The following is a 72,089-nucleotide window of genomic DNA, read 5'->3' as shown; positions in this document are numbered from 1 at the left end:
GCTCCTATTATTGCACTCAAAAATGCGAAAACCTTTGGGTAAAAATGACACCATCTCCCACTAAAGGGAAGCTTGTGGGGATGCGAAGCAGCCAAGCGTCTCTTCCTGGTGGTGGAAATTTCCGTGTGGTCGAAATTTCCAAAGTCACCCACAACGTCGTGCCTCATAATCATATCGTGGTTTTGCATACCCGCAGTTAACCTACATAGCATAAATTGAATATGTGGTGGTGATAAAAGCTTAATATATATTTTTTCGTTGTGGTGTGCTTTGACATTTCGAAGCGCAGTGGAAAATCTTCGTACTTCTATCATTATAAATACTAATGCATATTGCCATTTGAGATCTGACGCACGCGTGATGCTAAAGAAACCTAATGAAACCTTAGGTGTGCATTTAGTCCACATTAGAGACTCAACAATTATTTTCATATGGAAGGGCCCTGCGTAAAAGTAGCCACTGAAGTGGCGAAGTTCTCCATCGAGAAGGGCTCCCCAGAAGTCGGTATCACCGATAGCGGTACTTCCTTTACAGAAGCTCTAGCGCAAGCGATTTTCCAATAGTAAAACAGCTCACCGAGGAACAACTGCCTATCACCCACATACGAGTGGCCTCACGGAGTGTCTGAGTGAAACGCTCGTCGACATGCTGCCAATGTGTGTCGATGTCGAGCATAAGGCTGGGAACGCAATGCTTCTATAGGTAGCCTTCGCTTAGAACACGGCAGTGCAAGAAACAATGCGCATGACGCAGTTAAGACTAGTTAACCCAAGCAGCCCGGCAACGACGCTCGATGCCATGCCGCCAACTGCCACTGACGAAAACAATCTCGACGTCGCCAGTTATTTGCAACGTGCCGAAGAAGCTCGACAGCTCGCTCGCCTGCTTACCAGTAACTAGCAGAGGATCCACAGCCGTCACTAGAATTTTCGACAAAGCCAAATGGAATACCAGCCCGGTGACCGTGTGCGTCTTGACGCCGACACACCAACGCAGACTGAGCGACCAGCTTCTTCGACGATACTTCGGGTCATACAGAGTATTTGGACCTCTCCGCGCACGGGACTACGAGGTTGTCTTCGACGTCATCACGTATTCAGTGACGCTGGTCACGCCTCTTCGTTGTGCATATGGTGCGCCTTAACGTGATCTATGAGCGCTAGTGAAATATCATAGCTTTATATTCCACTTGTTCTTCATACAAAAGTGTCTTATGCCGGGGTGCCGAAGATATAGTGACGTCATATCCGTGATGGAATTCACGTCGGTAAAATGTACACAACCATGACACAAATAACTAGAAGAAAAGCTTTTTTTTATTATGAATGACCTGGGATTCCAACTCACGACATTTCGGTCAATGACGACAGGTACCAAGCGCTGTACCCACTGCGCCTCCGACGCATATACACGAGGCTTTACAAGCGCTCCTTGTATCTCTCACACCTAGCTTCCTCTCACAGTGATGTAGGCAGAGCATTGTTGCCCTCTAGAATCGGCGAAGTGAAGTACTGCAACATGACACTAAGGAGTTACAGCAGGGAGCGCTTCGGTAGTTTCAGAGCAACGGAGACTTTCGATGCATTATTGTAGGAAGCTCAACGGTCGGTGCAATGCGCCGCGATCCGGTTTCGTGATGGCGCAATACGTGATTTACATTTCGCGTCGTGTTAGCGTGACGACACGTCGACCGAGCTTTCATATGCACCAACGGCGTTTCTCGGCTTCCTAGAGCTTCGCATGAGATAGCACCACCTGATTAAACTGTTGCAATAAGCGGTAGAGAACGGCAATTATGTCGACGGGCGAGTGTCGCGCAGTGAAGGATTCGCTGCAGTGAGCGAGGCGCGAGCAGTTACCGGAACGCGTTCCCGCGTTCGCGGGTCAAGCTACGAGCTGTACATCTCTCGTTCCTGAAGTGCTGTGTGGTAAAGTCATGAGAACAGGAGTACGTTACCCTATTTCTAGCAAGCGCAAGCCTTGGCGTTTGTCTCGTGAGATGACGACGCTTTGAATCAGGGTATATCGAGTACCAGTGTTCATTACGCGCTTGTTGATGCCCCTATGCTGTGTCTGGGTGACGGTGCTCTGAGTGTATGTTAACGGCTGCAGCTAGGACAATGGTTAAGTAAAGATAATATACGTTAGTCGTCAGTATGAAGTTGTGTCACTAGGCGTCAACGTGGGTACAACATCCACGTCCAACGGTGCATTGTTGCCGAACACCAATGCAAATTGTGCAAGTTCTCATTTAAAGTCGATTGGTGTTCGTAGATGTATGCATTTAGGGAAAATTCGGCGAACATACATAATCAGATGCATCAGCAATAGCAATGATATACGCCCACCATGATAGAGAAGAATTATGGAATCTTTCCCCTCAAGACCTCTGTCTCCGCTCCATAGACTCTGACTTAAAAAAAGCCGCACCTCCCCGAAGGGGATCGTGAGGAAATGCGAATGCATTTGGGCGCACCCCATGAGTGTGCGATTAATTAATGAAGATTGACGAGAGTGTGCGCGTAGAGGCGTAATGCTCGAGTTGCATTGTGTTAGACTTCGTCCTAGTGGTATCGTTGCCGTGAGAGATTCTTCACCGACTTCCATCGCTATCAAGACACCAAAGCGCGCGCTCCCCGCATGATATATATATAGGTTCGAGCGCGGACAGGAGGAGCAAGCGCCCGAGCTCTTCCGTTGTCAGGAAGGAAGGGGAGCTTGGCCCTCGAAAGCACCATGTCCCAGAGTTTAACACTCATGAACCCCTCATCATCCAAATACGTCCGCCCTGGCAGGGTTCCCGCACCGGGTTACAGAGCGGGACCTTTTTGTTTTGAGCGAACGGTCCTCCCCGGACAAGGGTGCCGCGCCCACTTGGCGCGAAGCGCCGAAGAGACGCGACAACTCTCGCGGCCCCACGCCGACGAGAGGATCGGTACCTTACCCAGGCAAGGGGGTCACTCTTTTGCAGAGCAGACGAAGTCAGTGCGCATGGAGATGTGGCCATTCCATACCAACGGGCGGTTGAAAGCCGCCTCGGTTCCCGCTCTACGCGAACGGGTAGGCTACGGTCCGTCGCGCACGAGACAAACGTAGCACATTTGTGCCTGCTGGTTTCCGGCCAGCGAGCGGCTTGAATTGCTCGCGCAAGAAAGTTGCGCGCGCAGACGACGAATGCACCCACGCCGAAAGCGCGGCGAGCGAAGGAAACGAGTTCGGGGTGGAGGGGGAAAGAATGCGAGCGCCTCCTCTATCCGCCGAGCGAGCATCGCGATGCGAGCGCCCTCACCGGGTACACTCCTCCTCTCCCTTACCCTCCGCTGCTCCACGATGCGAGCGCCATCACATACCCGCGCGCTCCTCCTCTTCCTTACCCTCCGCCGCTCACCACCTGCTCCGGTTGCGAGGCGCGGCGCAGCTGTTGCTAGGGGCGAGAAGGAGCGCGCGCGGAGAGATCTGTGCGCACGCCGACCAAGGACGCACGACCACCCCCGGCTAAGAAATGCATTCGCATTTAAAACAAGAATTTCGCATCACCTCTATCATCGACTTCGCCTCAACGCAGCATTAACCAATAGCTACACGTACCGCCTTGGCTTGACCACTGACCGATACTGTGATAACTGTTGTGCTTTATAATCAGTGTAACATATTTTCTTAGATTACCAGGCCTACAGAGAAGAAAGAACTTGTCTGCAATGTAGAATATGCTCAACTTCGCAAGTGCCGCTTGATCTCGGGAAAGTACTAGGACCTACGTCTTCTCATCAGCAACGTCAGCTTTTAAAATTTCTGTTCAGATTCCTCGAGGACATTAGCCGAATTAATAAACTGTAACGTAACTCACATCAGCACGATTACGTTGTAGCATGGACATACCACGATCATCATGTCTTTTTTTTGCCTTCTCGTTTGCTGCCCTCCTTCTCCTAGGACCTTCCAGTCCACAATCCCCTCCCCTTTACAGAATAGCATGTAGGCGCCTTTACATACACCGGAACAATTCTCTGTTTTCATTGAAGAGGTCTCTGTCTTTCTCATACATCAATATGCAATACACAGTCAATTACCCCCGTCAAGACATTGTTCACTTTCGTATCTTCACTTGTTTCTTCCTCCTCTTCGTATCATACCAATTCCCATGACGGAGCGATCAGTCATGTTTGTGCGTGTGTACATTCACTGTATGCATTCATACGTTTGTTTCTTCGTTTTCGTTTTCTTTGCAGCATCGCGCCGATGTTTTTTTCAGAGGGAAGCCCTGCCGCGCGCTCTTCTTTACGATTTTGATGTCATGGTGTTTCACCCACGAAAACTGTCAGCACCGCTCAGCGCTTGGAAAGCTTCGCGAGTGTTTGAGTGTGTTCAGTGAAGATAACGCCCACGATATGAATATTCGAGTTTGTCATGGAGCTTACGCGCGCACCAGAATAACGGTACAACTTTTTGATCACTCATCGATAAAAGACGACGCAATCTGACTCCTGTCAGAGTACCGCCGGCTGATGGTTGTGACCGCCGCTATCACTGTACACCGTGTCTTGCTTGAAGATTGAGACTTAATTTCTTCATTTTCTGAGCACTAATTCGCTAAATGAAGCGTTTCATTTTTCCCGGCTGTGTTTTGTTTCTTCACTGACACACTCACGTGAGAGTATCATCTCGCTCTAACAGGTTCGCAGCCTGTCGCGGGAGTGCTATGTTTCCTATTTGCCACATCATTGTATGCAACTCTAGACTACAAGTGATTCGTCGTTTCCCATCCAATGAAACCGATATAAAATAACAGCAATTATGTATCATGTCTATATTGCTGAAAGCACTATAAGGCCGCGTTCTCGGTAGTTCTTTCTAGTATTAAAAGGTAGTGCGCACAATTTTGCATATGTGCAGCTGCACTGCACCGTGCTTATGATTATATTACCTCTACTGAGGTTTGATGACGTCCCATTAGGCACATAATTTTGTAAACAATAAATGTAACAAAGATTCATCGATTGTCCCATTGTGCATCATCACTGTAAAAAAGCTTCACTAACCTGCTTTTTTCTTATTTTTTCTTTCAATTATTGCTGTTTTTTTTAACGAAAAGGGCACCGTTGGAATCGTTGCACATTATAAGTTCAGTGCCGCTCTCACTAAAGCAGTGGATTTATTTTCAGCTTTTCGGAGCGAAAACACGTAAGCATGCTTTATGTGCACCGGAGATTGTCGGACTCGTTTTCTATTTTAGCAAGGCGCGTAGTTCGAACGCAATATCAGGTTACACGTAGTTGTCTAGAGAAGGAACGCGCAAACAAGTCGTTCAACTTCGTTTTATTGTGTCTGTAGGATTTTCTCGATAACATTTTTTTATCCTACATGTGGTACCCCCAAGATCGCATATGGATTTTTTCAGTAGGGTCAGGCTAATTACCTCGTGTTGCTTTGCCATATTTTGATGCCGCGGAGAGCTGGTAATAAAAAAGGCCGTTCACGTTGGTAGTGTTCGTAGTGCTTTTCAAGGAATGCGTTGATGCTCTTGTCTATTTTTGCACCGATCGACGCTTCCCTATTAGAAGTTTTATGTGTCGGGCTCTTACGCCACATTACGGAGGCCAAGAAACCGGACGTATAACATTGCCTTGAGGCGAATGACACCATAGCGGTGAATAAAAGGAGTCGTATCGACGATACGTTCTCGTAGTCCATCAGGGAGAGACGCTTGGTAAGCCCCTATCACATTGTTTCATTCGAGCATAGTGTTTTCCGTCTTTTTCGACGTACGTCTCATCTTTACACATTTTATAGTGTATATTATTTACCACGTTGCACTGTTCCGAGAACTATACACCATTTATCCATTCCCAGTTTCCCAAAACATACCCACTCGGTATACGACGCATCATCTTCTATATTAAAGCGTGTACCCTGGCACTAACTTCACCTGTATTCCACTACAATGTCATTAAATGTAATATCTTTTGCGACATTCCGCTAGGTTACAAGATCCACATTTGGTGCATGCGCCGCACGAGCGGCGTTGCAGTAAGAGCCGTAATAAATGGCGCACAGATCGAGCCTTTGGCGTGAAAATATCACAGAGGTAGTATTGCATTTATGACTGAATAAATTACAGAATAACTTCAAAAATTACAGAAAACTTAAGACTACAGCAGAAGCATCGAGGACTGAGGAAGAATTATTTAGACTTAAAATTTCGTTATGTCCTCTAGCCATGCAAATTATGTTCAGAAAGGCTGTTCTGAAACCTGACTTAGCTTAATACCACAAGGCTAGCAGCGTCAAAAATATGGCAGAATGCCCGCTTGATTGCTCGTTCGAAGTCCAACCACATCCTTTGATTCATCTGACGTTCGTTTATGCGAGTGCATTGCTTCAGTTGCTCAGAAAAAAGAATTAATTTTTCAAATAACTCGTCTCTTTCAGCACAATCAGCTTTATTTGTATTGGGACAAGGCTTGCGGCAGTGGACTCAAGGTGCCATGGCAGGACGTATCGCTACATTCCTAGTGATTTTTGCCTAGTTTTATTACGATGAGTTTAAACTGATATTGATCGACCGTCACTGAGAGTATAGCTAGCCATCAAATTACACGGACTTGTAAACTCACTTTTACACCAAGCCTTTCGGTACGCTCCCTACTTTTGTTGCAAATATCTTGCGCGTATGACGAGAAAGGGAGTGCCAGTTACGCAAAATATCTATTACATAGGTGGCAATTAGATATTTGATAGCATGCTCAATAAGAGAAAACGCTACAGCAGAAAAAACCAGTGGTTGCTACCATAAGAACAGAGTAAAATGAAGCACGCAGTCGATTTTATTCATTCCTTCAAACATCTCATTTGTGAAACTGCAGTAGAACAGACAATATTTGTGATTTAAGCTTGTTCAAGTCCTCTTTAGTGCATAGCATAGTTCAACAAAAAGGAGCCCCACATGTCTTTCAAGGATATTTTTGTTATTCCCAAATCTGGCTCTTAAATGTTCCTATTTCTGTAGTTACAATGTGAAGGCGAAATTTCTGTTTTATGACCTTGCGTGTGGCGTGTCAAATTCCACAGATGTAAAATATACCTGCCATGTTTGGCCGAGTGGACTGTTGTGGCGCCTTCACGGCCTGCCTTTCCGCAGGGCATGTCTCGCTAAGCAGCATGAATTGACACTTTAATTGCATGATATAGACATGTAATATTCATAAAACAAGTCCGTTACATCAATGTTTCGTTTAACAGACTTTTTGTTCGAAAAAAAGCCAAAATTTACAAGCCTCACTTGTCGCGCTCTAGAACACAAATTTCTGAACTTCTATATAATACTCCAAAATGTAGCCTAATAGGCTCTGGAAGACAATGTCATCGTGCCCATAAGGGATCGATAAAAATAATGCTCCTCTTTTTGCAGGAACAACATGACCACATATAATTTACTTGAAATTCTGGCTGTTTCTGTACTCGCAAATACATTCCTTAGCCAAAATCAGGTATTTCACGATCAATCGACACGCTATCTGAAGCGAATCTAGTTTACTAGAGATACTCGAGTTTTAGCAGGTCTTAACTGAACTATCATAGGCCTTAGTAAGGTTAAGAGAAAGCTAAAAGCAAGTGCAGTACTGCATATTCCAGTACTGTCCTTGCCTTCGAATTTCTCTGAACCTCACTAAGGCCTGCGATAGCGCAGCTACCACCTGTTAAGTCATCGAATATCTCTAGTAAACTAGATTCGCTTAAGGGTATCCCATCGATTACCTAAATGACAGACATCCCAGGCACCACTAACAAGTGCAGCAGCATCAATGAAAGCGTCGTGAGAAAAGTAAATCCGAGGTTAAACATGAATTGTGGTATTGCACTAACGAGGACGAGTAACGAGGACGAGGCAGAACACTTCTACGACAATGTGAAATTTGCAATGCATAACGTGCGCACCCATCGAGTGATAACTACGAAAACACCAATGTGAAAGTGGACCGATTACCGGAACTACATGAAGCGATGGTAGATAATAATATCGATTCTAGGTATAGTAGTGAACAGTTGTTACCGAAACTCGCAGAAAGATATTGACTGCGCATAATGAAGACCTTTTTTTAAAGTATAAAAATAGGAAGTGGACATCGAAAAGCCCTAAGTGGAAGCAACCAAACAAAATACATGTGATAATGTGCGAACACCCAGCGGACAGCAGGCCGTAGCAGTTGTGGGTATGACAAAACGTGGTTATCACACACTATACAAGGTCATGATCGCCCGTAGCATAAACAAAACGATGGTAAAAGTAACCACTTGAGAAACCGTGAACCTGCGTATCGTCTGGATAAAAAGGGATGAATTGACATTTGTCACGAGAACATCAGATTGTTGTAGAACAATTATAGAATTACTACTTAGATGGTAGGAACGAAACCGTAACTCCACAGATTCCTGAAGCAGCAACTGAAGTTGGAGGCAAAGGCACCAAGGCAAGTAAGCAGACCCTCCCACGTCACAAAACGCTTAATGAAAGCGACAACACATGAGAGTGACTAACTGAAGCAGAATTTGCTGAGTTAACAAAGCAACGAGAGGAAAGTGGATGACGTAAAGTGTACTAGCGTCCAAGTGATAAATGCAGCTGTAAAACAAGCACAGACGACAGCGTCAAGTCAAATAAAAGGCAACTTTTTATACGGAGCGCAGAAATTCAACTCTAAAAGATTAGCACGGCGATGCTATCAGGAATTGCTATAACAAAGTAAAGACGGCAAAAATCTGTATTTCTGACCTACATATTTTATCAGATATTTCCATCTCTTAACTTTGTATTCATCCATTCTCTAGCGAAAGCAAACACTTCGTTACACTTAAGTGCCGTGTGTAACTATGCATGATGTTATCACTGCCATTGAAATACATACTCGCGGTTAAGCTGCTGGAGAAGACTGCATGACTGTTGATTTGGCCAAAGATAGAGGGGATTTTACATTTAAGAATCTTACGGCTCGCTATACTGAGCTTATGTATTCAAGTGCATGAGTAAAATAAGACAAAAATATTAATACACAAGGGAGGCGTAAAAGACATGAACAAATGTTGGCTCATGAGCTTAATTTCAAGAATTTATGAAATATTCCCATACCTCATTTGAATTATGAGATGGGAGGCATTCGACGTTTGCCCATAAGAGGTCAAGCCGGCTTCAGGATGGATATTTTACAATAAATAACAGCCAGTGAGCACTGAGATAACTCACACATCTTCTGATTACCGCGAACCGCTTATATGGGTTCCATTGACCTCGAAGAAGCATTGAACTCTGAAGCGAGAGGAACTGACATCGAAACATTGCGTGACGTAGTAGTGTTTTACATTGGCCGACGCGTAAAAGAGCCGCACAGCCACCCTGTTTCTCCACAAAGAGATGAAACAAGCGATAAAATCTGTCGCATTATATTTACTGCTTGCTTTGAAAAATAATCAAACCACTATATCGGGAATAGGAATAATGAACTAGCCTGCATATCTCGGTGACCAAAGGTCTACAGGCAACATAGTGTTCGTCAGCATTGATACTGATGAACAGTGAAAATTTACTGAAGAGATACGGGAATATTCTCGAAGTAAGGCTAAAAGATGAATATGCTGGAGACGATGTTAATACTGCACTGCGTGGCGAAGCAACAAGAATTCATCAAGCTTACATGAACCAGTTCATGGATTTAGCAACCAGCCTACAAAATACCTGGAAGATTATGTGCACTTAATTAGTAGCTAATAGAGGAACCAAGTCATGAATAGGAATTTCAACAATGATTAAGCATGGACTGCAGTGTATTCATCAGGTGTTCCAATATCATGAGCAGGAGTTTACAGGCGGCGTTGCACGAAAATACAATACCATAGCGCATTTTTTACTACTAATAAAGATCTCTGACAATACACGGTAACAGGAAAGTACGAAATGGTGTTGAACGACCACGCGGCGTGCACTCGAACACAGTATATTCGGCAGATCCCACGCGTTGCCTGAATCGGACATGCGAAGCATTGAGCTAGCCGCTTGATTGGAATGATTCCTTTGTGCAATTTCAATAGGTCTGCATGAGCTTGCCTCATGGGTAGCTTAAAGGTCCCCTTAACGGCGCCCGCCACGTTACAGCACAGACGACACCTTTATCGAAATGATGCGCACGCTACGGTCCGATGATGTGCATATTACAAGTTCAACTGGTCGGCATATTCCTGCGAGTTTGAGAAACTTTTGCCATTAACTTTCTGAGTCACGGGAATACATATGTAATATTCATTTCAATGTTATAAAAGAGGGTAGAAACATTGCAACCACAAATGGCGTTGCCGTGATATGATACCCGTGCAGGGTGCTTTTAGAAGCAGGTTCAAGCACTCGCGTGGCTGTGTGTTAGAATATATTTGACTGCCACGCAGAATGCCTGGGCTAGATTCCAGCAGAAACCGTAATATTGTTAGGCGAAACGCTTAGACACTCAACAAACGCGAAAATGGACCGTTGGTGTCGGCGAGAACATCAGTGATGCGAAAAGGTATCACGGCACCACATCATCACATGACGTCATCATGACGTTCCAGACCACCAAAATTTTTGACGTCACCATGGCTTCACTATGGCGTCACATGATGACGTCATATCTTGACATAGTCGCTTCGCAAAAGTTGGACCTATCAAAAAGGCCGAGCCAAACCAGGTCATGTGCAGAAAGCTTGCACTCCCCCCCATCCTGGAGGCAGTGCAGATCAACGCTTTGTACACAGAGCTTGCGGTGGGGGCGGGGGAGGATCAATACATCGGTTGAGAAGAAACCGAAGACGACTTGCGTCTTCGAGCCGCCATGGGCGAATGCATTTTAAATGCGAAGCATTAGGTAACCTGTGGCACTTTGAGCGTTTCTATCTATCTATCTATCTATCTATCTATCTATCTATCTATCTATCTATCTATCTATCTATCTATCTATCTATCTATCTATCTAGCCGCCTACGTGTGGGTGCTCTCATGCTCTCCTCCTTAACTTGGTGTAGGCCAAAATTGGCATGGGAGGATGAGATGATTTGACGAATGTGACCGTCGGGTTAGAACATTAATAACGTGATACTCCTGTCACATACATCGTCAAACCCTTTCCTCCAGACACGTGTGGCACATACCCGTTTATCAGGGGCCACGGTGCGCCTTAGGTGATTGACAGCTTATATCTACGCAGGAACGGCGAGAACAGACATTGGTAATTTAAATGCGACAACCTTAGAAACCGGCATCGGCATTGTAGACCCGACGAATAGAAATAACAAAATTAAGATCACAGCAGGAAGCGAACCCAAGTATTCTGCGGGGCAGTCAGGTATTCTACCTCAGAGCCACGCCAGGTCTATAATGTGGTTTGGAAAAGCAGCCTATGCCGGCGTAACGGCGGTGCAACGTCAATTGCGGTTGTGGTGCTGGCTATCTAAATATACAAAAAAGCAAAAACACAACATATGTACTCCTACCGTGCAGGCATCATATCAGATTAACGTCTGTGGTTCCAGTGTGGGCTCCGCCTCCGGTTTATTAACAGTCTAATACACAATTAATTTCTATTCCGATTATTCAGCAAGCTATATTGGAGCATTGCTCGGCCCCGGAGGAGTACATTAAGGAAAGTTAAATATGACATACACATGACAGCACCATAAAGTGGAGTTAGTTTCGATAATACCGACGTATGCACTCTAACGTGAGGGCTGACGTTAGGTCGCACCATAAGTACTACCTTAAACGCCAGTGTTGTCTATGTGCCTAGTAATCCCATGATGTGCACTACACTCACAAAAACACGTCGATCCACTTCGTCGCGCTTGGCTCAAAGCTATAAAGTATAGCACAAAAGTATTCGCTGACTGCTTCGCGTGAAACCGATTCCCACAACCCGTGAGATCTGCCGAATCTGCCGATCCCATAACGCCGCCTACACCGGTGCCTCATGTTCTGCCATACGGGCTACTTAACATGATAGACCATTCCAAAGTCTATTTTCGTCGTGCCTGAGTTTATATATAACACTGTAAATCGGTTGTAGCGCATACCCGCATTCCACGGGACGTAGTATTGCGGTATGCACTGCAGATATGACTGAATGGTGCAAGAAAACCAACAGACAAGGTACAGACGACAGACAGGACGGAGCGCAATCTTCAACTAGCGTTTATTCATAGAAAAACACGAAAACACAAGCAGGGCAGGTGGTTGTGCAACACGCGAAATATTACTCAAACACGCCCCCAAAACGTCACTAGCTTTAACACTCCCCATGATTACGCAACCTACACGTGCCGTTAGTGACTTTATGGGGGGCGTGCTTGAGTGATATTTTACGTGTTGCGCAACCACCTGCGCTGCTTGTGTTTTCGTGTTTTTCTCTGAATAAATGCTCAGTTGAAGTTTGCGCTCCGTCCTGTTTGTCGTCTCTACCTTGTCTGTTGTTTTTTTGCGCTATTCAGTCATATCTGCCGTTATTACGCACAAACTAGCCCAACTCACGTCTCTAATTGTGCGGTATGCACCACGCGTGACTAGGGAAAAAGGTTTCATGATGTACGCGGCAGTGATGTCACGTTATTCACGTCATAACCAACTAATCGTGTTTTTCATGCACTCACATCCTTCTGTGCCAACTGTGTCATATACCAAGTCAAGGAGATGACCACACTAAAGCGCATAGATAGATAGATAGATAGATAGATAGATAGATAGATAGATAGATAGATAGATAGATAGATAGATAGATAGATAGATAGATAGATAGATAGAAATGATCGAAGTGCCTTTGATTCACTGAGAAGTACTTCTTTAAAGTAATGGGCTTATCGTTAGAAGATGGAAGACAGCAGAGTGGGCCAGAGGGCCGACAGAGAGACCCGGTATTCTAGTTGGCCCTAAATGAAATAAATGGACCCTGATCGGTTACAAAGCGCGCTGGATAGACAACTGGTGATCTGTTAGACAATGGAATAAATACAACGATACAGGGAAAGCATCCGAGGTCGGAAGCAACATATGGGCTGTGAATAAACGAAGCAGTGTCCAGAAATAAAACAGCATTAGGCAACAAAAGAGCAGTTCTCTCTTTAGTGGTCATAAAATGGGCCGGTAATCATCACGATGGAGTATTAACGAAGTTTGTTGACGAGTTCATTGTCTTTGCAGGTATCATGGTTGTTTCAGCTGATGAACAGGCTACGGCACGAGCAAGTTTTGTGCCTGAAAATGCTGCTAATGAAGAAGCTAGAATCGATTCGCAGACGATCAAAGGCATACTTGGTCGACGCCTACAATGAACGTCAAGCTATTGCCTACACAAAAAGAGACACGAAAAAATGCCATTTTTACACCATTACAGTTACCTTGATCGGGTGAATGTGTTTACAAGAGCAATGAAAAATAAAATGCGCTGGTGGTGCTATAGATGACCGTATATATATATATATATATATATATATATATATATATATATATATATATATATATATATATATATAGTTTTATTGTGCCTCTTGCGGATAGCTTCAAATTTTGAAGTTCGTTCTTCGCAAGCTATATTTATTATATCTTTAGTGCTATAACGCACGACACTCAATCAGTAGAACATCCGTGGAACGTAATCAGCACGGAATCGGGCAAGCTCTAGTTCACTCGTAGCGCGAGTGTCACGAGCCGGGCTAGCCGCACTCCTAGCGGGTGATGCTGATCGGAATCTCAGAGGCCACAGCTTCTTCCTCTCTTGAAAGCTCAAACGCTCTGCAGGACGGCGTTGTCAGGTGCTGCGCTGTCGTGTTCAGCGCGGCAAAAGTTGAGTCGTCGGAGTCGGAGAGTACCGCATTTACTCGATTGTAACGCGAGGGGTCACTTTTCATTGCGTCCAGGAAGAAAAAAATAAAACCACGGAAACAACGCGAGGAGGAAGTTTTTGTTGCGTCTAATAGAAAAAAGAACACTGCCAATGTAACGTGAGGTTAGCGGAGGCATAGAAAAGCACACCTATTTTTCAAGACTCTATGAAAACATAGTATTTCGCACCACCCCAGGTGACGCGTTCAACTTCCTTCACGTAATGCCCATCTGCCGAACGACATCGCTTGCTTTCAACAATATCAGTTCAGCACTGGCCGCCGTAAGGTGATTCCAGTGTTGTGCGACGAAATAAGCAACACGCTGTTCTAGTTCAAAGTGGCGACCATGTTCGCGCCCGAAAAGAAGCTCCTGCTGCAGCCACCACTCGCACATGGGCGCTTCAGTCCAGTCGAGGCTTAGGGCAGCAGCTGGTTTTTTTCAGCCGCCAAAATAGCACACCTCTTGAAACAGGCGTCGTGCTGAGCACGACACGTTCTCATCGCAAGGGCAGCCGAAGGGGAGTCGAAACATCCGAGGGCAAAGAATGCCACCGAAACCGCCACACATTACGACACAAGAACAAACGCGAAGCTTGCTCCGTTACAGGACCAAAAAAAAATTACCGTCATTGGCTTGTTGTGGATCAAAGTGGCGTTTGGGTGGCACATATTGCCAACATGAATCGCGAAATGCCAAAAGCCGTAGTTGTCCAGAATTGGGTGCACCATTGCGCTTTTTATACAACCTGAATTTCAGCTTTCAATTGTGACGCGATGATCGACTTCAGGTAGTAAAAATATGAAAAAAACTCGCGTCATATTCGAGTAATTACGAAATCTTGCCCTTCCGCTCGCAAACTCTCCACGGGGAAATATCGCGTAGGTATCGCACTATTCCACAGCCGATGCCTCCCGACGGTGCACTTGGTCAAAATGACGCCGCTGTGTTCTTGAGCCGCGTCCACTGTGACCATCTGCGTTCCCTTCTTATCATGCGTGATGCCTCCTAACAATATTTTCTGTGGCCTGGACGTTCGAATCCACAAACGCTGTTCACGTTCACTGCACGGCTCTGCTTTTGACAACTCCGCGGTCGGCATCCTGCAGTCGAGTTTTGTTCTTAATCGGTGTCCCAGCAAAAGCACTGCTGGTGACATGCCCTCCATAACTGGCGTGCGGAGGTAACGGAACAAAAGTCTTATTATTCGAGTTTGTAGACGGCTTCTTTCGTTTTATTTTTTTTTCAAGCCTTCTTTCAACGTTTTTCTGCCCCCTCTCATAACGATTTTATTGTGCATGACAGGGTGCTGTAGTCAAGTGGTGTACTTGGTTCTCGTCAAGGAAATTAGGCAAGTGGGAACCCGTGAACTGACGTCCATCATCCGTTACAAGAGTACGAGTTAGACCGAACGTCACAAGCATAGCCCTGACAGCCTACACTGCCAATTCTGCTGTTGCCAATTTCATTGGTGCTGCTTCTATCCACTTTGTTTCGGAATCCACGACCACCAATATAATGTGTCCTTCAATAGGACCTGCATAGTCGGCGTGCAACCGGCTTAATTTCGCTCCCGCTGGAACGGTTGTTGTGTATGCAGGTCCTATTGAAGGACACGCTATTGTGTCCGTGGTTTCCGAAGCAAAATTGATAAAAGCAGTTTCAATGAAATTGGCAAGAGCAGGTTGGCAAGAGCAGCGGCAACTTATATTACTAGTAGTTTATTCGAAAAAAAATAGTTGAGCATCTTTTTTATAACCAAGACTCTTTTACACGACCAAAACTGTTTTATACGCAGAACGCCGTCGACTGCTGCAAAACGCCGCACTCATGTAATTTAGTTATTAGTTTCCACTGACATGTAGATATTTGCCGCGTGGCTGAATCGGGTGACAGAGAGCAAAACAGAAATACAGAGAGAGAGACCAACATTTCTGCGTTCAAGTTCCCCAAGAAAGACTATCGTCTTAAATAGACATATATGGAAAGCCGTCTCCGTTGTGGCATTCGACTCATTCCGGGACGCCTATTTTTGAAAGATCCCGAGGAAACACCACGAGAATTCATAAACTGGTCTTGAACTGCTCCAGAAGCGTTCATTTTGTCACGTAGTGTCGTCTACCGCTAACTGCCGAATTTCTGAAGTAGCAGGAAGAGTTTGAATCTTCCAGTCCAAAACAGCGGGAAAATGAACAGCTCGTGAAGCCAATGCCCGCGAGCAGTCACCAGTAATTGAGGAGGTGTCGTGCGCTAAAGAAGCGGGTACTTTTTGCGTTGCTGTCACCATCAACGCACAAACTATTAAATGCATTTTGGACTCTGGAGCTGTGAAAAGTATGATTACGGCACCACTAGTTGAAAAGGTCAAACTAAGCATTGGGCCTTCGTCCCTACGTTTGGTAGGAGAAGCGGCGATCACCTGCAAAACGTGGGTCAATCAGCGCTGCGGTACCAGTAAATGACCAAACACTGGGTAATGACTTTGTCGTTGTTCCCCAGTTACCTCACGAAGGAATCCTTCTAGGCGACAACTTCTTGCGGGCCTCAAGAGCCGTCATCGACTGGTGCTCGGAGAGCTTTGCTGTATCTGTTCTTCAAAGGCTACGCAAGGTCTACCTAGTTAGGGAGCAAGCACTTCCAGCTTTATCACATACATTAGTTCCCGTGGCCTGGCATCGCATATCTCAAGACGGAAATTGTGTAATGGTCATCACAGGGACGAAGATATTGCGTGACCGCATACCACCCGGCCGCAGACGGCTTCTGCGAAAGGGCCGATACGACATACAAGCAGATGACTGCCATGACACTATTGCTTGGTAACTAATATATACATTTTTTTCAAGACAACTCAGAGAAAAAAGGTGTCAAGCACGCTAAGTTGGCGCATTGGTAATTCTATTTTAGAAATGTACATTGGAACCTGTATTATATATTGTGCGCATATGCTATGACCTGTCATTTCCTAGAAATTGTGCTTGTACTCATTTGTGCTTTCATTATTGCAGGTCGTGGTTGTGAGTGGACAGACGGGGAAACCAGATTACTATTAGACTACTATGAGCAGTACTTCGCTCGCTTAGGCCCGATGAAAAAATTTCGGAACAAGACGGAAATGTTTTCGCACATAGCACGGAAACTGAGGGAAACCCTTAGTGTTGAGAGAACAGCCGAGCAGAGCAGCCCCCGCTACAAGACAATAATGAAGCGGAAGAAAGCAGCTGTGGAACACAACGAAAAACCGGGCAATGCTCCAACACCAGTTCCTTTCGAAGATGAGGTGGAAAATTTACGCCAGCCTGACGACAGCTTAAAGCCAGCTGAGCTACGGGACAGCGATGGTGTGATTTCAAAAATGTCGCCCGCATCTTCCACGGGGGCAACTCGAGTAAATGCGTCGCAGAGTGATGGGGGTATCGCGTGAATGCTTCGTAACTGGGTTTCGCAGAAGCGTCGCGCTGCCCGAGTGATGGATCCGCTGCTGGACGTTCACGAACGGTTGCTGCTTCTGGAGCACGGCGTTCAGGATCCACAGCCTGTGGCTGCCGTTTCGCAGCTGCTTCTCGTTCCCCGTGTGAACGATCCGCAGCCCGTCGTTGCCGTCTCGCAGCAGCTTCTCGTGCACGAAGTTCCGGGTCGGCAGCTTGCTTCAAACGCTTGCGTTCAGCGTCGTATACTCGTCTCTTCGCAGCCTTGTCTTCTGCGTTGCTTGCTGTTGTTAACGCCGACGACAGTGAGGGTGGGGTAACGTTGCCTTCAACGAATGGTGGGACGCCGATTGAAGGTACTGTTGCTTCCATCGCATCTACTCGAGTCAAGCAAAGCGTCAAGTCAAGCGAAAGCCAAGTAAAGACGCCCTTGGCTGAATTCCGAACGCGCACTCCGCCGCTTAAATACACACCGCCCGCAATCGATGTAGAGGAGGGAGGGACGGAGAGGAGGAACGGAAGGGGGAGGAGAGGCCTGCCGCTGGCTCGAGACGAGCCGAGCATGCGAGGGAGGGAGAGGAGAGGCTTCCTGCCGGCACGAGACGAGCCGAGCATGTGCAGTGGGGGTGTGGACGGCGGCCGACGCCGCATGTGCGACTAGGAAATCCTCCGAATTTAAAAATGCAAGATACAACCCCTCCTTTACAGTCCTTCGCCGTGGTCTCAAGGCGGCTCCGACATCACTGCTGAACCCAGTTGTACATCGGAATATTCACAAACAGCACATCAGTAGGTTCTGCAGAGAGTACCGAGAAGGCGCCAACGTGGACTTCACGATTATCAAGTGCAACACAGGAAATTAAGCTCTTGAAGAAATGGAGCGCCTTGAAGAAACGGAGAACAAATAAGGCTGCAACACGTCAAAAAATGCAACTGCTAATGCGCATACTTGGGTTACCCGAGGTGGATGATTAGCATCCAAGCGCGGGTCTGTATTGAACTTGTAATCATTCAGTGTTAATAAAGACATTCTTCACGCCCAAATTTCTATTGCGTGGTACACTGTGCTGCTCATTCTTTTGTACTTATTGCAGTATCAATGCTCGAATTCTGTAACAGTTTCACTATATGTATGAAATGCCATCTCAACAAGTTTAACGATTTATCGCACTTTTTACGCACCTGAAAATTTCCATAGTTCCTACTCACTGTACACAACTACTGCTTTCTCCGCGTTGCTTCCACAATGTTTTTTCTCTTGATTTCTCCTAGGCTGCGCAGCAACGCTTCCCCAGCATTGTCGTTTATGTCGTCTGTGAAACATTCTTCGTGCCACTGGATATCCGGAGGTGTCGTGTCATCATCCGGTTCCTCTGTCTCCATCCCTCCGTGATCAATGCATGTTATGCAGTGTGCAGCTGGAAATAATGAACTCACTCAGCCACTCTACAGTGCGGAACTCAAGGTAGATGAGTTGACAGGACCTTTTCTGTAGGTTGCTAAAAGTGTTTTCTATCAGCACCCTCGTTGCTGACAACTTTTTTTTAATGTCCTTGTGCTCATTTGATAACCCGCCATAGCCTCTGAAAGGAGTTAACAGGTACTGCCTGAGGGGATAGGCTGCATCTCCATGCAAGTGGTAAGCACCGTTTTCGCATAGTTTAGGAGTTTCTTTGAAAGTGATGAGAGCTTGAAGATTCGAGGATCGTGGGTTTGGCTGGAGCTTCCAATGCAGGTGTCAATTTTTTGTGGTCACAGATGGCTTGAAGTGTTAAAGAAAGGTTTTGATGCTTGCTAAAGTAGGTGGAAGCGGTCTTCTTAGCTGGACGTTGTATTTTATTATACGAGCTGTCCAGACAGCCAACAACTCCAAGGATTCTAGACACCTGGAGGGAAGAGAAATAATGTTGTTGTCACTGATACGAACATCATTGCCTCAAAGTGCGAAAGTTTTTAAGCACTTCAGAGCACAAATAAGTTTTAAAACATCTTGACACTAACCTTCTTAAATACACTGAACAATTTTTCTAAGTTGGAAGGAAAGGACACAACATACGGGCCCATGGCGAGGAGAAAGTCAGCCACCCTAAGAAGCACTCTGTAAATGGAGCTCTCTGATAGATCAAAGCGGCTTGCCACGTCCCTTATGCTTGTTTTATTGGCTGCGTACCTGCAAGTAGTTAATAATTTATTTGCACACATGAAAAACGTCCGCCTTGGGTTACAATGCTTTAGAACTTCTTATAGATAATAAGGTAAACGTATCTAATGCTTTCAAGATACCGCACCTTAAAATAAGATATTTTGTTCTGTGCTCAGGCAACAGAGTCTCCCATGAAACAAAAAGTTTGATATTCCAGCTAGTATAAGCGAGCGTGTGCAGTGTCTGGAGACAATGGAGACGTTATATGAATGACATACGTGCGAACATTATTTCTGCACTGTTTCGGTGTTCTACAAGCAATCACGGAGCAACCGCAAAGGGAAGAGAAAAAAACGGGCAAAGAAACATTGACAGCGAAGGAAACGCCAAATGGCTTTCGTCCGCAGTACATGCGACCGGGACGTCTTGATGCGTCGCGAACATTACTTCAAGAATACAATGCGAGTGAGGTACATGTCGCCGCACAACAATCGCAAGTTCTCAGCGAGAAAGGGTGCATTAGACCTGGGATAACGGGTTCGCCAAGCGGCAACCTTTAGGATCAGCCAATGAGCGCTGTTTTTATTTTTACTGAGGCACGTACTCGAGAAATGGACACATGCAAAATTCTTAAGTGAAGGCCAACTCACGAGATGAAAGTCAGCACATGAGTTTCTACAGACTTCGCGGCCGCATCGCCGTGGCTGCTTGACGGGAACGTATGTGAAGCTGCAAATCTCGCAATGAGTTGCTCCGCAACACGTCGCGACAGACGAAAGTGCCTGCGGAACTAGAGGGAAACAGCATTTCAAAAAAAGAAAAAAAAATCATTCCGCACTACCGTTACCAGAGTAGTACGCTACCTCATCGTCCGAATATCGCCGAACGACTTCCTCAACGAAGCCAATCACCTTAGGCCTCCTGGTGGGCAGGAGGAAGATCGCATCAAATGCCCGATGGTACAGAGCAGCCTCGTACTCGCTGTCCGAGCCCGAAGAATCCTCACTGGACCATGAACTTGTCGCGTCTGAGTCCGAACTGCTACTCGCTTGGTTCGTTCACACTGAGCATTTCGGCGACCGGAGAGCCGCAGAATCCGGTTCAGCGGTGGCGAGATTCGCTGAATCGGGCCTCTCCGCGCCGATCTCTCCCGAACCAAATATTGCGACAACCGCCGCCGGATCCGCTCGCCGCGGCCCAATAGAAATGCTTCTCACGTTCCTGAAGGGAAGGGCGCACCCACCACCGCCGCTGGCGTCGTCGTTGCTTCATCGATGTTTCCTGTTCTTCATGCATTGTTAGACAGCTGCTTGCAAGCAAAGGAAGCTTGCTCCTGCTGCTACGTGAGCATGGTCGTTTATAGCAGCGTTGAAGACCCCAAAATTGCAACATGGAGTAGTTGCGAGCCGCGACAACATCCGGGCAACTGCGAATCCATCCCGCGCTCACCAGTGGTTGATGGTTTACTCGATAGATGGCGCAATATGGCTATCCGCCAGCGCGGTGCGCGTGCGGTGCGAACGACGCTGTGTTTTGACGACAGGAGCATTCCGCTCGCTGTAGGCGGCGGATTCTCTGGTGTGAACTAGGCATAAGAGCAACAAAGCAAGCGCACAGCGCGAAACGTTTCTATTGTCGTCCGTGGCGGCCCGCCACTGTAAGCAGCCAGCGATGACGGGAAGAAAGCCAGCGCTCAAAATACGTCACGCGGACTTCCGGAAAAATCCGCCGATTTCGGCGGGGCAAGAATTCTTGCTCCATGGAGCGATCCTTAATCCGCGGCTGCTCCCAATCTGCCGTTGGAACACACAATTCACGCTCCCAATCTGCCATTGGAATGTGATTGCTCCATACAGAGCAGAAAAACTCGATCCAGATCTGCCACTGAATTCAACATGTGACTTTTTTAACGCGATAGCGTTAGAGAGCTCGTGTCGCAAAAATTCCGCCGTCGGCGTCGGGACCGTTGGTTGTGAGCGAATAATCATCCGTGAGCGAACAATCGAGAAAGAAGCAAATAAAATAAAGAATAAAACTTTCGGTCCCATTGAGGATCGAACCCGGGCCGTTCGCGAGGCAAGCAGTTGTCCTACCACAAAGCCACGATGTTACTTGCAGCTGCTTCGGAAAAAAAAAAGACTACATAAATGCCATGTAGTGGAAGGAGTCTCCTTAACGCATTTTGTTCGACAGGTGTCACGACGAAAACGAGCCCATTCGGCGACTTGCAGGCGCATTTGGGAGGCCATCAAACTACGTCGAAAAAGGCCGGGATAGTGCAGCCATCGCCGCTATAAACACACACAAACTTTCAAACAGCTCTAAAAATGGACAACTATGTCCATCTAGCGGAAAACATATCAAGCCAATGCCGCCTTTCCAGAGGAGGCGTTGATCAAGCAAACAGCAAACGCTAGATAATGTGCTGCCATCTATGAGGCATTGTGAGACTCTTTATGGCCTCCGAGATGGCAAGCATGTGGCGTATATCTTGGAGGCCATGCGTCTCTTGCTTTAGGTCAAAAACCTGTATGTACCATTCTCGCGCGAACGCGCGTATGTGTCTGTGTTCGTGTGTGTGTAAGAATACACATTAATAAGTATGCACTTAGTGGTTGAAGTGCGCACTAGGTGCCGGATTTCGCTATTGCGTTCAACTCTTTCAGGCGAAGCTTAAGGGTACCCCAATTTTTGTCTCCGTTGCACGTCTCTTTATGCTTGGACCGTAGTCTCGAACGCAACGACTACGCCGGCAGGATCGCAGCGATAACACGGTGGTGCGGCTGGAGGTGGAAACAGAGGCATTGTGAAGGTCGTAAAGGTGGAACCGCATGACGCGATTGCAGAAACGCGCGCTTTTTCCCGACAAACGCATTCGCGCAATCGCGCCACTGCGTCCTGCATGGCGCGATTTCAGGCGCGATTCACGTGCGGTCGGAGGGACGCCCGCATAGAGTTTCTTACAAGAATACCTAGAGGGAAATCTGGCGCCACCGTCTATGCGGATTTCTTAAGGGCCGCCGTTGGAGCGCTGGGAATGACGGTATATGTGCCTGCGAGGCTTGTGTTGGCTGGTGTTGAGCGAGGCTTCGTCTCAAAAGCGGATACGACTACGCAAATAAAGCTTCTCTAAAACAAAACTTTTATAAGCGGATGTCATTTACGCGCATTATCTTTTAAAATAAACGTCCACTCACCTTGATGGCATAACCAAACGGCGAAAGAAAGAAACAGACGACGAACGGTGGCAGAGAGAACGCTGCCTTTGTCGTCTGCCTGCCAAGTTTAGCGGCCGTGGGTTACTTTTTACGCTTCGTAAAACTATACATCGACGCAGAAGTTTCCAATGTTAAGTAAAACTCGTTTCTCTGCAATACTAAAAAACAAATAGCTCACTACGTGCTCCTTCAGTAAGAAATCAACTCTTTCCACGCAAGGAACGCGTTGAAGCCAGACGCGTATTCGAGGTTTCTGGGCTCTACGTGAAAGATACGAATCCGAGTCAAGTTCAAAGCTCACATATCCCGGCATTCCCATGCGTCCAACAGGTTGCAGCGCCACTTTTCCCTCTAGGTAAGTGTAGGAAACTCTATGGGACGCCCGTGTCATTTTGACGAACGCCATAACAAAATCGCGTCATGGCGCCTTCCTATTCGGAGTAGAAAAAGAAAACGCCTAGCGCGGCGCGTCGCGTCGCCCGCTTGACCGCCAAGCACAGTTACAGTAGAATCAATGTGCTAGACATTATAAAACGTAACGCGGGCGAGTCGGTGTTATAGGCACCGCACACTGACCAGATGGAGCTGCGTTGCTCACACTGCCCCGTCTCAAAGTCTTCGACATTCACCGTTAGGGGCACGCAGAAAATAGACGCGTGCTCGCGTCCCCCATGTATCCCGGCCATAATCCGCCGACAGATGCAGGGCGCGAAACGCGCGCGTCGCGTTCCAATTTCATTGAGGCCGTCTCAAGGTTGCTTTTTTTATCCGCTAGGCTATGTATTCTGGCGCTGCAGTCAGACTGGCAAACTCGACTGAACGGTGCCTATTAGGTTGCACATACCCCAGCTTCTCAGGATTCGGAAAAACCAGGCCTGACAACGCAATTACGGCTGAAGAGGCTCCAGTTTTCCTTATTAGAGAATCGGCTTCACCCTCCACGAACTCATTCGGAAAATTGTCCCAGTATACAGCAACACTGGCCGTGCAAGCTGTCAGGAGGATTTCGCATCCTGTGCAACTGAGCTAGCTGAAATGCAGTCCACCTTCCGAGGCAAGAGTTCACTGTCAAGTTCAAAGTGTGGAATGACTTGCATAGCAATGAGTACTCAAACAAAACCAGCGCTAACAAGACTAACTGCACCTTCTGCTCGTTATCTTTGCTTTGGGCTTCTTTTTTTCTTTTTCTTTGTTTCTTATGCTCCTTGTGACTGCGCACCCGGTTACCTGTTAATGCAGCATAGTGCCATGAAATTCGCTGAGAAAAGCAGCCCAGGAAATTGCAGAATCGATCGACAGAGAATCGATCGACAGAAGGCTGGGAGAACAAGACGCGGACGGGGTCTTCCACATACAATCGGCCGACTGCCGGCGCCGTTTGAACGACATGCCGAAAGACGCTCCCGGCGACCATCGACAGACTGAAATCGGCGTCGTTTTGCTCAAGTGTGAACGCGCTTTTAGGCACTGAGGCTTGCTGCTGCAAGGGCTGCAAGAAATAGTGGTTCTGTTTCTACATATGCGATTCCTTTCTGCCTCTCTAAAAAATTCAGCCAGCTACACTTCGCGAACAATATCGAAACAGCGAAGCTTATGCCCGTCCTTCATCAGGCTATATATATCGTACTTCTGAGTTTTTCAAGTATTCCGTTCATTAGCGCTTAGCTTCGGCCTCTCTTGCGGGAACATCGCGATAGGCTCGGCGACGAAATGCCAGTTCTCGCATCAGCTCTCGCTGATACTCACGTCGGGTGATTTCTTCATCGGGAGAATGAGAAATTTTCGCCATTTTGAAAGCGCGAACTCCTGAACACTGACACTGACAAGCTACTTTACACTCTAGTGCATCTCACCGTCACGTCATCTTGGTGCATTTCTCGAACGTTCACCCCTCGACATCATCCGCCCTCGCCTCTCGCAGCACAGGCAGCTCTCCCCTTGCTAGGGTACCTCGATATGTGCGCCTCCTATACACTACAGGGTGGAGCCGCTGTCTTTGTGGGCGCCATATTGGTTCAAACGTTCCCGTTCGCTGGCACTGCCTGGCATGCAGCGATGGAGTGGTTTCAGTAAAATGCGAGAAAATTTGGCTAAGTTTATCCGTCCTTACGGTAGAGCTTGCTCATACAATGTTAGTAAACAATAGGTTAGGCTTTTATTATTAAACGCGAAGCAATTCATGACAACCCGAAGGCATTTTGAGTGTGTCTGTGTACCTAACTGGCCGCCCAGGTCTTCGGGCTCCCGAAGGCGTTTGATTATCTTTATGTGTACCAAAATGGCAGGGAGACACAATCTCTCCAACGCTATTCACCGCGTATTTACAGGAGATTTTCAGGGTCCTAGATTGGGAATAATTAGGGATAATAGTTAATGGAGAACACCTCAGTAACCTGCGATTCGCTGATGACATTGCATTGTTGAGTAACGCGGGAGACGAATTGCAGCTCATGATTACTGAACTGGATACGGAAAGTAGAAGAGTAGGTCTGAAAATTAATATGCATAAAAATAAAGTAATGTGGAACAATCATGGCAGAGAACAGCGCTTTGCGATAGGTGGCGGGATACTGGAAGTTGTAAAGGAGTACGTCTACTTAGGACAGGTAGTAACCTCGGAGCCGAACCATGAGAGTGAAATAACTAGAAGAACAAGGATGGGATCGGGCTCATTCGGCAAGCATTATCAAATCATGAATGGTTGTCTACCACTATCCCTCAAGAGGGAGGTATATAACAGCTGCATCTTACCGGTACTTACCTACGGAGCAGAAACCCGGAGACTTAGAAAGAGGGTTCAACCTAAACTGAGGATTACGCAGCGAGCGATAGAAAGGAAAATGATAGGTGTACCCTTAAGAGACATGAATAGAGCAGAGTGGGTCAGGGAACAAACGGTGGTTAAGGATATCGTAGTTGAAATCAAGAAGAAATGGATATGGGCCGGGCACGTAGCACGGCAGCAGGATAACCGGTGGTCATTAAAGGTAACTGACTGTATTCCAAGAGATGGCAAACGCGTGAGGGGGAAACAGGGGCCGAATTCACAAAACTCACTTATGAGCAAATTGTCGCGTAAGAGAAATTTTGTCGCGTAAGTCGATTCACGAAGCGAAAAAAACGTCGTAAGAGGCTGTCGTTATCACATCGGCCGCTGCGGTAAAGCGCGCTGCGACTGTCCAGGAACATCTCAGCGAGGGTGATACAGTTGCTATATTTGGTGACGTCACTGAAAAAGGCTCGTAAGTGGACTCACGAAGAAAAAAAAAAGCGCAGAAACAGCGTGGCTACGAGGAAATCCCAAGAGTGGTCCGGACCACTCTTACGAACAATATGGCTGTTTAGAACATGCAACTGCGGCGGGTATCTGGGTGCCGTGGCTGATTTTCAGCTAATTCATGGCCATGTAAGGCTGCTTGATGATTGCTGGTACGTTTTAATTCATTTCGGTGCTTTGAGTTTCGTGTGTTGTTTCGCTTGTACGCTATGGACAGTATTGACACTCGCAGTCGTCCAATAAGCTGGAAGTCGCAGTAATCAAAGAAGCCTATTGGGTGTCAAAGGCGAAAAATTATGCATGCAAATGCTTGTAGTTGGATTAAAACCAAAGTTCTACATGAATGGTTGATTGAAGCAGAAAGCGGCGTAGTATTTGGTCAACATTTTCTTGTTATGTTGTTGTGTTGCGCCCTACTTCCTCGAATGAGACGTCCAGCTTATGATGATGTACGCAGAATTGGCCGAAATTACCACCAAAGAGGTTTATAGGAGCACATCAGCTGCATGCTCTTGTAAATAAAATTGAGCGGAGCATTTCAGTTAGCCGTTATCAAAGCCTATTATGTGATTCCACAACATGCCTAGTTGGATTGGCTTTAACTGCCCAGTAGGCACGATCTCCGATATGCAGCTGTCGCTATGCACTTTGGGCCTCTCCAGAGCGGCCTCGTACAATGCAAATCACAGCATAATATAGATGTGCATGATTATGCATGAAATCACAAACAAATCGAGCTTTTCGACCTTCACTGTTCGGAAACCGAAACGGAACGCGCTTATATGGCAAGTAGTCAGAAAGAAATGGCTCCAGTAATTTGAAATGACATCGAAAATATGTGCGAATGCTCACGATTCTCGAGTATAAACAAACCTTTGCCGAATTCATGTCCCTTTGATTATTAACTGCCATTTAACATGGCGTGAGAATATTGTCACGTGGTCGTGACGTCGACGAAGACAGCAGTCGGCGTTTGCAGGATGAAACTGTTTATTTGGCCGAACTTGTGGCCGAGAAACTGAGAACTAGAACTACAGCAATACACGCTGTACAATGATAGCGGCGAACAGGGCGTCGTCCGTCGATCAACTGACCAGCGCTGAAGCGCGTCGGCATTTAAACATGTGCCGTCGAATATTCCAGCGTTATCGCTGGCTGTCGTGCAGATTCTAGAATAAGCGCGAGTGTGCGCGTCTTGCGCGCAATCTTAACAAAACGATCTACAATGATCGCGAAGGCTCTGGAACAATGAGGCGCGGTTCGCGCTGAGCGTTGCTGACAGTCTTTGTGGCCGAAAACCGAATACAGCAAAAGTAATAAAGAAACGCACGTGGCAGTATCATTAAAGGAGGCTTCACCCACTCATATATGTATTTTGTGCTCAGAAGCGTTATCTTGACCTGGAAATTATCGCGTAGCCAAGGCGAAACCCCCGTTGCAGGCTCCTGTCGTAGCAGACGACAAACGCTAGCAGACGACAGCTCTCTTAGCGCTTGCCCCTGCTGCGCAGTTCGCGAAAACAACATGGCGCCGCAAACTGTGTGTGTCGGTGCCGATTTTCGCAAACGCTTGAGTTCCTTCAGCGTTCGACTGGATGTGCTGTGAATACCGCTGCTTTTTCGGTTCGCGGAAAGCGTGTGAAAACCGACGGCAGTGTCTTTTGGTGTGCGGTGAAGCGTAGCGAAGCCTGTGCCTCGGTGTGTTTATGAAGCGGGGATCGGCGCTTGTGTACCGACGGTAACTGGCACTGGCGGAGCCTGCAATGTGTGTTTGAGTGTCGGTAATAGTTCGTTTCCTTCGCTTTCCAGCGTCTCAGTAAGGTGCAGTGCGGCATTTCGAAATGACAGCATTTTGGCACGTTACTTGAGTGACTCCGTGCTCGTACGGTAACGCATGAACTAAGCTCTGTATTCCGTTCTTGCTTCGCCAGTGGTTAGCCCGTGCGCTTCTATTTTCTTGTTAGCAGCCCAGGCCAATGCAGTGTTCGGGAGTGAAACGATGTGCGTTGTGAACAGTGGTGCGGTGTTGACATTTCCAAGACTTGTGAAGAGGCTGTGCCCGTGTGACAGAAGATTAAAAGCGTTGATAACCGTGTTTCGCCCTACGAAGTTGCAATGGTGCTTTACGAGGGCTTTAAGAATTTGGCGCTGGGCTTGGCGTTTTCTTTTTTAACTCGTTGCTTCTCCTTCTTGTGATAACCGTAATCCGGACGTCATAACGTGTCGAACCGAAGTCGCGCGCCGAGACATTCTGCTGTAAATGTGGCTGCTTTGGCAGTAGGCCTTGACTGTGCTCCGGTGAAAACTTGGACTTTTGCCTGGCAGCGAAGGCACATGGACGTCAAATTTCGATCCGTACAGAACACACTTCTCACTGGTGCCTTGCCTTGGATGAATTCGTCGACCAGCACCTGCTAAGTACAGGTTTTCAGTCCATCTGTCCTGTCGTTTTGCACGGCACTGGAGCTTTGACTACAACGGCCCACAGCGATTTCTCACACATCACCAGTGGACGTACACGTCTTGCTAGCCTTGCATTTCTACGTCAACGGCAGCTTCCAGTCCACAGACGTCTTTTGCCTGTGGCTGCAGAGCACATTCGATTCCCAATGACGCTGACGGCTGCTAATATCGTTGTGCCATCGGCGAGTTGAACTTGCGCAACTAATTTCGTTACTATTCGTGTAGTGCTATAACACACGTTTGTAAGTTTTTCATCCCAGCAGATGTAATGTCACCCCATGTTAAGTTCCAGTACGAAAAATGTACTACTACCGTTTTCTTTATACGTATATATGGCCAATATACAGGGTGTTGTAGCTAACTTGCGCCATGTATACTTTTTAATTTCGCGCACTGTAGAAAAAAGCTGGAAAGTAATTTAGCAGGGCAGTTTTCTTAGCACAGATGAAGCAATTCGAAGTTGCTTAACAAACGTTACAACTTTCCTAGTTATTATTTTTCGTTATAGTTCCTGTTCTAAAGGTTAGTTAAGCAGTCTTTGTTAATTACCCAGCTTATCGCATTGACTTTTATACTAGCATGGATAAACTATTCTGACGTTTCAGAACAAGTGCTACAACTTTTGCATTGAAGATCTTTCTCTAGAGTCAATATTTAAAAAGTAATCTTAGTTAATTACTGAGCTTAGTGGATTGCAAAAATAATCTGAGGTGCTCTATATGGCTCAGAACAATACTACGATTATTGGAGACGCGTAGCGCCCATGCCTAATTTTTTAATACTTGGTGCTTCTTAGCTGAAACATCCTGTACATATATTGCAATATGAGAAAGTACACCGGCAGTGTTTATTATTTGGTTTAGGCAGGAGTTTACCTTATTATTAAGAGGAGCCTATCTGTTTACCACGCTTGACAGTTGAGAGAAAAAACAGTTGATGCGACTTCATTTTCCAGGAGCCATATAGCACTTTTTCAGGAATTTCCTATATATTGTAAAATTACTTGTATAGAAGATTGCCGCTGTGGCAGCACTACACTTTACCAGGAAATATACATCTTACAGTAGGTAAAGCTTGCATGGGGCTTCGGTTTGTTTGAAATTGAATATAGCATATTTGATAGCTTTGACTAAGCGATAGTGTTTGTGTTACTGCCAATATGTATTAAGAGCGCTTTCAATGATGGTTTTTTGAATATATCCTTTTTGGCCTCTTTACAGATCGCGAACTTTCGTAAGGTCCTGGGATCCATCAATTGCAAGCACTGGCAAATCAAGCCATCTTTATGACTTGGAACACATGTACAGAAATAGGAAGGACTTGGGCTCCCTAAATCTACAAGCCTTTTCCAACGGTGGCGGTGTCATCATCCAGCCGACCTCAAAGGGGCCTGGAAGTACGCATGGCAGCCTCATCTGGATGGACTGTGCTCTGCCTGGGAGCTTGAAGGGCAGAAAACTGCCTAATGGCTGGTTGCTAGGTTATTTTTTTAAGTGCAAATGGTACTGTAAACACTTGTTAATTACACACCTTCACAACACATTGTTACTAACAGTGGATGCTTGTATTATTTTCACCCAGCGATGATAATTGGACACTTAAGGAGAAGCCAACTATGATGGAATTGACAATGTCTAAAGTGTAAAGCCTGCAGCTTATGAATTCTACTCCATACATGTGCGTCTGGCAAGTTGTGCTTTTGAAATAGCACAAATACTTTTATTGCTTGTTGAGCTCTTGTGCTTGTGACTTGCTCAGTGTATTAAGTGCTCTGCATGGAAATAGCAAACGGGTGAACATCGCCTGGCTGTTCGCAACATGCAGGGAGAAAGAGCTCTAGCTCAAGCTTCAGGCCACACAGGAGCCGTAAATGCGCATTTTACCTGCCGTAGCTTATATTTTTTTCAATGTTGTGGCACGTTGTATTTCCGCCGCACATGTTCTCCGCACAATTGCATAGTACACGCTTGTTGATCTCTGAAGGTGACTCTCGCTATGCCTGAGTGCCATGGGAGCTCACCCTCCTGTCCACGGCTGGCCCAGCTGAGCAGCAGTGCAGTGCAGCCCCCACCCATGCAAGACAAGTCTTACAGTGCACCTTTGGTGTTCTGAGCGGGACACAGCATATCTGTCCGGCATGGCATTGACAGCAATAATAATGATGGTGAGTGTTTGTGGAAGCCATGAGAGCCCATTTCATGCATTTGTGGATTATGAGTGTGTTTGTTGCTCACCATCGTTTATCCCAATCAAGTGCATTCTTTTTGCAAAGTGTATTTTTGATAGGAAAATAGTTTTGAGCAACAAAAACACACATAATCCGCAAATGCTTTTTGTTTTCTAGTGTTCAAAATTGCTCCTGCACACTGTATGATGAGGTGGCTATGTTAGGTAACTTTAAAGTGATGAACAATAGCTGGGTGTGTTCAGATAAGGACAGACCAAGGGGGGTCCCGACTATTTTTTGTTTTGCACGAAATTTTTATATGAGCTGGGCAAATGTCTCTATAGAAAGGAATGAACCTTCGTTTTGCGGAAATTATCACGGATTTCTAGGAAAAAATTCGCGTTTCACAACAGGTGGAAAAAGGCAATTCTGCAAGTTTCAGATTTCAGAACTTTGGAGGCCTATCACCAAAAACTTAACGCATTGTGGACATCAGTGTTAATTTTTCGTAAATCTTCAGCAATAGTACTATCGGCCTACGGAAATTTAAATTTGTGTGACTGACAGTACATTTTTGAAAAATTGCCAAACTTTGATTTTTGAGCGGCTGCCTCTGGCTGACCCCAAATTCAAGGGTCTTTTTTCGCAGTTTTCGCTAAAGCGCTGAAGCTGAAAATATTTCTCACAAGTCTACAAGAGGTTTTTCGCTAATTAAGCAAAAAGTTATGCGACTACACTTCATATTTATTTCGTTATAAAATCCCAAAAAGGCCATAATTCCAAAACTAGCGAAAATTGCAACATTTTAGGGTCGTTTTAAAAAAAATAATCATCACCGATTTTTATGAAAATGATGAACTATACCCGACCATGACTGCTAAATATTGTGCTGCAAAAATATGTTGCATTATTTTGTTTTAAGTGAGAAAATTGAGCTTATTTTAATACCCATGTATGGTCTTGACATCAATGTGTGGCGTTCTAATGATAAAATAAATTTAATAGACATATTTAGTTCGTAGCTCGCTTTTTTTGTTTTAATAATGACGATGGACCCAGCTTGTGTCTTTTTGACCGTTTTGAGTCACAGAAAAGCTGAGCTTGAATTTTTCAGAGCTCCTCTGTCTGTATCCATACTACGGCACATTGAGGCAGCAGGCACGCGAGAGCGCGTACAGCAAGACCAGAGCGCAATTGAATGCCACCCGCAAGAGAGGGAAACAAAAGTACGTTTAAAAGCCAAGCACGCCGAGAACCGTTGACGGAGAACACATGACCGTCGTGAAATGCGAGACGCACCGCGGTGCACCTGCAACGGTCGGCCCCAGACAGAAGAGGGCGTTCCCCTCACCCCTGAAAAGAAGCTTTTTAGGTGTGGGCCGTATGTCAGTCTGGATAGTTAACTCGAAGAAAGAAGTCGTGTTGTTTTCTACGTGAGTCAATGATACAGTTTTTTCATCACATTGTAGTTACTCTCGTGTCGTCCTCTATTATTAATAATAAGTTATCTCGTAAGCAGATAAAATAGATATTGCGGAGCGTGTAAGAAGCCCACTGCAAGCAGCTCTCTTCACGTAAATCCTGGCGTCAAGACATCAGCTGGGATCCGGCTACTGAACTTTCGTTCCTGGGAACTCTTGGCATAGCACCGGACGAAGAAATTGTATTTGCTACTTAATTGGGAATCAGGTGAACTAATAAAGAAGACCATGATGCCTCCAGCATTCCTAAAGGAATTTCAAAATGTGGCCATGAAATGGATCCCTCATAACTACCTCAGGCGCACGCAAACAAATGCCATACACGAGGAAAAACAGTGTTGTGAAAAGGGTTCCATTGTTTTCCACTTTGACTTTGCCGAAAATTGGTCCATCGTACTCCCAGACGAAGTACAATCCTACCATTGGCAAAGCACGCAAGTTAGCATCTTTACTTGCGTTGTATCGACAAGAAAGTCGACATGGAACTACGCAATAATTAGCGATGTCGTTTGCCACGACTCTGCACATGCTTGCTAGGCCCTGAGAAAAATCAAGGATCACATTGAAGATTATGCTCCAATTTACACGAAACTTACACTTGTGAGTGATGGAGCAGCTGCCCATTTTAAGAACCGCTTCCAACTGCACGAATTGCAATGCAGTCAGCTTCAGACAACCAAGTGGCTTTTTTCGCCAACGGGGCACGGCAAAAATGCCTGCGACGGCGTCGGTGGCCTTGTGAAACACCAAGCCACACTACATAACCTGCGTTCACCCGCCACCGAGGTCATTCAGTGCGCAAGTGATTTCGTTACTATTGTAGCCAGTAAACTTAAAAAGATTTTTTACTGCATATGAAGAAGAGTGAAGTAGAAGCCTTCAGAGAACTGAAGAAGGAGGAATGGAAACTTGCCAGACGGGTTCAAGGTATTGAGGCAACCCACATGTGCAAACACCTGAAATCGGACCAAGGGAATTTCCTGTACGTAGCGCGGTGCGCAGACACAGAGTGGAAGGAGTTGTGAATCTGCAGTGGTGCAAAATTTGATTGCCCGAATGGATTTTACTCATTCTAGGTGACGTGAATAAACTATATAATGCGCAACATGAACGTGTGCTTCTTGTAGATTCATAACACCCTCATTCCCACCATCTCAACCCGTTTCTGCAAATGATAAATTCGTCGAAATATTAATACCGCGACGGTCTTATTATTCCCATACAATGGTAATGCTCGAGCCACCTGTACATTATTGTAACCAACTCTAGTCCATAAATTTCGTTGCTTGATGGAAGAAAATCAGGGTAAGTACGCAGTTGAAGATGGTAACACGAAGGTTTTTAATATTAATAAAGTATAGGAAGATATTTTTGCACGATTTTCATCGAAATATGGCCCTCAAGTAGTCTTAGGGCAAGTTATAATAATTTTCCTTAAAGAAACAAACGCGAACCTCACATTTCGGGCCCCCTTTCTCTACCACCTAGTAGCGAGCAATTGGGTCTAGGCACACTAACGCAACAATAACATTTTCCCGTACTGTTAGGGAAATACTAGTTAAATCTCTTTTGCGTTAGATACGTGGTATGATGTGAACTAAAATGGTTGACGTGCAGAAAGATTTGCACTCTACACCACGAGCTTTCATTTGTACGCGCTCTCGGGTGCCGGCTGCCTCAATATGCTGGTAGAGATACACACAGAGGAGCTCTGAAAATTTAAGCTCAGCTTTTCTGTGACTCAAAACGGTCAAAAAGACAGAAGCTGGGTCAATCGTCATTATTAAAACCAAAAAAGCGAGCTACGAACTAAATATGTCTATTAAATTTATTTTATTATAAGAACGCCACACATTGATGTTAAGACCATACATGGGTAATAAAATAAGCTCAAGTTTCTCACTTAAAACAAAATAATGCAACATATTTTTGCAGCACATTATTTAGCAGTCATGGCCGGGTATAGTTCATCATTTTCATAAAAATCGGTGATGATTATTTTTTTTAAAACGACCCTGAAATGTTGCAATTTTCGCTAGTTTTGGAATTAAGGCATTTTTTGGATTTTATAACGAAATAAATATGCAATGTAGTCGCATAACTTTTCGCTTAATTAGCGAGAAACGTTTCGTAGACTTGTGAGAAATATTTTCAGCTTCAGCGCTTTAGCGAAAACCGCGAAAAAAGACCCTTGAATTTGGGGTCAGCCAGAGGCAGCCGCTCAAAAATCAAAGTTTGGCAATTTTTCAAAAATGTACTGTCAGTCACACAAATTTAAATTTCCGTAGGCCGATAGTACTATCGCTGAAAATTTACGAGCAATTAACACCGATGTCCACAATGCGTTAAGGTTTTAGTGATAGGCCTCCAAAGTTGTGAAATCTGAAACTTGCAGAATTGCCTTTTTCCACCTGTTGTGAAACGTGAATTTTTTCCTAGAAATCCGTGATAATTTCCGCAAAACGAAGGTTCATTCCTTTCTATAGAGACATTTGCCCAGCTCATATAAAAATTTCGTGCAAAACAAAAAATAGTCGGGACCCCCCTTGGTCTGTCCTTATCTGAACACACCCAGCTGTTGTTACATAGCAATACATGAGTACACTCTAAAAAAAATCGAGTATATGGGAGTATTTCTGCCACACAACAATAATCATAATCTTGCTTGCTCGCGTTTTTTTTGAAAACCCGGCTGTTGGCACTTTCCTATCAAGAATGCTATGTCACTCTGATAACAAGCGCGTCATTCGCGACCGCGAAGTGCCGAGACCGTGGTGAAACGCGAGGAAAGTAAGTGAGGCGGATGACGATTATAGTTCTAGGGCAGGAATACTCCCCGAATACTTGATTTTTTCTTAGAGCGTAGCATAGTGAACTCATTTTTGGTCGCCTTCTTGCTGCTAATGTAAAGTCGAAATAGAAGATAATTTATTGGCTCATGTCTCAACATTAGGCAGAAGTTTGTTGTCTTCCAAATGAACATCGTAGTTATACATATATATGACAAAATATTTTTTCAGTCTGCATTGTTGGTGGCTCTATGTTCAGGCCTTTTTTCTTGTTTATTATTATTTATTCATACTTGCCATCGGCTTCTGAAAATACGAGAGCGGGGGTTTTAGCACGTATCAGCTGTATAATTTTACACATAACACGGTTGTAACAATAATCTGTATTTTCTATGTTCCAGCAATATCATGGGATCTGGTGCCCCACTGTCATTTAATTGTACAGTGTATCACGGACAAAACGCACAAGGCCAACAAGTAGACAGCGACTACCAGTGACTGTTTCCTGCTGTTCAACGTGCACGTCAACAGACAGAATGCAATGTGATAGCTGGAACAGTTTGAATTGTATGGCGAGAATCTGCACAGCTGCAGTTTAATTGTTGAGCAGTGCATCATTCAGCAATTCCTTGCACTTAAGGATTCAAAAATAATTAAATTCTGCATTTAATATATCAAACCTTGACATTAATGTAAAGCACATTGTAGTGGTAATGTGCAAATTATTTTGGCTACCTTGAATTTTTAACATGCACGTAAATCAAGTGCATGTGTGTCTCTGCATTTCACTGCCATTATAAACAGCAGCCATGGTCGGCAACCAAAACCGTGTTTTCATGTTTGTTAGTGCAATAATGAAACCATTGAAGCGGGTAATCTTGCACTTGGTCGATATAGTCGTTCAAGATACACGCATTAGTATAGCACAAATGATTTTATGCTTATATAAGCTCTGGAAAGTCCTTCTCCACGGATTATTTGGTTGCAAGAGGAGCGTCACTATTCCTAGCATGCCCAACAGGCTTTAGCACCTGTGTAATGTTATCCTACCGCCTGTCTGTCCTCTTCAACAGTCAACCTCTCTGCATGTACTGTGTAAGTTAATTTTTTTTTCATATAGTGATTGCTGACATAGGTTTCTCCATAATGTAATTGTATACTCTGCAAATAGTTCATCATCTACGCAGCTTTGCTCATTTTACTGCTGAAAGTGTTTACTGCTTTTTGTAGGGTGATTATAGCATGCATTTACTTATGCCTTTTCATGCGTCTCTACAACGGTTTAGCCTGAAGAGGGCTGCTGGTGTGCTCTAATCTTGAAAATGGCGACTTCGAACAAATTTGAAAGCCTATAACAATTACTATTTTCAGATAAGCTGTGATAGCCCCATGAAAATATATTTAAGATTCTTTAAAATGTGCCAGGTAAATGTTCTTTAAATATTTTATTGTTGTCCATGTTTTATGCGCCTGAAACATAATTACTTTGTCATGGTACAATATAAAATGTTATTCTGCACATTTCTGCTGATAAAAATTGCAGCTGAGGCCGCCAGCAAGATTTACATGCAAGGCACTGAAGCTTCACATCACATGCCTTGCCCAGCAGTGCAATGCAATTTTTTTTCGAGCGGAATGAGAGACTGCTGTACAGCAGTATCTCATTCAAAGGAAGTCGGCAAATGTGCACACTTCGAAACCTTTTTGAGGAGTGTTTACAGTAGAAGCAATAGGGTCTTGACATGTCAACAACAGCATTATTTGTACCGAGGAGCTTAGTAACAGCGAAACGTTATGTATTTTCCAGAATTTGTCCGACCTGTGCCAATTTTTCAGCCCACGTAACCTAACATGGCTTGTTATAGTGTTTTGCATGGTGTCGGACTATGTAAATAAACTATGTGTCATATTGCAGACATGTACCAAAATGTGATGCATTGCGGTTTTCCTTGGCATCACATTGTCTGGGGCTCCTTTCTTATATATTGTCATGGGCTGCCGCCCACGATAATGTATAAAAATTGCTTGTGAGTGGGCAGCAGCAGAAACTATGCATCAAATTTTTCCAAGAGGGTTCGAGAAATGCCGAATTGGCACATAAGAGTGGTGAGAGATTTCTCTCGTAAATTACTGCCTTGAAACCTAATTTGCTCAAGACTGAGTGTATCAGCATTGTTGTTTTATAGCAGTTCATCCTATTAAATGCAGTTCAATGTATGTATGTATGTATGTATGTATGTATGTATGTATGTATGTATGTATGTATGTGTATGCATGTATCTTTTAAGCAAAAGCTTACGTTATTTCGTTTACTGTAACTTTTATAAGAATTTTGCTATTTGCTTTGTAGTTCTCCTTTTTCTATCTAATTTTCATTTCTGAAGTATGTTTCCTACTGCGCAAAAAAGAATGTAACCTTACATAAAATGTGTGCATTCAAACAAGATCTTTCAGTTTACAACGTACAGTTTTGAGCAACAGTTGGAAACTGCAACCAACCAGCAAATATACGTTTATAGGACAGCTCCTCTGTGGAACATTGCTTCTACACATTGCGTTTGTGGAATATGCACAATAGACTAGTCGACTTTAACCAGCATAACCAAGCTTTCGCCCGTGGCTGTACATACTTTTACATATGTGCGTGGTATTTCTGCGTATTGTCATACGTGTTACCAATTACTATTAAGAGCACAAAACTAGTCAAGCTGAATACGCGGATTTTTGTCTGTCCACCTGTCATCTACACTGTAAGTGCTTTTGATAAAGAATAAACTCGGGTTTAAAATTTTCATGTACTTACCAAGGGAAGAGTAGCCCTTAATGACGCAAATGAAGTTGCCGTAATCTTTTCCCAGGCCTACTGTTTTGCCCTCTCCTCAGAACTCGATAGCCTGCTGGAGTTCTTTATAACTACTGACAGAGGCATTACACGGAGCTGCGCAACACGGCAGAGACCGAGATAGAAAACACATCACTGTGTTTGTGTCTTTTCTCTCTGTCCCTGTCGTTTTCGCTGCTGCCTGGAATGAATCCCACCCAACTAGCACGGAAACGTGTCCTGACAAAGGCAGTCATCTTGGCTGCAAGCAGTTTGGCCGCCACGTGTCTCTTGATGTTCTTGAAAACACCGTGATGTCTGACCAGCGCTCCAATAGCCAGAGTCGTGAAAAGTAATGCCCAGGTATGATAATTGGGTTTGAGGACTGGGCGCTCTTGCGATAGTAGTGGTTAGAGCAAACAAAAAAGATATTATTTCTGTGATCCATGAGGGAGCACGACGCAACGTTTTTGGGGTCTTAAGGTGAGTGAAAGAAGAGAGCGGAAAGGCCACCTTCTCAAAAAAAAAAGTGCCCGCAACGCATTACCTAAGCCCGTGCTATCCGTTTTTCCATAAAAAAAATACGTGGGTGCTTGGCGACACTGCGAATCGAACCCAGTACCTCAGTCAGACGCTGTAACGACTCGACCATCGCTGCAGTGTTTCGGAAGAGAGCTGGCCACTGTAACACTTACTTCAATGTATATATATTATCTTTCTCTCGAAAGACACCTAATGCAAAAGATCCGGTGAAAGTCGATGAAAAAAAGAGAGAAAAATCTCGGGATCCTAATGCATTCGCCTAAGGTGACTCGAAGGTTAAAGTCATCAAGTGTGGCTATATTACCATGCACTTTGTATCGAGTGCGACATCCCTAAGCAACTATCGCTAATTGACTGTCACTAATGTCACTTTCACTAATTGAATATTCAATTTGCTTCGATCATCGTCATTTAAATAAACCTTGACTAAACAAATCACTACTGACTTAATTTGCTTCGATTCTCATATATAAGCACAATCACACTTTCGCTCGCTTTTCAATGGATTTCGATCCCATAGACGTTGGTAAGTAACGCGACCGCCGTCTCTTTTTTTTTCTTTTTGTTAATCGTGCAAACGCGCAGCACGCGCGCCCTGTGAATCCAGGCGCACGTGTAGTGATGTCACTTCAGGCCGAGACAACTGAACGCCACTTCTTTTATGTTTGCTCACGCAAACTCCGCAAGGACGAAGTGACTGTGCCGTGTTTTCTGTAAAGCATTAGCTCGTAGAAACCTCCCGACGAATCTTCCTCGTTTTACGCGTTCACATATCTAAGCGTATACGATTGCTCTGGAATTCCGTGCCTGCCAAAATGCTGCGGTTAATTGAACTTGCGGCATTATGCGCATCATGCCTTTCTTACTGCTGCTTTATATTTCTGTACAGTTCTCCGTAGGCTCAAAAGCCGCTCCTATGTCTTGTACTGAGATCTTTGTAAGAAATACAACATTTTACGTCTAGCTACAAAACACCCTAATGGCAACCACCATACCGCGCTCGAACATGCCTAATTAGTTGAGTGGCAGCGAAGCTTCATGGAAATGTAGCTGGTTGTGGTAAACAGGGGGAGACGTTTCGGTCACATCTTCAAACCTTCAATGTTTCAATTTATGCGCGGTTTATAGATGCGGTGCATCTGGAGCGTTGTTCGCCTGCACTCGAGCAACAACATCGAGCAACTAGGTTTTTGTTAGCTATGGTCATCGATGAAACACGAGCACTTGGCTTCGCGCAAGACCCCAGGACGACTGCTGCAACGCGGCAACGCGTAAGCGCTGTAGCAGACGCCCGGAACTGGAAGATGAGACGCAGCGAAAATACATTCGCTATCATCGTATACCCTCGATGCTAGACGCTTCGCGTGCTGCCTTGCTATCACCTGCGCGCACTTCTTTCTTTCCTTTTCGTTTCACCGGCTTTCGCGTTGCCTCCTTGCCCTCAAAAGTGGCGAGTAAGATAAATTCGTACCATTGCTATCGTACTCCCTCGCGATACGAGAATTCTTGGCTAAGAAATTGCGTAGGCGAGAGAAAGCTTTGTGAATTCGGCCCCAGAAAATTAGGTGGGTAGATGAGATTAAGAAGTTTGTAGGTATAACGTGTCCGCAGAAAGCACGGGACCAGGTCGATTGGCGGAACATGGGAGAGGCTTTTGCCCTGCAGTGGGCGTAGACAGGCTGATGATGATGATCATGATCATGATAATGATGTACCAAAAATGGCATGGCATGAGGGGAACGTATAGCGAACATAACTGACCGGTCATAAGAAGAATGTCATGCCATGTACGCAGTGACATACATGACACGGTCATGGGACTCTAGCGGCCGTTTTATTAAGTTCACGGCAGTTAACGTTCCAAAACCATGATGTAATTATGAGGGACGCAGTAGTGGAAGGCTGAGAAAATTTTGGTCACCTGGGTTTCTTTAACGTCTACCTATATTTTTGTTCACGGGCCTCAAACATTTTTGCCGACTTTCGAGCGACTTTCGAATCAGCATTCGAGCACCATAACCACTAGACCACTGTGGCGGCTTAGCTCAACGCTCCTGTTCGTATGTTCCTCAATGATTTTCTCCTATTTCTTGGCGCCGTTTCATAATAACGAGTTTCCTGTTCGTGAATGCAACAAGTGCTGCAATTTTTCAGCTGCGAGGTCTTAACAAGATCACGCGCTACGCGACGCCAGCTGGCGAAACAAGGTTAATCCGTTCTCGCCGTCATGGCTACGAGCGCCGCAGGCCAATAATTCTAGCTTTACAGAGAGTGAGATAGTCAAGAATGTTGATGGGGAAATGATCGCCAACGTTTCTCAATTGGTTCAGCACCGGATGTGTTGTCCAAAGGTGGTAGGTTCACTCCCTACGAGCGGTAGTGTTGTTCTTTCACCAACTTGCACATAATCTGCACATAATCTGCACATAGACTGCACATAATCTACCTTATACGTTCCTTGGCCTCACTGTCTGTCCCTTTCAGTAGGCTGTGTATGGCAAAACAAAAAAACAAGAAAACGAGGCTTTGATGCATTCCTCATGTTTCATTATATGCTGCAATTGTTACACGTTGTCATGCTCGATAATGTGGTAATGTTAGGTTCACAGTTTCGAAAAGAAGAAAAATTACCGATGATTTCAACACTGCCTAATGCGAATTCTGAACGCAGCTTCGTGCTGGGGCAAGGCCAACTGTATTTGAAGATTGCACTTTCCGGAAGGCGCCGACTACGTCATAAATCATAACTTTTGTGATGTAGGACATCAGCCCGAAGCCATTATTCTTCTTTCTGCGGATAAGCGAGGTACCCGCTACACATCGGGAAGGTATTATATGCACACTGTTGACGCTGCATGCGGCTGCTGACGATGAAGAATTATGGCTGAGCACTTTGCAGTGGGTAGTAAGCATTAAACCACACACTCGTTGAGCAATTAGCATTCTGTGATGACTGGATATTATTTTGCTTTTCTGCCACGCTATAATACATAGGTTAACGCGATTCTTTGCCCTACAAGACGCTTGTATAGGGTCTTTTTGCTAATGAGCTTGAAGCTACAGCGTGTCTTTGTCGTAGAATACTCGACTGCCACACCGAGGGCCCGGGTTGAAATCCTATTCGATCCTATTCGGTTGAAATCCTATTCGTATATATTTTCCTGATTTTATTTTTTCATGTCTATCGGCTACGCCACCAACGGCGACACCGCTCAAAGCAGGAATGGGCGCCTAAGAGCTGCGCTTTAAAAATAATGGAGCTTCGCACTGGTGGTGTCAAGCCTGAAAGCAGAGCTGGGGGTGGCCTTCTTTTTTTCTCTGTATTTTTTGTTGTTTCTTTCTTCTGTTTTATTCTCTTTCTCTCTGTTTCTTGTACCTGTTTTTTGTACCTGTTGCATTTTCTTTCTTTCTTTCTCTTTATTCCTTTATCTCTCTGTCTACTTTTCTTTTCTCTCTATTTCTATCTTTATTTCTTTTTCTTTCCGTCTTGCTCTGTGTTGTTCATTTTTGTGTCTCTTTCTTTCTATCATTTTCTCTCTCTTACTGCGTTTTTCAATCTTTCTATTTTTTTTCTATCTCTCCTTTTTTCTCTCTCTTGCTAGGCCTTTCCTTCTCGTTCCATCTTTTTATGTCTTCAAATTTATCTTTATTTTTTGTTTATCTTTTTTTCTGTCGCTTTTTTTCTGTCCCTCTCTTTTTCTCCCCTTCTTTCCCTGTCTCTCTCTTTCACGTGTTCCACGTCGCCGAGCGGAGTTTTCGTTTATGGATCGCATCTGCTGTACTCGGTAGTGGGCCTTCCCATTCCTGTGGCGCATACCCACCTGTGGTTTTCTGCGAACACCTAAGCTTCAGGGCTGGCATAATAAGCTCCGCTGTTTTAAGTGACACACATAGCCACCAGTTTCGCTTCACACGGAACACATGGCGGGTTTCCTTTTATAAAAAGGCTTGCAGTTTATGAGGAAATAGTAAATTATTACTTACAGATGGAGTGGTTATCCACTGAAGAACATTTTAAAGAGTCGTCCAACTTATTTTAGATGTCATTTCCTAACTTTTCCCAATTAAGTTAATGATGTATATCCCGCCTTCCTGTGAACACCCAGAACAACATTGTTATTCCACCTACAAAGCAATATACTGGGTCACCATCATCCTGTTATTTAGCTAGTGTTAATTTCAACACCTTTGATAAGAAGGCGAACTGACAATAAAGACAAAGAGGAGTTTGTTCACTGCTGTATCACTTTTTATGCTTTTTAAGGCGCGCTTTCATGCAATTCCACATGTGTACGAAGAAGCAATTACTTTTATAACGCTCATTTATCGCGCTGTAAGAGTCAAATTAAAAAGACGAAGTATCCGGGTTGTTAACATTGCGTTTCGGAGAATGACACCAGGAGAGTGAATACAAAAGGCGCTCTCGACGATATTTGCGCACTGTCTAACCAACTGAGAAGAAATTGGGTAAGTCCACATTAGGTTGCTTTCTTCATGCAAAGAGTTGCTGTGTCTTAATTGACATGCGTGACATGTTTAGTCGGTATATTCATGAACACAAGCGTTGTTACTAAATTCAGCCGTTCAGAGTGTCAGACGTCATCTACCACTAAATAGGGCGCCTTACATTACGTGTTATGACACGAACCTTGGCAGTAGCTTCAGAATCAATGTGTCACAAAACCATTAAGCGGAAAATATCTCACAATATTGCACTGGACATTTACTAATACATTATGGGCATAGGCAGCGTCAGTGACATTGCAAGGATTTAGAGCAAAGTGGATGTTGCACTTAGACATTGACACGGCCGCAAATTTCAGAAAGACGTGTTCTATTTTTTTTTTTTGCTGAAGTGTGCTGCGCTTGCGTTTCTTGTGTGATACGAGTAAGACTTACAACTCTGCCTGTAAAGTAATTCAATCATGCTGATGGGGTAGACGAAGAATACACAGACACGGTGCTGAACCAATTAGCCCAATCAAGCACACTGCTCATGCTGATGAGTATTTCCAGAAAGTTGACTCCGGCTAACATAATAAGACCTTTAAATAACAATGTTCAGCCGTCGACGCTTATGTGCGCTTGCAATTCACGGTTGCGTTTCTGAAAGCAAGTAATTTCTTTCGCAAGTCTACACACAAGTTGAACATGCAACCATTTCCTTCTAGCGAGTACCAGAAAAATGTTGCTTTTTCTGAGTGCATAAAAATCGTGGGCTGTCGTACGATAAAATGATCCACTGTTCATGAAAATATCTCGCCTAGAAAATATATTCTATAACATAGATTTTCTTTGCTGCGTCCATCCGGCCATTGTGAGCAGTTATAGTGCTGCGATAACTGGACACCGTGGCCGGATGGAAGCAGCAAGAAAGTAAGTTACAGATATTCGCAATGCCCACGAACTATAGGTGGCGCACTGTGAGATTGTTAGCATGCGAACAGATAGGACGTGCGAACGCACGGCGCGTGCGACTTTCACCGGATGAGGTCATGAAGCACACTGAAATGGATATGAGACCAAATAATCGCCCAAACAATTGAAAGCGCGAAATGCTCGCTACCTTATTATTTTGCGCGGTGTTAGAGGTCATACATCGGCTGCGTTATCGTGCATCAGCGAAGCTCAACGAAATCCTGCGCGCGCTAGAGAAAATGTATGAACTGAACGGCACTCCAAGAACACGTACCGTGCCTGCCTGTCAGATTTGCTGTAGTATTAGGCCACTACCGAGTAACGCCATCGTTGTTGCACAGGACCGCATGTTTACCGCGACGATGGTTTCTAAACATGTTGCTCCGCCATGATTACTCGTGTGGTGAGGAACGCGGATTGCACTGATCACTCCTCTAGGTTGTTACAGGTATGACGAGCACCTCAAAACGAATGCACACGTAAGCTTTTCGCAACGTCGAATAATTTCTGAACAACGAAGCCATTCGGACGGTAATGGTCAGGTTCATTCGGCAATTGAGCGGCGCGGCTTGTGGACGCGATTACACGTTTCGCTTCCACTCGTCAAGCTTGGTGGCAGCATGCGGCCACAAAAGTTGCACTACGTACGTGGCATCAGAAAAATTATGCTTTATTTTGATTTCAACACTATCGTACATCAAGTACAGCCAAAGGGACTTACGATTGTGAAAAGCTTGCCGTACAGATGGTTAACGAGGAAAGCACGTTAACGAGAATCGCTGCTGAAGCATCTTCATCGACGCTGTCGCTATTAGTGATTTCACAGCCTTCATTGTCCGGTGAAAAATCGTCGTCGTCAAGGTGCACGGTCTCTTTGAACATCAATGTCAAAATGAATCTAAAGAATTTCCTCCGAAGAGAGCTGCCTCGCCTTCTCGGCGCTCTGGGCTCAAAGAACACTTTTCTTGCAGTGCCGTACCACCTGTCAACAAAGTAACAAACATACAGTGCAGTGCTGACTATGAAAGCAATACGCCGGTGAACTGGACGACGTTGAGAGTGGGCCTCCGATCAAATGTCACCAGCTAGGGTCCGCTAACGTAGATATGCACATATTCCATCAATCAATCAATCAGTCAATCAAACAATCAATCACGTTTAATCTCCGCCGGAATGCGTCAGCTGAGGACAAGCTTGAGCCCGCAATGCGGCCTGTACTTGGTCGTACTTCACGATAGCCGTGGAGCGAGCGCCGCCCCAAATGACTGAATAGTCGCTCGCAAGATTCATACACCTCCTTTGTGACAATATGTAAGGAGCTTTACTTCAGTGCATCACCTATCCATTACGAAGGCCCTAATATTATTTTCTTATAGAATAGGACATCGCGAGCTCACGCGACACGCCGCGTATAATGTTACGGGTTTCATACTCCAAAAAAACACCGACGGATATTATATACAAGAGAAATAGCGCGAGTTTCGACATAAAGAGACATACACTAACATTTGGCTAACCTGTGTGACCACACAAAACTTCGCGGAGCTCAGATGTGTACGCTGTGTGCCAGCAGTGGCACCACGACTTGTCCAGGGTGCTTCACCACGTATTTTCACAAAAACTTCGCGTCTCGCAAGAACGAATGAAACTTATCTTCTCACGGACGCCCTGGTTTGTTCACGTATTCACGAACCATTCAAAGTCGTAGTGTTTCTTATCCAACCAATGCATTGACAATCGGGCTAGCACGGCCGAACTAGGGTTCGGTGGCTAGTTTATAGTCTGCTAACACTCCTCCTGACATTCGATTGGTCGCGTGACAGTTTATGGACATTGCGAATACAGTTACGTGATCACCTTAGGCTCATTCAGTAGCGCGTCGCGCACTGAACATTTAGTTGCTTAGAATTTTACGCCGATAGATCGTGCATCTAACCTGAACAAACTTATTAAGACAGCTCTGAATGATGTCGGCGCGAATATCGTAACTAGTCCGTGTCATGCCAAAAAATGCAGAATCCCTGCTGCAGTTTCTACACCAAGTCCAGCCGAACGCTTTCAAATACGTTTGTTTTATTCTTACTGTGTCGATCCTCGCGTCTTCCAAACTAAAAATTATTCGACGCAGCGTCTTCTTTTCTGAAGTGCGCAAGATGAATTAGTATGATAGGAGATGACCAGGAATGTGAATTATCTTCCTTCTTTCAGTCGAACCAAGCTTCACCTGCATTAGGAAATGATGCAGATACGTGTGTTCCGGGTCCTATGGCAGGACATACCGCAGCGTTTCTTCTGCCTATCGCTGCATTAACACACGGTGAGCTGAAATTGTTTCATGCTATCGCCGCGGAGAGTACACTTATCTATTGAATTAGACAGCACTGCTAGATTATACTTCTATATCAGCGCTTGCGGTGCGTTCCTCATTATTTAAAGTATGATACATTCACACTTGAGAGGCGAAGAGAAAGAGAAAACGCCACAGCGGCCGGAAAACCGTGTCCGCGCACATCGAAAATGTTCACATTGGTTCTGCCTCTCCTGCATGCGGTTGCCGCTGTCACTTTTGCCCCTTCGAGAATTCATTCTATTTCGCCCGTTTGCTGAGCATTTAATTTCTCAACAAATTTCTAGTTGTTTGAACTGTGTGGAAGCACTTCGGCCTCAGCTTTTTATACGCCCTTTAGGCGTCATTCTCGTCAATGCAATGTTAATCAATCGGATATTCCGTGCCTGTATTTCGAACTATAACGGACAGTACATAAACTTCCTGAAATATAAGCGGCAGTTTGTGCAATGGTTGACAAGAGTATTGGCACGCCCAATTCTTGTCTTGTTTTGATGTATTCGGGTTTGACCAGCAGGGACGGTTATCAACCCTCGACGCTGTGCGCAAAGCAGTGTTCGAGAAGCTTCACGATTGTAGTAGATCGTTTTGTTAAGATTGCGCCCCAAACGCGAATGGTCCCGCTTTGTCTAGAGATAACGCCGCCACCAGCGATATTGCTGGAAAGTTCGATAGCGCCTGTATAAAAGCCGACGCGCTTGACCGCTTGTCAGTTGATCGACGGTCGACGCTCTGTTCGCCGCTATCAGTGTATCGCTTTTCAGTTTCTCGGCCACAAGTTCGGCCAAATAAACAGTTTCATCTCGGACGTGCTGACTGATGTCTTCGTCGACGTCACGACCACGTGACATCTGGTGGAGGTGCTGCTTCCATGATCCGGACGCCCCCGCGAAGCGCTGACCCAAGCCGAAGCCGCGAGGAGGACGACGGCAAAGAAAACCCGGATCGTCGAACAAGCCGCAGGCAGAAGGGACTGCCAGAGCACGGGCTCCTTCCCGAACAAACCAGGCAGCTCAAGGTCCCAACACCCACCGCAGCGACGATGACCGACCCCGTGCAGCCTACGCCGATCCTGCTCCGGCAGCCCAAGGAGCCGCCAACCTTCCGCGGGTCGTCATTCGAAGACCCGGACACCTGGCTCGAGACTTTCGAAAGGGTCTCAACATTCAACAACTGGGACTCCGAGGACAAGCTGCGTCACGTTTACTTTTACCTCGAAGACACAGCAAGGACCTGGTTCGAGAATCGGGAGTCCACTCTTCGAACTTGGGACGCCTTTCGCAGCGCTTTTCTGCAGACGTTTGCAAGCGTCGTCAGAAAAGAAAGGGCCGCAGCCTTGCTAGAGACGCGGGCCCAACTTCGAAATGAAAGCGATGCCACCTTTGGAGAGGAAATGACCAGACTGTTCCGCCATGCTGATCCAGCCATGCCTGAGGACAAGAAAGTCAGGTTGCTCATGCGAGGGGTAAAGCAAGAGCTCTTCGCTGGGCTGATGCGGAACCCACCCTCGAAAGTCCAAGAATTCATCTCAGAGGCCACGACGATTGAGAAGACGCTGGAAATGCGCAACCGCCAGTATAATCGCCGATCGATTCAAGACAGCCCAGCTGTTCATGCCGTCGGCTCCGACGACCTGCGTGAAGCGATCCAAGCGATCGTGCGGGAAGAACTGCGCAAGCTGTTACCCTTACCACAGCCTGAAGTTGCCTCGATCGCTGACATCGTCCGAGAGGAAATCCAGCAGTCTCTGGGCACCCCCGAGTCAGCGCAGCCGCAGCTGCAAGCAGTGAGCTATGCTGCTGCAGCCCGACGCAACGCCCCCCCCCCTCCTCGCCCACGTCAAGACGCCGCGCCGTCCAGACAGCTCCGCCGCCAGGCACCACCGCCGCCGCCACCGACGTCATACCGCCCGCCAGCCGGCCAGCTATACACGCCGAGGAAGACCGACGTTTGGCGCGCCCCCGACCACCGCCCCCTCTGCTACCATTGCGGGGAAGCTGGCCACAATTACCGCCGCTGCCAGTACCGACAGATGGGACTACGTGTGTTCGCCATCGACGCGCCGCGTCCACAGCGAGGGGAAAGACCACGCGACATCGCTGACTACCTCGCGGGAACGCAATGGACGCCCCGACAACCTTCCCGCTCGCCGTCGCTAGGCCGCTACGTCTCCCCCCAACGCCGACCATACACTGGCCCAACGCGAGGCCGGTCACCCAGTCCATATCCGGAAAACTAAGGGCAGCAACCGATGGAGGTGCGGTTGCTGTACGACGAAATACCGAAGATCCTCCGCCGCGGACAACAGCGCCGCAACGAAATCTAAAAAAACACGCCGCAAGCCGAACGAAGCCCTGACGCCGAAATTTCATGGCCCGAAGAAGACCTGACGACGCAACGTCCAAGCAGCGGGACAAACCGACGTAGCCGTGATCCGACGCCGCGACCAAATCGAACCGGTAGGCGACGAACGAGAGACCTCGACGTTTTCATAGACGGCCACAACGTCACCGCTCTCGTCGATACTGGAGCCGACTATTCTGCCATCAGTGGACCGTTCGCGACGAAGCTGAAGAAAGTCATGACCGCCTGGGAAGGCCCCGAAATCCGGACAGCTGGAGGTCACCTAGTAACGCCGGCAGAAATCTGCACAGCGAGGGTCTCGATCAACAACCGGATTTATCCCGCAAGCTTTGTAGTCCTTCAGCATTGCTCCCGAGATGTCATCCTTGGTATGGACTTCTTAGGCCTTCATGGTGTAGTCACCGACCTCAGATCCGAAGTCGATAACACTATCTACAGAAAAAGCATTACCGCGGTAGACGCCGCCAGGGAAGCATGCCTTGAATGTGCTGGAAGACCAGGTCACCATTCCCCATCACTCCGACGTCATCATTTCCGTCGGCACTCAGAAAGTAGCAGACCTGGAAGGCGTCGTTGAAGGCGACCAGCATCAGTTGATTAACCGCGAGATTTGCGTCGCAAGTCGAATAGCAGAGTTGCGGGGAGGCAAAGCAACAGCAATGCTCACAAATTTTAGCAACGAGTATAAGCACGTAAACAAAGGCACGACAGTCACCTACATCGAAGAAATTGTGGCAGCCACCAATGCTTTCGTCATCGCCGATTCTTCCAAGCCCACACCGACGAACCAAGCTCTTCAACCAGCTTTCGACGTCGATCCTAGCCTTCCGAAGCATAAACAAGAACAGCTCAAAACCCTGCTCTTGAAATACAGGGACTGCTTTTCGTCATCGTCAAGAATCCACCAGACCCCAGTCGCAAAACACCGCATCATAACAGAGGATAATGCCAGGCCACTCCGGCAGAGCCCGTACAGAGTTTCGACGCGAGAGCGCGAATCCATAAAGAAACAAGTCACGAAATGCTACGCGACGACATCATCCAGCCGTCGAAGAGTCCATGGGCGTCACCCCTGGTGTTAGTGAAGAAGGACGGAACCCTACGCTTCTGCGTCGATTATCGCCGCCTGAGCAAAATCACGAAGGACGTCTACCCTCTCCCACGGATAGACGACACCCTGGATCTGCTCTACAACGCGAGGTACTTTTCGTCGATGGACCTCAAGACCGGCTATTGGCAAATCGAAGTCGACGAGAGAGACCGAGAGAAGACTGCCTTTATAACACCAGACGGCCTCTTCGAGTTCAAGGTTATGTCATCTGGTCTTTGCTCGGCACATGCGACGTTCCAGCGCGTTATAGACACCGTGCTGGCTGGATTGAAGAGGCAGACTTGCCTTGTGTACTTGGACGACGTCATTGTGTTTGCCTCAACCTTCGACGAACACCTCCGGCGCCTTGACGCTGTACTACAAGCAATCAAGACCTCTGGCCTCACCTTGAAGCCTGAAAAGTGCCGCTTTGCATACGAGGAGCTACTGTATTTGGGTCACGTGATCAGCAAGGGTGGTGTTCGCCCAGACCCGCGGAAAACAGCTGCAATCGCTGCTTTCCCGCCCCCCACCGGCACGAAAACAGTGCGCCGTTTTCTCGGCTTGTGCGCCTACTACAGGCGCTTCGTCAAGGAATTTTCACGAATCGCCGAACCGCTAACTCACCTCACGAAGACCGACGTGCCATTCAAGTGGGAAACGGCGCAAATCGAAGCATTTGAAGAACTGAAACGACGCCTTCAGTTGCCTTCGATACTAGCGCATTTCGACGAATACGCCGATACGGAAATCCACACCGACGCAAGCAGCGCAGGACTCGGCGCCGTCCTTGTGCAGAAGACTGATGGGAAGGAAAGGGTCATCAGTTATGCTAGCCGGTCGCTGTCAAAGGTAGAAACGAACTATTCCACAGCAGAAAAGGAGTGCCTAGCGAGCATCTGGGCTGCATCCAAGTTTCGCCCATACCTCTACGGCAGGCCCTTCAAAGTTTTGACCGACCACCACGCATTGTGTTGGCTTGTTGGCTAGCTAACTTGAAGGACCCTTCAGGTTGCCTCGCACGGTAGAGCCTACGACTTCAAGAATTCGACATTACCGTCGTTTACAAGTCCGGAAGAAAACACTCCGACGCTGACTGCCTGTCTCGCGCCCCCATCGACCCACCGTCGCAGGACGACGAGGACTCCTTCTTGCGAACCATAAGTGCCGACGACTTCGCCGAACAACAGCGAGAGGATACAGAACTCAGGGGCCTTGTGAAATACCTCGAGGGCTGGACCACCGTTGTTCCGAAGGTATTCACGCGGGGAATGGCGTCGTTTTTCTTGCGCAACGGTGTTCTCCTAAAGAACTTCTCACCGCTCCGAGCCGATTGCCTTCTCGTGGTACCCTCGACATTGCGGCCAGAGGTCCCCAGGCACGCACGACGACCCGACGTCTGGACACCGGGGTGTTTCTCGCACGCTAGCAAGAATACAGGAGAAGTACTACTGGCCGCGCCTTTCCGCCGACGTCACTCGTTACATACAGACCTGCCGGGACTGTCAGCGACGCAAGACACTGCCCACTAGGCCAGCCGGACTTCTGCAGCCTATCAAGCTACCTCGATGGCCGTTCCAGCAAATCGAAATGGACCTACTGGGGCCGTTCCCGAAGTCCAATACTGGAAACAAATGGATCGTCTTAGCTACAGACTACCTCACCCGCTACGCCGAGACAAGGGCCCTGCCCAGAGGCAGTGCCACCGAGGTAGCGAAGTTCTTCGTTGAGAACATCGTCCTGCGTCATGGCGCCCCAGAGGTCCTCATCACCGTCAAAGGTACGGCGTTTACTGCTGGCCTAACTCAGGCAATACTGAGATACAGCCAAACAAGGCACCGCCGGACCACAGCGTACGACCCACAGACAAATGGCCTCACCGAGCGACTAAACAAGACCATCGCCGACATGTTGGCCATGTATGTCGACGTCGAACACAAGACGTGGGATGCCATCCTTCCGTATGTGACGTTCGCATACAACACGGCCGTCCAAGAAACGACGCAGATGACGCCGTACAATTTGGTTTACGGAAGGAACCCGGCGACGACGCTCGACGCCATGCTACCAAACGTCACCGACGAAGAAAATCTCGATGCCGCCGTTTATACTACGTGCCGAAGAAGCCCGACAGCTCGCCCGCCTGCGCATCAAGACCCAGCAGCACACCGACAGCTGTCGCTACAATCTTCGACGACGCTTCGTGGAATACCAGCCCGGCGACCGTGTCTGGCTCTGGACGCCGATACGCCGACGTGGGCTTAGCGAAAAACTCCTTCGGCGGTACTTCGGGCCATACAAGGTTCTTCGACGCCTGGGCGCTCTTGACTACGGGGTCATGCCGGACGGCATTACGAACTCCCAGCAACGCCGCGCACGACCTGAAGTCGTCCATGTCGTGCGCCTTAAGCCGTCTTTTGCGCGTTAGCGAAACTGGGGACTTTATTTTTTTTCCTTTGTTATTGTAATTAATTTCTGTATGCACTTGTTTCTTTTCTCTTCTATGTTCTTTCACAAGCACTGGGACGATGCTTTTCCAGAGGGGGTCAATGCCACGCCCACTTCTTGTCTTGTTTTGATGTATTCGGGTTTGACCGGCAGGGACGGTTATCAACCCTCGACGCTGTCCGCGAAGCAGTGTTCGAGAAGCTTCACGATTTTAGTAGATCGTTTTGTTAGGATTGCGCCCCGCACGCGAATATTCCAGCTTTGTCTAGAGATAACGCCGCCACCAGCGATATTGCTGGAAAGTTCGATAGCGCCTGTATAAAAGCCGACGCGCTTGACCGCTTGTCAGTTGATCGACGGTCGACGCTCTGTTCGCTGCTATGAGTGTATTGCTTTTCAGTTTCTCGGCCACAAGTTCGGCCAAATAAACAGTTTCATGTCGGACGTGCTGACTGTTGTCTTCTTCGACGTCAAGACTAGGTGACAGTATGAACGCATACCTTCGCAAGAATGACGAAAGCTTTAGCCGTGAACGACCCCTTTTCCAGTATTTATTGCCGGTTCACCGCTTCATCAAAACATCTGAAAGCAACAGAAACTCAATATAGTGGTGATGCAGGATATTGCGTTGGGGTCCAATAATAACGTTGCTTTGGGTGTTAACAGGTGGATGATATGTAAAAAATATGAAAAGATATCTAAACAAATCTAAGCGTCACAAATATTAGGTTCAACGACTTGCTTACGGGTATATTTTATGAATATGCACTTCTCTTATGAGTACGAATGTTCACTTATGTCCTGAAAATTGCATGCTCTTACATAGATAGCAGGAAAGGGATCCTGCCTTCCGCGTCGAGCGAAACACACGGTTACGTGTCTTTTTCTCTAGAAACTCTGAAAATAACACTAATCGTGGCACTGAACTCATGACGTGTAACAACTGCAGCGCTTTTTACAAATGCGAACCATGACTTCCATGGAATTTTGCAGCTTCAGGTCAATGTCGCAACTTCTTTGGAAAGAACATTTTAAGATAGTTTAAATTTGCACGGATTACGCACAACGGGAGAATCCATGAATCTGTTTTAGACTCATTGTTTTTTACACAATTTTTCTCTGATTGTGATCGCTTGTTGCTTCAGTATATGTAATAAAATGATGAACGCATTAAATGTGCGCTCTAATATATGCGCACTAAAGCTATTGTAAAGGCGTCTGAGCACCTTCGAATGTAATGCACCTGTATTAAGGTGCATAAACGCGCATAAAAACGCTCATAAAATTGCACAGTTACGCGTTTTTCATGCCCTGCTAGAATCATTTCTCTTTTCCATAATTGTGGCTGGTAAAGATGATTCTTCCTATTTCAGGAGATACAATGTCATAAAGAAAATAATTCTGCCTTCTAATTGTGGTGGTTTGCGTAGTGCGAACTTTCCCTGCATCTTACGATAAAAGTAATGTTGCGGCATATGTTTACTTGTCCTTTGCCTTTGCAGGCATCATGGCCGTTGCTAATGCCGAAGACGCTACAGCAAGAGGAAGCTCAATGCCGGCTAGTGATGCCAATCAAGAAGCTAAAGTCGATGGCCTTCTAATGAATTCCGCGATTGGAAGAGGCTTGGGCTGAATGTCCCGTGATGGGCCACACCTACTGAGCAACGAGATGATGACGGCTTATTCACAGAGCTCACTGTTTTCTTTGTGGTGTGAAAGATTGTCTCTGCAGTGACGAATAAAGAAGCTTACATTTCAGTAAAATATGTCTTATGACTATGCAGTGAATAGTGTCATTTATTTATAGGGGCCAGTTTGAACGTGAAACATAACGGACCACTTTCCAAAGTCCTGTCACGCTCTTGCAACGCGCGGTTGAAGTGCCCGCTGAAAGTACACCGGCTCCGTTATCGTCTTCTACTGCCATGTATTGAATGGGAGTCGTGACACAAACCTGTATCGTGAAGCGCTGTCTTGCTGTTTTAGCTCGGCAATTGGTGGCACAATCCTATTGGAAAAGCTACCTAGTTGATACCGGAGAAGATGGTGGATGTTGTGAAAATCAAACTTGTTATTCTGGAAATCATGGTGTTTGAGAGGAAGGCCGCTATCGCAAGTTGTCCTAAGGCAGCGTGTAGTGGGATCTTTTGACCATCCCTGTATATCTAAAAAAGCAAACCTGAAGGATGCCTGGTGGGAATTGGGGTGTTTAAAAAGAGACACCATCGAGCTTCATGTTTAGTGAAATCAGATTTTATTTTCCTAGAATTACAAAAAAAGAAAATAGATCACACACATTTCACAGATTATGTGAATACCAATTCTTAGGGAAATTTTACTTCATTTTAATATCTTTAAAGCTGTAATTAGTAATGCAAACAAGGAATATAAGAATTTCTGTATTGGCCTCGAGGTCCACCACTGGAAACGCCGGCGCCACCGTCGGCGTGACGTGCTTGGCAGGATCACGTGGTCTCAGCGGCCGTGTCGGCTGCTTGTGGAGCGCTGCCGCGTGCTTTGAAAACAAGTTTCAAGTACCCCATGCGCTGCGGTCTGTTCAAACACGGAAGTTTTCTCACATTTTCTGCTCAATTGAAACCATTTTAATGGAGTGGCTGCCTCCGAAGGCGACGAACATGGGGTTCCACCGCTCGGTGCCCCAGTGCCCGGCTTACGCAATGGAGCTGTCAGCATGCACCGCTACCCGCGGGACAAGAAACTGCGTAAAGCATGGGTTGTAAAGCTAAGAACCGGCAAGTAGCCATCGGCTACGAGACTTGTGTGCAACAAGCACTTCCGCTACGAAGACTTTCCTTACTGCGTCGGGCCTGCGATGTTCGGTGAGTAGCAGACAGCGCGCACTGAGACGATGGCTCACGCGCGCTTCCCGCCGGCAAATGATGCTTATCTGCTACAGGATAGAAAAGGTGCTACCTTTTACCACGTGCGATACCATCTGAGAACCCTCCCGTGCGACCTCTTGATCTCCGGCCCCGTGCTCAGCGTCCACAAAATCGGCTGCATCCATAGGCATTATTGTTAGTGTAATACTTAATATTCGCAAGACGAATGCAGCCACCCGCCTTTTTTACTGCCCTAAGTGACGGTGCTGAGTCCCGATAGCCTTGTAATAATTAGCGAGTTTTAGTATAGCGGGAAACGCTTACGTTAGCGTTAGCGTGCGTCTCAACGCTAACGCTAAAACGGAACGCGCTGCGTGCCAACTGGTGGTCTTTTAGTAGAGCGGAAGGCATTCCCGCTAACGCTAACGCAAGCACATACGGCGCCATCTAGACATAAAAACACTAAATGCACCGTCGAATCCACAAAAGCGCCACCAAGTGGAGCTGATCCAAAGTCACCACTGTTGCGTCTCCATGTCGCGTTTGCAGAAGTGTTGAGTTCTGACACTTTGGTTTCTGTCGACATGCCGCGTTAGAGAATTCTTCAAGGCCCCTATTACCTGGCCTTTTTAAGCTGGGACGCATCACGCGTCACATTCATGCACTGCCGCGAAAGGCATGAAGGGAAGGGACGCCTGACATGTATCTGCTTGACTTGTGGCCGTATCTTGGAAAGAGGCGACTAAAGACAGCGTCGCCATCTCTGCGCTGCTACAGAAAACGTGAGCGAACCTTGCGAACAAATCTTGCTAAGCCTTCTGCAGCGCAAATCCACTTTGTATCTCAAAAACGGAGCCATTTTATCGGCGGTACACGGTTGGCGAAGCCTCATTACTCAAATCTAAATGAAATACGAACATTATTAGGGAATGAATAAGTTTAATAATGCAGGACGACGGCTACAAAGATTCGAAGTGGGCGGCTCTCGCTTCAACAGGCACCGCCATCTTGCCCTACGTACGGGATCTCTTGCGTGCGTTAGCGTTGAACGCTATATTCCAGAAATAGCGTTCGTACGTAAGAGCTCGGGCTACGTTTACGTTCTGCTCATGCGCAGTTAGGAGCACGCAATGCTAACGCTAACGCTAAATCCTTGCGTTTGCTCTTATCCGCTATACTAAAACTCGCTATTATGAGAGGTTCCGAAGCTTGTCTTCTTGAGCTTGGAGCCGTTACTCTTCACATTCAACTTCTTTATACTTGTAGAAGTTGCCAATAATAGTCCTCCAATAAAAATGCTTCTTTCCTTGTGATTTCTTTCTTTTTGGACTCTCGAATATTTGGACTTTTCCACGGTAGTCGCGGACTATGGAACGACCCTAAGCTAATTGCAATGAAAATCGATCTTGAGGTGCTTTAAATACTGAGAAGTTTCTTCATCTCTATCTGTGTTGCGTATCTCCAGGCAACAGCTAGCCAGAAGTTACGGACAACGCGAAAGTGTTATACACGCCTACTTTCATTCCACACTAATAGAAAGCACACATTACCCCTATGACAAATACACAGACAAAAAGAAACACACCAAATAAAACAGGCACTAAAGGAAGCTGTCATACAAAGAACAGGTAAAGTAAACAATCAGCTAGACAGTACGAAACGTTCATCGCCTACCCCCCTAATGGCGTTGTCCCGGCGCAAGAAGAGGCGAGGTGTGCGTGCGCCACCAGCGTTGACTTCGGCTTCCCAGTCGGTGACGCAGGCTTGATCGGTTGCTGAACGCGAGCTGGCATTGGTTTTGAGTGTCGGAGGCGCGGAGCTCACTGACCTTAGCGTCACAGGTACTTGAGCTGGTCAGCGTTCCCGGGAAGAGGAAAATACTCAGGTAAGGCCTACGGAGCCGTGCCGTAATATGGTGCGCTCGGGACACAAGCCCATGATGCTCCTTGGGCGCTGGGGGTTTTCGCACCTGCCATCCAGCTCCTAGGGCGTTTCCTTTCAAGTTTTCAAGTTTATTCAACAACGATGTCCGTTTATAGAAAAGTATGTACAAAATTGGTAATACACAAGGATCCCCAAAGTTAGAAACTGTCAGGGGGGCTCCCATACATGATGTTAACAGGAGAAGAAATAAAATATACATCATTCAGTGGTTACGCTATCTTCAGTAAAAAAAAATGCAGTGCGCGAAAAAAACGAAAGTAAAAAATACATGTACGTTTAGCAAGGCAAAAAAGGAAACTCTGAAGAACAAGCAATCGCAAGTTACAATAGAACACGTAAGGACAATATAACATGTAGCAATGGTTATGGCTACATTGAAAAGCAGTTGCTAAGATGAAGCTTGATTTCGGTAAATGTGGTAGTGAACTTGCCGTAGTTTGTGCGAACTTTAGGCAGAATACGGTTATCAAGCTCAGAAAATGTAGTAATATTGTTATTTACAATTCTTTCCACGACCTATATGCATATTACCGCGAAAAACCTATACATCGCAACTGATAACTTCAGCTGAAAAAGGTGATAAAGAAGATGCACATTTAAATTCTGATAAAGTGGCGACGCATTGGTTAAGGAATGGCTGAAAGTCATGAGTCGAAGTGCTTGATTTTGTAGGCGTTGTAGTTGGTTAAGGTGAGTGAAATATGTGTTACCCCATGCTGATATGCAATAAGAGACATGGCTGTGAATATGCGCGTGATAAAGGGAGTGGATTACGTGTGGCTGAAAATATGAACGAGTTTTGATTATGGCGCGTATTCCGACGGTTATCTTGCGAATGAGTGATTGCGCATGAAGACGGAATTTCATATGCCGGTCAAGAAATACACCGAGAAATTTCGTGCTGTCAGACATTGTAAATAAATTATCGTCCATATGCACAGATATAGATTTTGAAAGTACAGTCGTGAAGGAATGAAAGACTATGAAAACGGTTTTTGATGGATTAATTCTTAACATCTTCATTCGACACCAGGAACTTATATTATGTCGATCAACGTTAATGTTTCTGTACAGCTCATCGACATTATTAACATAAGTAAAAATGGTCGTGTCATCTCCATATAAGATATAGTCTGTAGCGATCTAAACATTGGAGAGATCGTTAATAAAGAGCGAAAATGGCAGCGGGCCAAGGATGGAGCCCTGAGGAACACCTTGATTTACTTTCTTAGCTGCCGAAACTTCACCGTCACTCTGAACAACTTGAGTGCGATTGCACAGATAACTAGAGATAAAGTGAAGTGGAGGGCCAGTTACGCCATACGATTCAAGTTTATGTATAAGAATGTTGTGAATAATTGTGTCAAAAGCTTTCGTTAAATCTATGAATACGCCACCAACTACGAAGCCTTGGTCGATTGCCCCTTTTATTTTATCGGTGACGGTTAGAAGCGCAAGCTCGATGGAATAGCCAGGCCGAAGCCATACTGTTTAGCTGTTAACATATTGTTACGGTGCGACATGGGCTCTCCGAAGATAAACAAGATGAGGAAACGTGAAGCGCTTGCGCGTGGTGCTCATCAGCCATATTGTATTGGCTGCCGATTCACTGGCATAAATATCTATTAAATCCACATCTCGCCTCCGTCACATTTGGTGGAGGTGCGGGGTACGACACGCCTCGCAACGGAACTCCGCAGCGGCCGTCGTTTAAGGAGCTTTTCTGCAACTATGGCGGAAGATACGGCGTCTGCATCTGCACCCGGTGTCTCGCAGGATGAAGATGACGCGGCGGCTGCATCTGCACCTGCGACAACAACGGTCGTGCTGGAACAACCGCGGGATCCTGGCACGTTTAGCGATTCCGGCGATCCCGATGAGGTGGACGTTGAGGATTGGCTGGCAGAGTACGAACATGTGAGTACTCGCAACCGCTGGGGCCCGACTCTAATGCTGGCCAACCTGATGTTTTACCTCAAGGGAACTGCCAAAGTGTGGTATGAGAACCATGAGACCGAACTCGGGAGTTGGGCAACGTGCAAACAGAAAATGTTGGACTTGTTTGAGAAGCCCGTTGGACGAAAGATGGCCGCGAACAAAATGCTCGCATCTCGGGCGCAGACATCCACAGAATCGTACGTCTCGTACATAGAAGATGTGATCTCATTGTGTCGCAAAGCCAATGCCGAGATGCCGGAGGCCGACAAAGTTGGGCATATTCTTAAGGGGATTGCTGACGACGCCTTCAATCTTCTAATATGCAAGAATTACTCCACAGGGGACGCCATTATAAAGAAGTGCCGACGCTTTGAGCAAGCTAAGAGCCGGCGCATTGACAGCGTGTTTGCCCGACTTCCCAACACGGCTGCAACGTCGTCTTGCGAATATCGCACGAGAACGCAACCGCAAGCTCCAGTTTCCCCAGACCACGTCACTCGAATCGTACGCCGCGAACTTGAAGCCATGGCCCCTGCTCCAGCATACACCGGTGCCGGTGATACAACACCGATCACTGCGCTCATGGTCCAAGCCATCGTCCGTCAGGAACTCGCTAGCATAGGCATTCACTCTGTGTGCACTGTGACCAGCCCACAGCAAACTTCATGGCGTCCACCCTCGTCCTATCCCGAGCAGCGGTTTCCGGCCCGCTCTCGCGACCCTGCTGCTTGGAGGACTGCCGACAATCGACCAATTTGTTTTCACTGTCATCGTATTGGCCATGTAGCCCGTTACTGCGATACTCGCTGGTCCCCGCCACCTCGGACGTCGTCTGCCCCATACCGCCGACAGGACAGCACCCGCTTCACACCTCCGACCCAGTTTTCTTCCCCCTACGTCTACCCACGGCTCGGCAGCCGCTCACCGTCGCCGCATGGTCATCAGTCGCGCTCGCCTCCACACCGTCGCCAGTCGTCTCGCTCGCCGCAGAATCGCCGGCCGTCATCCCCGTTTAATTCTGCTCCTGCCTATCCGGAAAACTAAACAGTGCAGCGCCCGGAGGTGCTGCATTGTCGACTTCCTCCACAAATCCTCTCTTGACGCTTTTGACGACACGAAGTTTACTAGACGTTGACGTTGATGGTGTGCCTATTTCAGCCCTTATCGACACTGGAGCTCACATTTCCGTAATGAGCGCAAACCTTCGCCGCCGCCTGCATAAAGTACTCACGCCTGCCGCTTCCAGCACACTCCGCGTCGCCGATGGAAGCACTCCTGCCGTTCAAGGGATGTGCACCGCCCGTATTTGTATAGCCGGTCATCCTACATCAGTTCAATTTGCCGTCATTGAGCAGTGCCCCCACGACCTCATCCTTGGCTTGGATTTTCTGTCAAGTGATTCTGCACTCATTGATTGTGCGACAGGTTCTGTTCAACTCGAGTTGCCAGAGCTTGCCGATTTGCCAGCCGACCTCCCTCCGCACTTACGCTCTCGCCATCACGCCCGCTTGCCACCGCAAGCTGCTACGTACGTCGCCGTGTCATCTTCACGCGATGTGCCCGATGGTGACTACCTCGTGTCTCCTATTCTTGACGTACTGATGGCCCGAGACGTCGCTCTTGCTCACACTATTGTTTCTGTGGTTGATAATACAGTGGTCATCCCTCTTCTCAACGTCAGCCTGATGACTCAAGTTATTCCACAAGGCTTGTCTTTGGCCACCATCTCGCCGCTTGACAATTGCCAGATTGCCGCTCTGGACGCCCATGTTGTGTCATCTTCTCGTGATGCTAATTCCACGCTGCCTGTTGACGACATTGACAAGATGATCGCTCCAGATCTAACCCCAGCGCAAGCTACAGATCTCCATCATCTGCTTGCGTCCTATCGTGACATTTTTTACTTCGACGACCGCCCTCTGGGCCAAACATCTGTCGTTACTCACCGGATCAACACTGGTGACGCCATTCCTATACGCCGGCGTCCATATCGCGTATCTCAACAGGAACGTCAAGTAATTCAGCGCGAAGCCGACAAAATGATTACTAAAGATGTCATAGAGCCGTCGTCCAGCCCGTGGGCCTCCCCAGTCGTGCTCGTCAAAAAGAAGGATGGGAGCTGGCGCTTTTGTGTTGATTATCGCAATTTAAACAAGGTCACTCATAAAGACGTCTACCCTTTGCCTGGGATCGATGACGCCCTCGACTGCCTCCATGGCGCCCAATACTTTTCAACTATCGACCTTCGGTCCGGCTATTGGCAAATTTCCGTCGACCCCATGGACCGCGAAAAAACCGCCTTCGTTACACCCGATGGTCTCTACCAGTTCAAGGTCATGCCGTTTGGACTTTCCAATGCCCCGGCAACTTTCGAACGCATGATGGACTCTCTGCTCCGAGGATATAAGTGGTCCGTCTGTTTATGTTACTTAGACGATGTTATCGTCTATTCGCCTACGCTTGACAGCCACCTCACACGTCTCTCTGCCGTTCTGGATGTTTTCCGACGAGCCGCTCTCCAGCTGAATTCAGGCAAGATGCCTGAATGTGCGTCTGCGAGAGCACAACAGCTCATTAATAGGAAGGCCGTTCACCCATCTGGCGCTGCACTGCAAGGGGTGTGATCAAGGTAGCTGCAAGCCTGCTTTTGATCAGACGACAGTAATCTACAAGCACAGGGGCTCCGTGCAGAGGGAGATTGTAGAGGCCTTCGTCATCCAGAGGGAGGGGCTGCATTGCATCAGTCACCCCTCTATCAGTTTGCAGGAGGGGGAGACAGCCTATCTAGAACGTCACTTGACGTAGGCAGGCTGAGCGCAAGATTTTAACTTTTTAGGTTTTTTTGGTGTCGACTCATTGGGCTAGGTATGATTGCATAGTAGCATAAATATTTCTTTCCTCAATAAAAAAATTTCAGTTGCTAGTAGCGCGTCGTCCCGTGTCCATCTTCTTCATTGTGTACCGTATTATCGCGCCCTTCTGTTTATCATAAAATTCACCGTTTTGCTCCAATGTAAGTGCTCATTCATTCTGTTAAACGTTTATGGATGGCTGACTTCATTTTACATCTTACGTTTAAATTGTGACGTACAGCCGCTGATGGTTATATGCGCTTTCTCCAAAAACAGGGTTCTATTAGTGAACACTACATATTTATGTGCGCGCAACCTAAATATGGGGCCGCTTTCTACGCGTGAGTAGCGAAAAATGTCGCGTGGAACTTAAATGATGCTGCGATTAAGCAAATCACTAACTGTATGGCAGGAGACCACACTACAGTTGAGAAATACTGACTTGATAAATTTGGCATCTAAGAGTAGTGTCGCCGACTAAGGAGGTATGTATTTGCCATGTACCTCGATGGCCAATGCGTCCCGCGTGAGGAAACTTATTACATCGCTATGATTCAAGCCAGACAGCCTGAATATTGCAACTATTTCTTGTCATACAAAAGATTGCCGAATCCCTGATGCGGTTTCTGCAGGAAGCAAAGCTGAGACAGTTTCATGGAGTGGCTTGTATATCTGCTTCCCGTGTTCCCAAGTGCAAATTACCCGGCCCATAATGTTATTTTTTAAGGAACGTCAGATAAAGTAATATCATATCGAAAATACCAGCATTTTCACCTAGCATGTTTCTTTCAGGGGAATCTGGTTGTGTATACAATAGGAAAAGACGCACGGCAGTTCACAGGGCGTGCCATGGCTGGACGTATAGCTACGTTTTTTCTGATTTTCGCTATATTAACTTGTAGTGAGTTCAAACCGCTTTATGATGCATGCCACGATCTTCTATAGGTTCTCTTCTTTTGCGTCAGCGCATTCGATGTGTTACTGATATATTTTTTTTAGTTTTCCTTTCCTAAGTCCGCAGGAGACCGCGTTAATGATCCAAAAGATACGTTCCTTTCATCACTTGCATAATAAATTTTTCATCAATTTCTTTGCGGAATGTAGGTCTCTAGTAACGTGTTCATAAATAGGGAATAGTGCATAAATTAGCGAATCATTGTATTATCCTGCGCAATTTCTTACGAAGCCTAAAACGACGGAAGTGTTTAAAAAGGAAAATTCACCTTTTCCAGAGCGGTGGTGCGCCTCTAGCGGTGACTGCCAGAATCACGACTTGTGGCTCTCTCATCTTCCTCCGTCCGCGTTTCCCGGCTGTGCGGCTGTGAATGCGTGTTTGCGCGCTGGCGTGACTAGCCGTGTGTCGCATGGGAAGTGTAAAAGAAAAATAGGAGTGAACTTGTAGTGTGCTGTTCGGTCGTCAGTGCAGCGAAGCATGAGTAGCAGCTTTTCTGCGGACGAGTTGAAGAAATTTTTATGCTCAAGCGGCTCGTGGACTGCCAACCTGACCCATGTGCCGCCTGTGTGTGAGCGTGTTATTCAAGCACATTTCGGCGCGTCAACTAGCCGCGGGCTGCAAAAAGGCTGGAAATTTAAAGAAGAAAAGTATATTCGCCGGCTGGAATGCTGCACTACTCGCCATCCTGCCGGGTGTGAGCTCCACCTGCTAAGGAGCATATGCCTGTGCTCAATGAAGCCTGGGCATTACAGGCAAATCGTTGCCCTCCGCGAGGACAGCGTCACGCCTGTTGTTCAAGCGTACTGCGACTGCGTTGCTGGGTGAGTAGAGACTATTTCTTTCTTTAGTCGTGCTAATAGAGTGTCATTGCCAACGTGCGTGCATAGGAATCATACCAATGCGTGTCGCGTGGTTATTTGCGCAACCGTTACGCGTAGGTGAACCACGGGCGCATTTCATGAAGTGTAAGAAACATTTTTAACGTGTTCATCGCTTCCTTAACTAGACGAGACAGGACGGCAGTACATATCCGCTTGACCAAAGGCGGATGTGCGGTTCTTTTTTTTTATACCGGTTTTTCCGCTTCCCAGGCTTTCACATTGTTTATTATTCATTCAGTATACGTAGTTGGTTGTTAGTAGTATACAGGCGAGAGCCCCAAAGTCAAACGACTGCAGCGGGACCCTTGGCTAACAAGAAGATTGGTACAAAATGATAAATTGCTACAGCAGTATAAAATCTACAATACATAGTGAACGTAGTGGTGAAAAGAAATACATTCGGTTCAATACAAGGAGTCATACAAGTAAATAAAAAAAAATACGCACATGTCAATCTAAGTTGTACAAACCTATTTAATGAAGTGCACACTTTATTCACAAAGTAAATTAAACAGGACAACTAGTTACACAAAATGAAATTTTTAAGTTCACATTTGAATACATGCACAGGTGACTTAAGCACATAGCGCAAGTGATCCAGAATGTTTCCTTCAGCAAAACATACGAACGTGTTGACTGATTAACTAAACATGCTAGAGCAGCATGGGCTGGTTGATGAAAGCTATCAGCCTTTATGATGAAACCAGTGAAGCCGTCGCATTTAGGCTCTGCAACTAATTTTACTTTTATTGCTCTTCTCTGCTGAGGGGTGTACTATGACATTCACTTTGAAAACTAAAGTGCATTGTTGTACCTCGCAGGCTCAGTCAAAGCTGTCACCATATCGCTGCTTTTCTGTTTGCTGTTGCGAGCATTCAGACGCCGTCATGTACCGACATGCCTTGCAAGTGGATGGCTCCAACACAAGGTAAGCACTTTCATGTCAAACGAAAATGCACCTTACTTTAACCACCTTGCAATGCCGGAGAGGCCGCGGTAGTGTAAAGCTGCAGCTTAGCAGTATGCATGTAAGTGTGTGTACCATTATTTGCATGGATATTACACTTGTTCAGACTTCAGAGTTGTTTTCGAAAACTAGTGTCATGTGCAAAAAGCCTACAGCAAGCCCAGTTTGCGGCACAGAGCGTGCATTTATGTAAAAAGAAAATATGACAAATGAGAGTAAGCACGAACTCTTTAATCACCAGTACACTTGCATAAGTAGGGAGAAGGTCAATCGATTATGAAGCGAAAACTGCTAGGCTACAGAGAAACTACATGTTTTTTTTTTGCTTTCAGGTCAGAACCGCCAGCCATCAGTGCCACTTGCAGAAATAACGTTCCGCAAGCTTGTGGTGAACAAGACTGTGCAAGCCAAGAGAAAGCGAAAACTTCCACCTGGCTTCCAGTCAAGAGATCAGTCTGTACTTCAGAACTTCACAGAAAGGATGGCTCAGTGCGCTCCACATCTGTTGTGGAATCGATACAGTGCCAGCAAACCAGCTACCGTGCAAAACACCAGTGGCATCACCGACATTGTGGACCTCCACTCTAGGGAATGCTTGGCATTGTTTGCCAACTATTGGGCACAGCAGGTGCCACTCACAGCTGCAGAGAGAGCGAAAATTTGCACGAACACAGTCGGCCAGAGCAACAATCCACTGTGGCAAGCTGAAAGGACTGGCCGCCTGACAGCCTCCAACTTTTACAGAATACTGCGCTGCATCAAACCCGAGGGACTTGTTAGAGACATTTTGTATCCACGCAAGAAAGAGAACCTTGGACCAAGCGACCCAAGGTTGTACTGTCTTAGAAATGAAGAGGTAGCGGTAGAAAGTTATCGTACAATAATGCGGCTGTACGATAAAAACATTGAGGTCTACGAAACGGGACTTCATGTTCACGAAACCTACGCCTTTATAGCGGCATCACCAGACCGCTTGGTCAGAGATGGAGCTGAGACAGGGCTCCTTGAGGTAAAGTGCCCTGCCTCGAAAGCTGGGCAGACCATTACTGAGGCTTGCCACGACAAAACATTTTGTGCAAAACTCGTTGATGGTTCTCCTACATTAAAGAGAGACCAGCCTTACTTCTTCCAAATCCAGGGACAGCTAGCGGTCACCGGAAAGACGTGGTGCGATTTTGTTGTTTGGACAAACAGAAGCGAGCTTCATCTTAGTACGTTTGTGGAAAGGATTTATTTTGACGAAGATGTGTGGTGCGAAATACTGCAAGCTCTGATATACTTTACAAAGCTGCCATCATTCCTGAGCTACTAACACGACGCATAAGGCGGTTGGGTTTCCTCTATACCACAGGGGCTGGGTATGTGCCTTATAAAAAGTATGCGCAGAGTTTCCACATCGCTGAGCCATCAGAAGACCCAATGACGTTAATAATAAGGAAACTGAAATAAAGCATGTTCCAAACAGAAGCAAGCAACAAGTGTCTGTGTTAACTACCGGTCGCATTTGGCGACTTCACATTGTTTATATATATGTGCTTTAACACTTTCGTGACCACGCGTATTCCCATTGATAGCATGCTATTTATGGTTGCAAATTCGAATTTTGGTGCTCTCCTAGCGCTTCTTGACATCTACCGCCATGTAAAGGGTTTAAGAGAAACTATTTTATCAGTTTCACTTGTGTTTTTCTACCGCGCAGGGATTTTTAAAGCGCATTTGTAGTAGGGGTGTCGATCGCTCGTAGTTTCGAAGATGGCATCAACATTACACACCGCTGTTCCACGAAAACAGTGAATTTCAACGGATTCCGATGCATCTGAGCTTGAATTTCTATATCATGGTAGCAGCACAGACTTGGAAAATGACTTGTATCCGACAATATTTTTTAGAAGCAGTGAAAGTGCATCAAAGCACCCAGGAACATAACAGGCATCCCTCAGTGACTTTCGCTTTTTTCTCAGACAATTTCATTGCAGCCACGCATTGAACTAAGTATTTCCAGTGTATTCCAGTCAAAGTTCTTATCTTCAGGGTGTCAAAGTCGTTTGGGCGGCACTGGCCGGGCGTTAACCTTAACATTGCGCTTCGGAGTGCCGTGTGGCAATTCGTAATGGCACAGCGGTCCACTAGGGCTAATTTTCTCTTGCGTATCTAAAGAAGTTTCGTACATACAGAGCTTATATTTGGGCCTGTGTGTTCAAAATGTATATTTCGAATTTTATGTTCCTTTTATGCAAAGCACATTTATGTTTTTATCAATCTTTCATTTGTGTTACTTTTTTTGATAATTTAGTTCTACTGTTTTTCATAAATGTGACGTAGTGCGCCGGCAGGTCGCTGTGCTTGCTCCCTCGCCGCGTCGCAAGCATTCCATGGTTTCTTTGAAATCAGTTCCCTTGGAAAGATAATTTCTCCTTCAAGAATTTCGTACTATACACTTTAACATCAAGCCTTTCATGTGGCAGGAATAAAACGTTTTCCTAGACCACCCGAAAACTATTGATTTTCTTGGTGGTGACGAAAGTGTTAAACAGTTGAGACTGCTTGTTTGCATGCTACAAAGTTCGAGCTCAACTACCACTGCAGTGAACACTAAATATTGAAAACTGGAAGATGTTTGCTTTATTTAACAGCATAATTCAAAATGACTTAGGGGCATTTATATGTTTGAATTCCAATGTAAGGTGCATATGTTTTCCTTGTGCGCATTTGTAAGGATGAAATGTGTCCATTCAAATGTAGAACAATTTTCATGTTTGAGAAATGACATGTCAAGGCAAAGAAGGATATGTTGTAAAGCAATGAAGACAGATAAAATGTTTTTGTAAATGTATTAACGAGTATCCAAACACACTCATTCGATTGCATATCATGCTGCTTCCCGACATTCTAATCTAACCGATAAAGTAAGGGAAGTACTTCCTCTCTGACACGTAGCAAAATGCCTTATTCCACACACTGCTACCATTGTATGATACATTTACTTATTCGTCCTCTACCTTCTCTTTCTCGTTATTTATCAGCGGACCTCTAAAGTTTGACAAGTACGCACATGTTGTAAGAACTGCATCTGCCAGGTCCAGCATGTTTATAGGAAATGGTTTGTCTAATGTGGAACTCCTTTATTCTCCTAATAACTCTGTCTATATGTACTCTCGCAATGGCAATATGCCTCGTTTCTTCAACGTCCTTTGCACTCATTTGAGCTTTGCCAGCAATGCGAAAGGGAGGCATATAAAGTGAAACACCATGTGGAAGAAGGTCTTCAACTTTAAAGCCCTTATCCACCATCACACCATCGCCTGGCTCCAACAAATCGAGTACACCTGACTGTTGTACAATCTCCCTGTCGCTGGTTCCTCCACCATACAGAGCAGACACAAAATTTACAAAGCAATCCGGCGTGGCTCCCACTAGGCATTTCATTGTGTTTGCATGCTTATAGCTCGAAAAAGTTTGTCGCTGGGCATGCACCCCTGATGGCTTCTGGATACTTATTTCTATCTAATACGTATTTCTATCTAATCTAATATTATCCGTGTGTTTGGATACCGTCTGAAGTGGTGCGATATGTTAAACTGTATATGAGAGAGGGACGGAAAGCCTGTGACATCGGTGAGGAGCTTTTCTAGCATGAGAATGCATGCCGAGAAAAGGCGACTAAATGTCGACATTGGGATAGAGAAATTTCGAGAAATTTCTTTTGTAGGCATGCCTGTTCGCAGGCGTACCAACACCATGAACAACTGTTCTTCTGTGTTGTGCGTTTTAATCTCCTCATGTTTCTTGAGGGGTTGATTTTGGTGCACGATTAAGTAAAGGAGGTTGTTAAACAGTTGCCTGCTCGGTAAGCCTGTGTAATACAGCATGTCCTTTTCTGTTTTCAGGTTAGAGAGAGATAGTGTTGTTTCTTTCAGCTCACAGTAGCTCATTCTCCAGGCGTCAGTATGCTGCTGTGCTGCTTTTAAATATCTCTGTACAGCCAAGTTCCTTTCTTCTGCTTTAGCTAAAAGGGCTTCAAGTTCAGCTATTCTAAGGCTAGACATCTGGTCGGGCTGGCATTCATCATGCTTAGAAGCACCACTTTCAAGAGGGGTTGTACGATGCACAGGTACTTCACTAGCTTGGATATGTTCATGTTCCCCGGAGTCATAATGAATTAGTTGACATGCTGCCTCGGGTTCCAGCCCTGGGCTGCCATTGCTGCAGTGTGATGAATCTTCCGCGACAGCTGGCACCATTGATGGGTTACTTCTCGAAGTCTGGCTGTTCTGTGCGATTGCTGGCTTGGTATCTGAAAAAAAAAATATGTGCTTAAACCACCGATACATTCAGACAATACCTAATGTTGCAATGGTGGAGCTAAATTTGGAAAAGGTGTACAAATTAATGCTTGTAAGAAACAATGTCATGGAGCATTAATATGACTCTCATTAATGATTGCACACTGCACTCTGCATTAGACTGATTGGACTTGTTTGTTGCATAAGAAAGTACAAACACAGCCTTCATGCAAAGCACTAGACACACAAATCCTGTAGTTTAGAAGTTATAAAGCTACATAAAAGTCAACAAATAGCATTTACTATTCGCTTAATCGCACAAGCTCATGGACTCACACAATATGTAATCTCTGGCAACGATAATGCTTTCGTGCTTTAAACCATGAAATCAAAGCAGTAAATCTGTAAAGATCACCCTACGATGTAGTAATGACTGCTTTTGTCGCTGACATTGTCTATTTATTTCGGTCTGGTTATTTAAACTCCACACATGCGTGTGGGTAGCAGTGTAGTGTTTAGTAGCCTAGAACATGCGAAAAAATGGCTGAGCGTACTTCGTCTGTTGATTGACCTTTCAAAACGCCCAACAGCATCACGGCGGCTCGCAGGCTTGTGCTTGAACACAGATGGGACGTTGTCGGGGTGGTCTGGAAACCTCGATGGTTCTCCTGCAAGTAGTGGGTAAAGAAAGTGTTCTTATATTGTTCAACATTTTCCCCCTTTGGTTGACAATCGCCGCAGCTTATCACACATGCAGAGAGATTACCTAGCTTTATATCCGGGCTAACCCAAGTAGTTGATGCTGAACTAAAACCATTCAGAGCATTTACATGAAACGTAAATAAGTGGGTCGAGTGGGTTTGTCGGGCAGAAATGTCTGTCGAGTTCATGTAAACGCTAGTCGGTCGGGCTGGGCCAGCCTGATTGCCGGGGTTAGGATGATCCAGCACGACTGACTAGCGTTTCCATGAACTCGACAGACATTCCTGCCCGACAAACGACCCAGCCGACCCGTTTACAGCGTGCGTGTAAATGCGGATCGGTCGGGCCCGCCAGGGCCGAGGCTTTTGGAAACGGCAGCGGGAACTGGATGCCCAGTTCGAATGTGGTGATGTCTCTGCTGGACACTGCGTGTCGTTTTCTCTAGAGTCGTCAGAAGCGAGTTCATGTAAACGCGGTCACATCGGGATCGGTCAGCCAGATTTCTGACTCGACTCGCTCACGACGTGAGCGGGTCGTTCATGCAAACGTAGCCACTGCAATGATGTAAACGATTTCACTACATATCTCGCCGCTCGCGCTTCGTCATTCGTATTCGCTGTGATCGCACCCCGCCCGCGTTATCGTTAACACCGTGCTGTCCTCTTAGCGGCTGTACGCCACTCTTATCAGGCATCCGATCCCACTGATGTGACGAAGCTCGAAATGGAACAGCATAGGAAAAGCATCGCTGCAAAACGCGGCAATGGTCAACACTGCGCACCGTTTCCTCAACGTGAATGCCATCAAGCAGAGAACCTTACCTGATATGAAATGCTCGCTGCAAACGCGCGAGTTGGCTGTAGGCGTCCACGTAGACCCGTCGACGTTCATTCGGCGCATCGCCTGAATCCACTTTTTCCTTTTTGCTGCGTGTAAAGATGCTGCAGGGAAGCAAAAAAACCTAACCTTGGGGAGCCTATTGCTGGCATTTGTGCAACCTACAGCGGCGCACCTCTGCGGCATAACTAAACCCGGACACGAACGCTTGCCAGTGGGGCGACGCACAAAAGTAGTGCAAGCGAGCAGGAGAGCCTCAAAAAAACATGGCGCCCGCATATTTCCCGTCGTACTCCGCGCGGCGCTCGCCGCGCATGCGTAGAGGACCCCCTTGGAAAAGGCGAATTTAATGGCATTCTTCTGGCATTGCAGACGTAATTATACACGCTGAGAAATTGTGAAAAATGGATAAAATATTTCTATCAAGTTTTTAACGCGAAGCTGAAGAGGGTGAATGCCCGAGGAACGTACGAACACTCACGAGAGTTGCCTTTCGCCCTCGTATATTTTTCACTGCAGAAAACTTCGTCGATATCAGCCAGTAACTCGCATCACGGTCCCTCTGAAACTTGCCAGTATGTTCCCCATTTGGTGCTTTCTGTTACGCGTCTTGAGAAACTGGATATTGTATTGGTAAATAAGAGGAACAATATGCGAGTAATATGCGCTGCAAGAATCAATTATGTGTTCTATAACTGTTGCTCATAAGTGCAATAATTATTCAAGCAGAAAAAATGTCATCACAAGATGATTCTTCTTCCTACTTGAGGCGGTTTCCGCTTAGCTAGCGGAAACCGCCTCAAGTGGTATTAGTGGTATTATTAGGTGGTATTAGCTGACAACAATGACAATTCGGTTGAATTTGCAGGCATCATGGCTATTGCTAAGGCTGATGAGGCTACAGCACGAGGAAGTTCAATGCCGCCCAGTGCTACCATTCATGAAGCTAGAGTCGATGGCCCTCTGATGAATTCCGCATTTGGAGGAGGCTTGGGCTGAATACCACGCGATGGGCCCCACCTAATGAGCAACGATATTAACGCCTGCCTTTTCGTAGCGCTCACAGTTTTCTCTTATGTGGTGGAGCCTTGCGTCTGAAATGACGAATAAAAAAGCATGACTTTCATTAATATTTGAATATCTCTATGCGGAAATTGTGCCGTTTACTTTAGCCAGGGGCCTCGAGCTCATCTCAGCTAGCGTGCTGCAGTCGCGAGAGTTAGTCCCACAAGTGCCGGGACAGTGGAGAAGGTGTGACTAGGTGTATGAGATGGGGAAGGGGGGGAGGGGCGAAGGGGAAGGTGTTGAGCAAGAGGTCAGCCTAACGGCTGCCATATGAAAGAATGCCTTTCCCACATTTCTAATGTTACAAGAAAGCAATGAACCCTACATGATACTCCTACGATGTGTATACTCCTGCACTCTAAGCCAAAAGAGAGCAACGGGGGTATAGGCGTTCCATCTTTGAGGGAGCAAGTGCATTGCCACTCCCATTACTCTCCTAAAAGGAGCAACGGCAAGGGGACGAATCGTTGCTCTCCTTTCAGTTGCTCCTTCGGGGATGAACGGTTAGTCCCCCCAGTTGCTCCTTGAGGGCCAACTGTTACTCCTTCCTAATGCTCCTCAAAGGAGCAACGGATGCTCCTTCCCGTTACTCCTTAGTTTCTTTCTGGGCCAAAAAAAATCGCTTTGATTGACTTATAGAGCATGTTGAGGCCTATACCGATATTTGTTTGGATGTACAAACGATATACAGACATCTCACTCGGAAAGAAATTTCGGAAAACTTGCAACAAACACACAAGATTCGAACTCGCGACCACTTATTCGCGATGCGCGCGCGCTAACCACTACGCCACCACACGCTACAGCGCCGTCTGAAAGGAAACGGGGTTATATAGGTATCGACGGGTCGTTGCGCGTCTGACTCGTTAGTCAAATGAGCATAGACGTGCAGAACCAGTGGTGATGTTAGAAAGAGAATAGAAAGTAACAATGTAAAC

The 72,089-nt window shown here is 46.3% G+C and overlaps 2 protein-coding genes across 2 annotated transcripts; both read right to left on the bottom strand.

Annotated features, from left to right (window-relative positions):
• Positions 1 to 19,296: 19,296 nt before the first annotated feature.
• Positions 19,297 to 50,598, bottom strand: LOC119391819 (uncharacterized). Its single transcript, XM_049415412.1, has 4 exons — positions 50,562 to 50,598; positions 20,323 to 20,507; positions 20,110 to 20,249; positions 19,297 to 19,486 (listed from the first exon to the last, which is right to left on the bottom strand). The coding sequence occupies exons 1-4, from the start codon at positions 50,596 to 50,598 to the stop codon at positions 19,297 to 19,299; spliced, it is 552 nt and encodes a 183-aa protein (XP_049271369.1).
• A 15,280-nt stretch (positions 50,599 to 65,878) lies between these two features.
• Positions 65,879 to 70,200, bottom strand: LOC125758347 (uncharacterized). Its single transcript, XM_049415411.1, has 4 exons — positions 70,071 to 70,200; positions 69,102 to 69,215; positions 68,187 to 68,558; positions 65,879 to 65,895 (listed from the first exon to the last, which is right to left on the bottom strand). Exons 1-4 carry the CDS (start codon positions 70,147 to 70,149, stop codon positions 65,879 to 65,881), a joined length of 582 nt encoding a protein of 193 aa, XP_049271368.1. The 5' UTR covers positions 70,150 to 70,200.
• Positions 70,201 to 72,089: the final 1,889 nt, after the last annotated feature.

This window comes from Rhipicephalus sanguineus, chromosome 4 (genome assembly GCF_013339695.2).
Source record: "Rhipicephalus sanguineus isolate Rsan-2018 chromosome 4, BIME_Rsan_1.4, whole genome shotgun sequence".
Lineage (NCBI taxonomy): Eukaryota > Metazoa > Arthropoda > Arachnida > Ixodida > Ixodidae > Rhipicephalus > Rhipicephalus sanguineus.
This window is presented reverse-complemented; position numbering and strand designations above follow the sequence as displayed.

Coding starts and splice junctions, on each gene's coding strand:
- LOC119391819 (XM_049415412.1), bottom strand. CDS start 50,598: ATGGTTCGCAAGAAGGAGTCCTCGTCGTCCTGCGACG. Junction 20,250..20,322: donor GGCGATATTCGGACGATGAG/GTAGCGTACTAC, acceptor GTTTCCCTCTAG/TTCCGCAGGCACTTTCGTCT. Junction 19,487..20,109: donor CATGTGCTGACTTTCATCTC/GTGAGTTGGCCT, acceptor AACTACTTGCAG/GTACGCAGCCAATAAAACAA.
- LOC125758347 (XM_049415411.1), bottom strand. CDS start 70,149: ATGCGCCGAATGAACGTCGACGGGTCTACGTGGACGCCTACAGCCAAC. Junction 69,216..70,070: donor CAGCGAGCATTTCATATCAG/GTAAGGTTCTCT, acceptor CACTACTTGCAG/GAGAACCATCGAGGTTTCCA. Junction 68,559..69,101: donor AAGGTCAATCAACAGACGAA/GTACGCTCAGCC, acceptor TTTTTTTTTCAG/ATACCAAGCCAGCAATCGCA.